This window comes from Humulus lupulus, chromosome 8 (assembly GCF_963169125.1).
Source record: "Humulus lupulus chromosome 8, drHumLupu1.1, whole genome shotgun sequence".
NCBI lineage: Eukaryota > Viridiplantae > Streptophyta > Magnoliopsida > Rosales > Cannabaceae > Humulus > Humulus lupulus.
In genome coordinates, this window is record NC_084800.1 from 76,036,617 (window position 1) to 76,108,705 (window position 72,089).

General features: G+C 36.0%; 4 protein-coding genes and 1 non-coding gene across 6 annotated transcripts; 3 read left to right on the forward strand and 2 right to left on the reverse strand.

Annotated features, from left to right (window-relative positions):
- The first annotated feature begins 7,806 nt into the window (after nt 1-7,806).
- Nucleotides 7,807-12,218, forward strand: LOC133797852 (SEC12-like protein 1). The gene is made up of 10 exons (XM_062235932.1): nt 7,807-8,189; nt 8,298-8,398; nt 9,642-9,771; nt 9,895-9,986; nt 10,333-10,432; nt 10,518-10,590; nt 10,673-10,793; nt 10,875-10,994; nt 11,512-11,582; nt 11,678-12,218. The coding sequence occupies exons 1-10, from the start codon at nt 8,007-8,009 to the stop codon at nt 11,863-11,865; spliced, it is 1,179 nt and encodes a 392-aa protein (XP_062091916.1). The 5' UTR covers nt 7,807-8,006; the 3' UTR covers nt 11,866-12,218.
- Nucleotides 12,219-13,609: 1,391 nt separating this feature from the next.
- Nucleotides 13,610-18,852, forward strand: LOC133797853 (phosphoglucan phosphatase DSP4, amyloplastic). The gene is made up of 14 exons (XM_062235933.1): nt 13,610-13,744; nt 13,832-13,901; nt 13,980-14,027; nt 14,790-14,904; nt 15,223-15,299; nt 15,379-15,455; nt 15,709-15,789; nt 16,008-16,140; nt 16,236-16,295; nt 16,862-16,918; nt 17,536-17,631; nt 17,980-18,039; nt 18,142-18,249; nt 18,450-18,852. Exons 1-14 carry the CDS (start codon nt 13,719-13,721, stop codon nt 18,576-18,578), a joined length of 1,137 nt encoding a protein of 378 aa, XP_062091917.1. The 5' UTR covers nt 13,610-13,718; the 3' UTR covers nt 18,579-18,852.
- A 600-nt stretch (nt 18,853-19,452) lies between these two features.
- On the reverse strand, nt 19,453-27,460 carry LOC133797854 (tubulin-folding cofactor E). The gene is made up of 15 exons (XM_062235935.1): nt 27,109-27,460; nt 26,567-26,737; nt 25,815-25,861; nt 24,774-24,920; nt 24,354-24,428; nt 23,649-23,758; nt 23,209-23,351; nt 23,052-23,113; nt 21,985-22,092; nt 21,865-21,899; nt 21,124-21,189; nt 20,579-20,673; nt 20,428-20,504; nt 20,183-20,260; nt 19,453-19,918 (listed from the first exon to the last, which is right to left on the reverse strand). The coding sequence occupies exons 1-15, from the start codon at nt 27,401-27,403 to the stop codon at nt 19,820-19,822; spliced, it is 1,608 nt and encodes a 535-aa protein (XP_062091919.1). The 5' UTR covers nt 27,404-27,460; the 3' UTR covers nt 19,453-19,819.
- A 1,390-nt stretch (nt 27,461-28,850) lies between these two features.
- Nucleotides 28,851-38,131, reverse strand: LOC133797855 (uncharacterized). 2 transcript variants are annotated; one of them, XM_062235937.1, is made up of 15 exons: nt 37,429-38,131; nt 35,940-36,026; nt 35,592-35,695; nt 35,299-35,349; nt 34,362-34,533; nt 33,934-34,254; nt 32,996-33,199; nt 32,348-32,860; nt 32,013-32,222; nt 31,245-31,433; nt 30,851-31,014; nt 30,242-30,394; nt 30,031-30,112; nt 29,342-29,742; nt 28,851-29,236 (listed from the first exon to the last, which is right to left on the reverse strand). In XM_062235937.1, the coding sequence occupies exons 1-14, from the start codon at nt 37,945-37,947 to the stop codon at nt 29,353-29,355; spliced, it is 3,159 nt and encodes a 1,052-aa protein (XP_062091921.1). In that variant the 5' UTR covers nt 37,948-38,131; the 3' UTR covers nt 28,851-29,236; nt 29,342-29,352. The 2 variants fall into 2 exon arrangements, with proteins under 2 accessions (XP_062091921.1, XP_062091920.1); XM_062235936.1 differs by having other exon boundaries at nt 28,851-29,742.
- Nucleotides 38,132-58,573: 20,442 nt separating this feature from the next.
- LOC133798807 (small nucleolar RNA R71) lies at nt 58,574-58,680 on the forward strand. Its single transcript, XR_009876026.1, has one exon. It is a non-coding gene; the product is annotated as a small nucleolar RNA R71 (small nucleolar RNA).
- Nucleotides 58,681-72,089: the final 13,409 nt, after the last annotated feature.

Genomic DNA, 72,089 nt, shown 5'->3' on the forward strand with positions numbered 1-72,089 from the left:
TAATTCATCCTTCCAGGCCCATCACAGTCCCATGGGCCTTAGCTTTCAATCAGCCATTCGCCCAGCACCAACAATGCCCCATATGCCACAAGCTCCCAACATAGCCACAAAAAGACTCAAAAATCACATTTTCATTCCCAATATTTTTCACTCAAATATCAATTCACTCTTTCCTATTTTTCTTACCTAAATAAACATTCCTAATTCATTTTTTTATCCTATTTTTTCACTAATATTTTACCCAACCAAACATTTCATCTTTCCAATACTCTTACACTTACTCTATTTATCCTACCACTTCCCAACACAATTAAATTAATCAATTTATTTATTTTAATTTGATTAATTTAATCTCCATATTTTGCCTATAAATAGAGTCTTGTAAGACCATTTGGGGAGCTCTTCTTCTTCATCTTTTCAACATCTTCTACTCATATTTTTCTCTCTTCTTTTCACTATTTTCTCTACCATTTTCATCTTTTGAAGATCATGTCAAGTATGTTATTTTGTAATTTTTATTTCAACCTAGTTATGAGCTTCTAATCTTTTTCAAAGGTTATTAAGATGATGATGAAGCAAAATGTAACTAGATAGTATTTTTTGTTGTATGTTGATTTCCCATTTGTACAACATTGTTTATGGATTTTTCTATCAAAGATATGCATTTTTCATCTAGTGTTGATTGTTAAAGCATATTACACTTAGTTCTTCATTATGCAAAAATATGATATTCTTTGATTAAATGTTTTTCATTAAATTGTTCACATCTAATTCTTAGAGCATAAGTATCATATTTTGCCTAAACATAATCTCTTTGATTTTTTGTAGTTTCATTAGGTTGTAACACAACTAATGCTTAGAAATTATATCTTATATAAGTGAAGAAAAATCCTACATTTTTTAAAGTAACTTGTGCTTGAATAGAAAATGTATTTTGAAAAATATAGTGTGATTTATTTCAACTATATCTAAACTTGGGAATCAATATACTTATAAATACTATTGAACTTGCATTTTGTGGATTCTAATATCTTAATAATCTTATTTTACATATTTCATTTGAAAACCATTTTTCTATTTAATCTTAAATCTTTTTATTACTTGTCTTTTATTTTTCTAAAACAAAATCTCATCAAATATTTGGAACTAGGTTATAATATTCTTAATTTGTTTGAAATAGTTTATTTTGATGTTAGTCAACTCCCATGGGTTCGACCTCGTACTTACATGAACATTATATTCTGAAACGATTCGTGCACTTGGGAGTTTAAATATTAAAACACCCTCTTTTGGGATCAACAACCATGCATGTCACATTTTGGGTGCGGTTTTCTTACCTCTAGTTCGAGCGAGAATATAATAAGAACGACCCTTGAGAAAGATCAACCTTTTTGTTCCTTAACGGTCACCTGGTCATAACCAATTATGGGATTCCATCAATAAATTGAGTAATAAAATGTTTCCGGACCAAGACCTAGCCTTCGGGACATCGAATCCCACTAAACTGGGTAGTAGGATCGATCCCGAGGCCTAAGGTTTGCATCCCTAGGTCAAAAACACATTTTTGGCCAAAATGACTTTCAAGCGCCACAGCCCTTCCCCAAAACAGAAACAATCTCCTCACGCCTCTGCCTCAAGCGCCGCGGCCCTTCCTCAAGCGCCGCAGCCCTTCGGCCCCAGTTTAGCCAATACCCTGGTTTTTCTTCCCTTGCATTTTTCCTTGGAACCAACCTTTCAAACCAAGCTCAAACACCACTCAAACCTCCAATACAACCCCTAGACTTGATCTATAACACTCCCTCATCAAAATCCAAGTTAAATCCCAACCAAAACTTCCATCAATTCCAACTATCCACAACAAAATCATGAGCTGAAACTAAACATCAAAACAGAGCATACATGGAAACTAATGGCTAGAAACTTACCTCAAATTCAGGTTGTGATGCTCTTCAGTGGTAGACCACTCTCCCAAACTCCCAAGGCCTACTTCCCAAGCTAGAATCCTCAACAAGAGCTCAAAAATCACAAAGGAGATGAAGGAGGAGGAGGGTACGGGTAAGCTCTTGATCACACTCTGTTTTCTCTTCAATTCTACAGCTTAACTCAGTTTATATCTATCCTAGGGGTAAAAAGACCATTATACCCCTAGGTCAATTAAAGATTTCTAAAGGCTCCCAGGGGCAAAATTTTCCTTTCCAACCTATCTCGTTAATCATAATTAACGCCCTCCAATTCCCGCTATTCTCGATAATCCCAAACACCAATAATTCATATCCCGTTACCCTTTAACTCCCGGTAACGCTCTAACCATTAAAATCACCCCGAGACTCATCCCGAGCCTCGGACTTACACCTGTTATGACTAGACCGTTAATCAATAATCCAAGATCGTCTCATGCCGAATAGCTTGAACAAACCCACATTATAATGTGGTCTCAACAACATATCATTGACATACATACAATTATACCCTTAACGGGCCAAATTATCATCACACCCCTGTAATTAAAAATGTTGACCCACATGCATGCATTTAACATCATATTATAATATAATTCACATATACATGCATTTTATCAATTAATGGCATAATTAAACAAGTATGGCCCTCCCGGCCTACTATTCCTGCCATTAAACCACATCGGAGATTTCAGGGCATTACAACCAATTTTTCCCTTGGGAGCCTTTAGAAACCTTTAATTGACCTAGGGGTATAATGGTCTTTTTACCCCTAGGATAGATATAAGCCCTTTATGGCTGTAGAAATGAAAAGAAACAGAGTATATTCAAGAGCTTACCCGTACCTTCCTTCTCCTTCATTTCCTTTGTGATTTTTGAGCCATTGTTGAGGATTCAAGCTTGGGAAGTAAACCTTGGGAGTTTGGGAGAGTGTCTACCATTGAAGAGCATCACAATCTGAGTTTGAGGTAAGTTTCTAGCCACTAGTTCCCTGGTTTGCTCTGTTTTGGTTTTAGTTTTCAGCTTGTGATTTTGTTGTGGATAGTTGGAATTAATGGAAGTTTTGGTTGGTGTTTAACTTGGGTTTTGATGAGGGTGTGATGTATATCAAGTTTAGGGGTTGTATTGGATGTTTGGGTGGTGTTTTGGTTTAGTTTGAAGGGTTGGTTTCAAGGAAAAATCAGAGTTTTGGCTGAAGTGTAGGTTGGGTCGCGGCATGGCCAGGGAGGGCCGCGGCTCATGATGGGTGCTGAAGGAGGCCACCTCTGTTTGAGGGGCGGGCCGCGGCATGGCCAGGGAGGGCCACGACCCTTAGTGGCATTTTGGCCAGAAATGAGTTTTTGGCTTGGGGATTCTATCCTTAGGCCTCGGGATCGATCCTACTACCCGGTTTAGTAGGATTCGATGTCTCGGAGGCTAGGTTTTGGTTTGGGAACCCTTGTTATTCATTTTATTGATGGAAACCCATAATTGGTTATGAACAGGTAATTGCTAAGGGGCAAAAAGGACAGGTTGTTCTCAAGGGTCGTTCTTATATTAATTTTCGCTCGAACCAGAGGTAAGAAAATTGCACCCCATATGTGACATGCATGGTTGTTCATGAGGCATGTTGATTGTGTAAATGTGGACATGGATTGATTATTGAATGCTTAGCAAATCTTGCTCACTTTTGCATGGTACTGACTAATTAGTCAGATTTGGCAAAGGTGTCAGTATTAACTGTGAAGCTGGGACTTATTAGTCAAGTTCGGCAGTGGTACTGGGCACTGGTCACACAGTGCTGACTCATAATTCAGGACGGACTTAGCGTGTTTAACGCAAGCCAATAAAGATTAGATCTAATCGATATCTGCATTGGATGACTCAAAGAGCATTAATGCCGGACCGACCACAAGTTCGATGAATACTATAAGCGCTTGTGTGACTTACCCATCAGTCACTCATCTGTTGAGTTAGACACTTATCCATCAGTCTCTCATATGTTTAAGCTAGTGACTTACCCAGCAGTCACTCATCTGTTAAGGCTAGTGGCTTATCTAGCAGTCACTCATCTGTTTAAATTAGTGACTTGCTTGTCAGTCACTCATTATGGTTTATCAGTACCTCAAGTGTTGAATCATTCATATGTTTAAGAGCTATAAGCTCTGTGTGATTATAATTATAATCAGTTGTTGATATCTTCATGCATTACCGTGTTTTCTTGCTGGGCTTTGGCTCATGGGTGCTATGTGGTGCAGGTAAAGGAAAAGAAAAGCTCACCCAGCCTTGAGTGGAGAGCTTAGGTAGTGATGTGTACATATGCGGCCGCTTGACCACCACGAACAAGGAGTTCTTAGACGAACTAGGGGGTTTACCCTATTTTTGCCGCTTAGGTCGGCGAGTTTGTAAATTTGAAACAATAATGACCATTTTGAGTTGTAAATAACTTGTAAATGTTTTTATGGGCCCATGAACAACTTTATGTATTTAATAAAATATACCATTTCCTTTTTATTGATTTTCTACCTTAGCCTGTTAATAACACTTAGATACACGTTTTTAACCAAAGGAATCGGGTAGCGGGTCAATTTTCCGGTTCACCATTACGGTTCTGGGGTAACCAGGGCATTACATTTATCCTTTAATCTCTCATATTAAGTTGGCAACAAAAAAGGCAGTCAACATTATATATTTAATTTATTATATTTATATATTATTATGTAGTTAATATATTGATTTTAATTTGGAATATTAAAAGTTTTATTCAAAGTATAAAAAATTTAAAAAAAAAACAAGAGGAAAATAAAATAAAATCAACTTAGGAGGTGCAATATTAAATTAATTTTGTTGACCCATGGTCAACGACATTAAGTCAAATAAACGATATGAAATAAGAACTGAACTTGCTAATAATAAACGACACACAAATTTTATAGTGTTCGACCCCGATGATTGGTAATAACCTACGTCCATTCAGTACTATTATTTATGAAAAGTTCCCAAAACTTGTTATCAGATGAATAAAATCAAACGAGTTTCACTGGAATATATGAACTCTCTGAAGTAAAGAATTACAGTGCAAAAAATAATGATTCATTGAGTCCTCTATTTATAGGTTGTTGTCACTTTGTTTCTATTATGGAAATTAAGCGGCTCATTTCATTGATAAAACTTAGACTTTGAGATGGATTTGTATTCTAAATGAGTCTGCATCTATGTTGTTGGATGAGAATTAATGATGGTAATACTCATTGGGTAGATGAGAATCTGTCTCTTAATCTATGGAATAATTCATTTATTTTAAATGATGCTTAAAAAAAATTAATATTACTACATTAAATAATAAGTAAAGGTATGATTACTTTTATATTTAATGTAAAAGTGAAAATATGATGCTAAATCTTATGGTTTCTGTTTACCGAGTTTTTCGGAAACTATAAATATATTGAGAAATAAGAGCTAGAAAGAAAGGCTAAAAAATGAACAATATCACCGTTTTTACGTGGTTGGGGCGTTAATGAGCCTTAGTCTACGAGTCACTAGTATTAAGCTTTAGAGAGTTTAACAATGGATGTTTTTTGCAAGTTCAACATCGTTTATGCATACAAGATAAAATCGGGATCCTTGCTACAGTGCACGGATAACCCTATTTATAGGCAGTCAAGTGACTTGGGCTGGACTAATCCGAGCCCAATAAGAATATAACTATAAGTGCTCTCTAACGGAGCCATAATACAAGAGTGTAACATGATTATAAGTTGTTAATTTAGGCCCATTAGGCTGGCTTGAGTGTAGTAAAGCCTTACATTTGACCTTTGTATGTTGGCATAGACTGATCCGTGTAGGCTACTAGGGGGATCCTGGGGACAGGATCTGTCAGAGTAGTGGCAGTGTCGTTTCCTAGGAACATTGTACATTCCGTGTGTACCTCATTCTACAGGTTAGTTAGGGAGATCAACTGCATGATTTATTGGGGACACGTTAGTTGTAGGAAGGACTAGGCTTGTTCTACCCGGATATATGGTCTGGGTTCGTTTACCGATGTCTAGGTTCGTTTACTGATGTCTGGGTTCATTTACCAGGGCGAGCGTCAGCTAGTGATGGTAGATCGAAGGACATCCTGATGGAGAATTAGAACGTTGGGGATGGACCCGAAAGCTTTATCTGGATCCCACTTGATGGGATCCGTTTCCTGGAATAGGCCGTCTGCCACCATAATCTGAATCCCGAAGGATAGAGATTCGGTGCGCCCGGGAAGGTGGTTAGGGCCTACATCCCATTTTTGCCCCCTCACTATGCTCGAGCTACTCGCTTGTTATTGGGCTCGGCTTGGTCCGGGCCTATAAGATTTGGTTGATCATTGTTTGTTGGGCCCTGGTTGGGCCTGGGCCTCTCCTGAGAGCCCATGAAACCCATTTGGCCATGCCACGTATCCAATGTGAAAAATATGGATAATAGTTTCTATTAAATAGTGGTGTTAAATCTAATGGAAAACACAAATTCTGGTTAGATAGTCCTATACCATACAAGATAGTTATTATCATTTTTATTCAAAACCATTTTTGGCATCACACCAAGGTTATATTTGGTTGGGATTAAAGTAAATAATGAAATAAGAATGAAAATGACCATAAGAATATGAATGGAATATAATAAAATTAATATGTGTACACAAAATAAAAATATTTGTATTAGAATGACTTTTCCTTCCACTTTTGTAAGGAGTACCCATTCTACCAAAATAATAGAAAAATTATTCAATTTAAACAACATTCTAATGTTTTACAAAACAACCAAACAAAATAATAGAAAAAATATAGTTTCCATTTTATTTCTTTCAATTCTATTACAACCAGGCCTGGTTTGTACCTAAGGCCTCCACATAACGATGCTTAATTTTTTGAAAAATATCATTTTTTCTTGTTTAAAGACTCCAAAATTTTTTAAAATATCATTTTAAATATAAATTTTTTAAAAGTAACAAATTTTATATAGGACCATTTCCACTATGACTACCTGTGATTACAACCAACTAAATATCACCTAAAATATACAACATATCCCGAATAGTAACATGCAAATCAAAATTAATTAATCAATCTTAACTAGTGTCACATCTTTTGATGGAATTTCTTACTAAAGTTTGGTCAACTTTTAATTTTTGAAAATTTAATTAAGTTTTAAACCCAAAGTCTACCATCATACCTTGCGGATTACAATTTTTAATTTGATTTATTTTTACAATATTTAACATTGTTAAATGTTTCAAGTCGTCCCCTTATTATTAGTTTTGTTTTCACATGATATTTTAAAGAAAAATAAATCACTTTTCCATCTAAATTATTATTCAATTAAGAATGTTTGTCATTTCATATTTTCCCCCCTCTAAATCAAACCACGTTAAGGGGTTGATTTGATAATTAAAAAATTTGTATACTCAAATTTTTATAATAAAACCCTATAAATTTAAAAAAAAATAGAGAAAGAAAAAAAATCCACGTCAATTATTTATAATTATATGTTGTACTAAAATAGAAAATTTGACCATTAGTTTGAAAAAAAGCAAATAATTTACTCCCAAAATTAGGAAGTAATGATAAAAAAAAAAACTTACAAAGTGTCAGCAAGGCGAGGCCGGACTTACGTGGAGTGCGAGAATGTGCAGCGCAGGAAATACCGCCCTCCTTCGCTGTATTGTAAGCCTTCGCGAGCGAATATCCTCTGCTAAGCCTTCGCGAGCGAATATCCTCTGCATAAACCCTTTCCTCACCCCCAGCGTCGTTGACTTTGACTATTGTTTAATCCCTCTTGTGTTGCCAGTGGGACCCACCTAATACACATACAGTTACAGACAACACAACTTGTACCTTGTCAAAGTCCACCCCATTTGCCTGCTGTACATGGTTGTACCTCTCCCCCCTTAACACTATGGCCTAATTATTTACTCCTATAAAATTCGCAAAATCAAAACCAGTTTCTTTCGCGGTACACTACGGAAATTCTCGGAAACAGTTGTGTTGTGATCAATCCAACAGAGCAGAAAATCAGCTTTATCGATATTAAATTTCGATGGAGGTCGGCGGTGGCGGCTCGGATAAGGGCCCGGTGAGTTGCGGTTCGTGGATCCGAAGACCCGAAAATGTCAACCTGGTGGTTTTGGGGAGGTCTAGGAAGCGAGGAGATGCTTCGCCTTCTATGCTCGAGATTTTCTCCTTTGATCCTAAGACCACTTCTCTCTCTTCTTCTCCTCTGGTCTCTTTCTCTCCACAACATAAAAATGCACTCTTTTTTTGTGTTTGTGTGTGTAATTTTTTTTTTGGGGAATAGTTGTTTTGATTATTGTTATTATTATTTTCTCAGGATAAGTATGTGATGGAAGAAGTGGAAGGTGATTTGGTCTCGATTGCGGTGCATCCGAGTGGAGAGGATATTTTGTGCTCTACAACTAATGGTGGCTGCAAGTGAGTTATTTTCCAATCAAACATTTTAAACATATTATTGTTATCTAAGTTTTGCCTCCAATTATATTATATATTACTATATGTACTTAACTCGTATTATTCGTTAGGTTGAGATTGAAATTTGTGCATTTCATGAAAATGTTGTTGGGACTTTTGTTGGGGAGCAATTTCTGAAAATGGGTTACTGTTTTTTTTTGGTTCCTGCTTTGTTTGAATACACGATCAACTTTAGATACAAATAAAGAAGTACCAATACCAACTACCTTCAAATCATTCGTTCTATTTTGGTCTTTGTTTTATTTGATTCAATTTTAGGTCATTTAAAAGTATTAATCATCCAATCCAACTTATGTGCATTATCAAATTCATTTCGTATTTGGATTTTTTGTTTAAACTTTCAGCCTACTAATTTTGTGTCTTTTTCCAAATTTTAATCCTAAAACCCTAATCTTTAGACATTATTTAACCGATTTTAAATATAAACAGTTGAGAATATAGAGCAACAGCAATTAATGTTGAGCATATTGATAAACTGATTTATGTGTATATTGTATTAAAGTACAAATGTTCATTTATCATATAGAAAAACTTGTATTGTTATATGCAATTGAATTGGTTCAGTTTTAGTTGGATTTTTAAACATATAATTTCCAACTAAACCTATCCAACTAGCTTTCAAAATTCATGTAATCCATTCTAATTTTTATTGGATATCCGATCTGTGGCGGTCAATTTGGATTGGACTGGTTTGGATCTTGAACACTCTTGAATTATATGAGTTTTAATAATTGCTTGGGAATAATTTTATTTTGTTTTTAAAAGTAAAGAAGAATAGTGGTGATGTTCTCAAGCAACATCTTGAAAAGATCTGGGCTGCTCATTATGCTCTTGTACATAAAGAAACTGAAAATAAAAATGTTGTGAACAAGGCTTTAGTATTGTCTTTCACAGAAATGTCAATTCCACTTTGTTGCAAGGAAAAGACAAAAGACACGTGCCACTCTTTTGAACCTTCTTCCACTCTTTCTTTCTTTGCTTTGGTCATCCGATTGTTTCTTTCCCTTTTTTTCCTGCTGTTGCTGGGTACTTTTGAGCCTAGCTTTTTCTAATTTTAAAAGTATTTTTCGGAGATTGCATAACATCAACGTCTGGCTATTCAGTGCTTTTTAGTGTTCTTGTTGTCCCTATACCTTTGTACAGAATATTATTGTGGTATAATTCATTTATGTTAATTAATTTGCAGATTGTTTGAGTATGGTCGAGACTCAAATGCAAAGCTCTCGGCAAGAAAGCTAACACCTCTTGAAGGTGTTGGGCCTCAGAAATGTGTAGCTTTTAGTGTTGATGGTTCTAAACTTGCCACTGGTGGTGTGGTAAGTAATAATCTGCAATTTCTAGTTTCTATCTCATGCATTCTATCATTGTTTGGCTGAAATGTTTCAGTTTTACACATTTATTCTAGCATATAACTTGATCTGATGAGTGATAATGTACAGGATGGACATCTAAGAATTTTTGCATGGCCAAGTCTTCGCGTAATTTTAGATGAACCAAAGGCACACAAATCAGTTCATGATATTGATTTTAGGTACAACATCTTTTCTTTTATTTTGTGCCTTCTCTTCAAATTTGCACTTTGATTAAGGTTGCTCATGTGCAACAGATACCAATGTGGATAATTTTAATTTTCCTATGCTTGGACAATCATGATTGTTTGAGGCATGGGAATAAATGTGCTTCTTTACATCAAACTCAATGTATGGTTGTGTGATAAAGGCATTAATCTTCTATTGTTTGTTTCTTTAACTGAACGAAGAATCAGTGAAACCTGGTTTCTTTTTATGTGAATTTTCAATATTTTTGTGTGAATGGAAGTGTTTGATGAACAATTGTCTTTTTTCAGCTCTAACTCTCGCCTTCTTTTCACTTTCCAGCTTAGACTCAGAGTTTTTAGTTTCGACATCAACAGATGGCTCCGCAAGAATATGGAAGACGGAAGATGGCTATCCCCTAACAACTTTAACACGCAACACAGTATGTTTATTTTATTTGAATTTTGGTTGTTAGCAGGCTGATTTATTTCCTATCTCTGTATGTTATAGATTTTTGTTTTCTGCAGGAGGAAAACATTCAACTATGCCGGTTTTCTAAGGATGGGACGAAGCCATTTCTGTTTTGCACTGTTCAAAAAGGTTTTCCACTTTCTTTTAGTAGATATTGTTCATGCTTCTTGCTAATTCTTGTCATTTAAGAATGTGTGTATTCTTTTATCAGGTGATAAAGTAGTCATTGCAGTTTGGGATATAAGTACATGGAATAGAATTGGGCATAAGAGGCTACTTAAAAAGCCTGCTTCCATAATGTCCGTCAGCAAGGATGGGAAATATCTTGCTCTGTAAGCGCTTAAAACTACACTGCTTTGTTTACTTGGAACTTTGAGTGTTAAGGGTTCTTACGTCGTCTCAATTACTTGTAGGGGAAGCAAAGATGGAGATATATGTGTAGTTGATATAAAGAAGATGGCGATCTGCCACTGGAGTAGAAGGCTACATCTGGGGACATGTATTGAAACACTAGAGTTTTGTCCCAGTGAAAGGTAAGACCAACTGGATAGGCTCATCGTTAATGGACACGAGTGTTGATTATTTTGATTTGTTAAGTTAAGGAATTCATCAATCAATGCTAAGAGGCAAAAGAAATGTTTTGCAAAACAGAACTTCTTTAATTTGGTTTTAGTATGTTTGTTATAGGTAAGTGCGATAGTGCATCATGCATGTAAGGTTATTGTAATACAAGATTTGAACTATAGAGCTTGGTGTCCATATGCTGGAGTTTCCTCTAAGTTGCTAATTTGTCTTTCATCTTGTGAGCAGAAAATTACTACCTAAATTTCAAAGATGCTTCTTACTTTCAAGTGCTTAAATAATAACTGATATTTGTTCTTAATTAGTTACAGCGGGTTCTATATATAATATATATCATTCGAAAAGAGGACAGTGACACCTTTTACTATGACTGAATTAGAGAATCTCTTTTGAAGTTACTGATTTAAATTGTGGATATTGTTTTCAATAGTTCTGCTTTTGAACTCACTTTTTATCTTTTCTTTGCAGGGTTGTTCTTACTACTTCTAATGAATGGGGAGCTGTGGCAACTAAGCTAAATGTTCCAGTAGATTGGAAAGGTCTCTCTCTCTCTCTCTCTCATTAATGTGTGTGTGCTGTTTGTTTTTTTTTCTTCAAAAGGACCCTTTCTAATGCTCTCTCCAAAAATGTGCAGAATGGCAAATCTATTTGATGCTCTTGGGACTATTTTTGGCTTCTGCTCTGGCATTTTACATATTTATGCAGAACTCAGATTCATTTTGGCAGTTTCCTGAGAAAAATCAAGCAGCAGCAACCAAGTATAATACTTTTTTCGGTGATTCACAGTCTTCAGAGGATCCATTTGGTCCAGTAGATATGTGATAACTTTCCACGACTCTGTTCCACATATTGTACAATGAAGGATTATATCTTTAACATTATAGGTCTTTCTTTCTTTCTTTCTTTGATTGCAACTGGAACATGCTGCAAAATCAAAGCTGCTTCTACAATTTTTTTTCCTCAGTCGATTCATTTAATTTACAAACCTCAGAAAATGCAACGATTTTGGAAGTACAAAGCTGAACTTGCTCGAAATTTTGAGCATACAAGTGTTTGCTTTTTTATGTTATTTGTCTGTTTGTTTCTTTTCGGCCGTATTGTAGTAGAGCCCACTTGAACTAGTAAAAAGGAAGTCTAAAGTTGCAAACCTAAAAAAATATCTTAAGTTGAGGACTCTTTTAGTCTTTTTATTCTCGTATTTGTATACATATTATTTTGAGGACTTGAAACAAAATCTATTCATGACGCTTTGTTCTGTATTTGTGGTTCATGCTTTAGTTACTCTTTTCACAATAATGTATGCCTGTATGTAATAGTTGATTTATCTTGATAAAGTTTTTGTTTTCTTTGAAAATGTTAACAAATGCCTAAAATATCTTGTCTGATTTTACACTTTCTAGGTGATTTTATTCATCTCCTCTCCAATCTTAAAGTTGTGAATTTTTACATGAAAACAGCTGTAATTGGCTCATATGTATAGTGCTCTGTATATACACGAATAAACAATACTGTCTTGAATTATTATTATTTTTTAAAATAGTTGTGTCGTGTTACAAAACTTGTATAGGTACAAAATTGATTTATTATTTATTTGTGAAGTAGTCTAAATTCTAATAATATGTAATATTGGGTGAAAATTGATTTTAAGCAAAAGTCGAAAAAAAAATGTTTCTAAAAATGGTGCTGTATGACATATTCCGAATGGCGAGACAGATCCGTATTATACGTCGAATTTCCTAATAATAAATATCTCAATTCAACACAAAATATCAATAAATGTTTCGCGTCACTAAAATATATATATATATTAGATACAAACAACACATTTATAGAATTTATTAATTATTTTTATTATATTTATATTAATTTCATATAAATTTTGAAATAAATATTTTATTTTAATTAAATAATTTATTTATTTTTGTTTAAGTTTATGTTTGTTCTAGTTTTTGAATTTGAAACTTACAACAAGAGATTACATATTATATGTTTAATGTAATATTAAATATTACACGTGGATTTTAAATTTAAGTTTCTACTAGTTTTTTTTAAAAAAAAAATAATAATTTGTTGCTAATAGATTATATTATATGTTTAATATGATATTATTTTAATAAGTGAGTTTAAATTTAATTAAATTTTATTTAAGTTATAAAATCTATGATATTATTATTTTTAAATAATTATCATTGTAAAATATCTCAAAAATATTATATTTTAATTTTTTAATTATTTATTATTTAAAAATAATTATTATTGTAAAATATCTTTAAAATATCATATTTTTAATTTATTTAATTATTTGTTATTTTTAAATAATTATTATTGTAAAATATATCAAAAATATCTTATTTTAATTTTTTTAATTATTTATTTTATTTTATTTAAATTTAAGTGTTTACAAATGACGATTAAATATAAAAATATTCTATTAAATATAAAAATATTCCGTTAAAATTAACATTAAAAAAATAAAAAACCGTTCATAAAAAAAAAAAAATTCATTATCTACCCCCTTATTATATATAAATATCTTATTATATATATATATATATGCCCGATAAGCAATAGCCACTAAAAAAAAATACACTGCGACTCTTCTTCTTCTTCTTCTTCTCTCTCTCCTTTTCTCTGTTTCAGAGCTCAGATATTTTGGTTGCTGCGCGAGATCAGATATGAATTGCCTTCAGAGCCTTCCAAGGTGTTTTCTCACTTCATCTCCATTATCTTCCATTTCTATAACTATGTATACATTTATATATTTGTCTTTCGTTGATTCCGATTTCAGATCATCAGCTTTGCTTCTCCAAGGCCCGAGCTCTCATCGGAGAAAGCCTTTTGGCCACATTAATACTCTGGTATTTCTCATTCACTTTGTATATATGTTGATAATTCATCCGTATACTTATCAGTTTTTTTTTGGATGTTTTATGTAGAGAGTGATCAATACGACTGATCTACCCCGAAGAAGTATGGCTATCAAGGTAAGTCTCTTTTGAATGAACAAAAAAAAAGCGTAATTAAAAGTGATGCCTAGTACTTTTTAATTTTCTTTTTTATATGCGTAGCATAAGATTGATTATGTTGTTAGTGGGACTTTTTGCCATTTTTTAGAGAGAAAAGTGGTTTGTATGGAATATGGTATACCTGCTGCATTTTTCTAATCTCAAATTTAAAAAAAAATAGATATTTAAGTATTTAGTGGTATTACAAGGTTGTCACTAAATATCCAATTTTCTGATCCAAAATGATTTATCTATTTATTTTTCTAATTTATTATCTGTGGTGTGCTTGGAAAGCCAATGTGAGTTTGACTAACTATATATATAGCTTATTGTGTAAAGCTTTAGATATATCTCCTCCATTTCTTTTTTGACTTTATAGTTCCCAGTTCTTGTAAGAATTCCATTCAAGTTCCTGAAAGTGTCCATCACTACCCATTTGTAGTTATGTCACTGGTATGAATTAGATATAATGTTTGTCATACATTTTACTAATTCAGGCTTGGGAATTTTTTATTTCTTAATTTTTTTTAATCGTTGTTCTCTAATCTTACGATTGTGTTGTGAGTAGGCAATTTATATCTGTTCTTATCATATTATATGTGCAAGTATGTTCGTGTTGATTTGTAGTTTAGCTATAATTTGTGGATGAAGTAGTAGTTTGATTTTTGGTAAGAAGTATTGATTGAAGCTATTAGTCTCATTGGGTACCATTTTATGTAGAAGCTTGTGGTTTGTCTGCAGGCAACTTCTGGTTCCACATCTAGCGCTGAGATGAGTGGCAGTGCCAGTGGGGCCGATGTAGAGGAGGAACTATCTGAGACATATAGTCACAACATGACAGCGGCAATGGGTGCTGGTAAGCTCACTTATTCTTATGTTGTAGTTTAAATTTGAGGAAGCTTAATGGAAATTTTGGTGGTTAGATACTGTCTTTATATGTTGGAGGCTGCATGTTAGTTGTGAAAATGTTTGGCTAAAACTATACTTTTTTGTTGAACGACCTGAATGTTTGATCAAGTCTATGAGCATTTGTCTACTCTGTTACCTTGGTGGTTCAAAAGATGTTAATGATCCCTCTCTCCATGCTTTATTTATTTTAGTATGTTAATGTTATTACACATCAAGATTTAAATTTGTAGCTGATTATTACTGTTTTTAACATGATGTGATGCAGTTCTGACTTATAGACATGAATTGGGAATGAACTACAATTTCATCCGTCCAGATTTGATCGTGGGGTCATGCCTACAGGTGATCTTTTTCAAATGTGAACTACAAATTCTAACATTATTCCTAAAAATAGTGATCTAACCCTTTTCCTGAATCACAGACCCCTCATGATGTTGACAAGCTTCGTGCAATTGGAGTAAAAACTATATTTTGCTTGCAACAAAATCCAGATTTGGAGTATCCTAAAAACAGTGTTACTATTTTATTTAAGTATTGAATGCATTATATGTGTGGTGATCTTTCAGACACAAGCTTGTATTAGCCATGTTAATAAAAAATTCAACAGTAATGGAATGGGTCTTTGTATGTATGGATATATGTATATTCATATGCATGGATTATATTGTGTGGTTATGATCATTTGAAACAACTTCAAGGGTTTATTTCAGCCATTAAAAAATTGCTATGGATCCTTTACTGCTACCTTCAGATATTTTGGGGTAGATATTGGAGCTATACAGGAGTATGCCAGTACATTTCATGACATTGAGCACTTGCGAGCTGAGATAAGGTTAGTTGGTAAAAACACTATCTTTTTGTTTCTAAAGCATGACTAATTTGTTACTTATCATTGACTTTATAAGTCAGTTCTTACTAATTTGTTGCTTATCTTTTTGAACCTTACCCTTTTGAGTCAAAAAAGCGAACTGTCTTTTTGTTATGAATGATTATCTGTCTGTATTCTTTATTTCTTTGGTTTACCCCACAGGCTAATGTTTTAATTATCAGAGACTTTGATGCACATGATTTACGGGTGCGGCTGCCAGCTGTTGTCAGCAAATTATACCAGGCTGTAAACCGAAATGGAGGTGTGACTTATATACATTGTACTGCTGGAATGGGACGAGCTCCTGCTACTGCGGTATGCGTTTCAGTTCTTTTCACAAGATATGAATGTGTATATAGTCCTTGCAGGCTGTTATGTTGAGTTTACTAAAAGGCTCTTTCTTATCACAGTTAGCATATATGTTCTGGGTTCAGGGGTATAAACTAGACGAAGCTCTGAAATTGCTGCTGGTAACTTTCTATTCCATTTCATTATTATGATATGATGCATCCATTTGTTTAAAATTATTTTTTCTACTTGAAAATGCTACCAATTGTTTTTATTTGGAAACTCGGGAATTACATATGTTATCCTGAAGTTTCTGCATGCTGAATTTCACGATCTGCATGCCATTTTGTAGTTAATAATTTGTTTATAAGTAAAAAAATTTAATAAAATTTTCAACTGATGCAATATTTTGTATTGGAAGAATCCAAATGTGAGAGTGTGTGCTGCTTTAGTAGCTACTTATAGAAGGCATCTTCCATCTACTGCGCATAGTATCCAACAATCTCTTATAAATCGTCGTCGATTGTCACATCCCACAAACATGCACGCATAAATGTGCTGGGTGCATGTTGTATACAAAAAGTAACCGAGCCTATATTTGGTAATGGCTTAGGAGTTGGTAATTATGATTAATAGATTTGAATACTATGTCTATCTTCATCACCTTCTTATGAAGTTATAATAAAAAACAATATTATATTATGGTTTGAGTAAGTCTCTGAAGCAGATAGTGTTGGTTCTCTTGCAGAGCAAACGCCCATGCTTCCCTAAAGTGGATGCTATAAAAAGCGCAACTGCTGATATTGTGAGTTCCTCTCATTTTCTTATCATATCAAAACTAAATTTTCAGGACCTCTTATTAAATAGGTGTTGTATATGTTCGTGTTTTGTATTGCTATTCTCCTTGTATAAATTCCTTATGAAGATCAAGTAAAAGAATTCATTTTGTATTACATGAATTTTTGTGATTACTAAAAGACAAGTGTACGCAGTTTTCTTAGTGGTTTCAGCAGTTTTACTTTACTGGTTACTAATAATACGTGAACTGCTAAAAATGCAGACTTAATCACGTGCAACTAACAGGAACAGGAAATAGACTTTTGTCCAAGAAAACGTGTCCTGTATTGGTAGTTGTTCAAGGCTATAGATATGATTAAGAAATGAGTTTTTATCTTTTCAAAGAAGTTAATATCCAGATTTGAAAATTGTATAGGACCAAACTTTTAGAAACATCACGTGTGGATACCAAAATTAGGACTGAAATACTATCTCCCCATGTGTAATGATAGGACAACTTTTGAAGAGAGTTATGGAGTTCCCTAACAGTTAATATCTGCCAAAGATAATGGTTTATTTATCTATCTCTGTGTGTGTGTGTGCAAAAAGAAGTTGCTACAAGCTTACACGTGTTATTTCTAAAAGCTTACAGGCCTAAACAAGAAAACTGTTACCTTGACATGGAAAGATAACAATTGCTCTCTGGTGGAAGTATCTGGACTTGATATTGGATGGGGTCAGGTAATTATCTTTTTCTAGACACCTTTTTTGACCCTTATTCTCATATGGAAGTTATAGATTAGTGTTGTGCCGGGGGAAATTAGATATACCTGCCATAAAATTTGCATGCCTAGAATGCACTCTCTCTGGAGATATTACGTGAATAATGTATGTCATTAAATCAACTAAACCGAAGACTATATTTTCTATGCATAAAATAAAATCATAGTTTATATGGAAGCTTTATTTCCTCCTTTTGGACAGTAAAAATGATGGAATGGAACCCTGGTGAATATTCTATTTATTTAAACATTCTTATGGTGTTCGGTATCTCAGTTATTCATCCACTTGTTTTCTGATAATTTTCAGAGAATGCCTCTAAATTTTGATGAGGAACAGGGTCTGTGGACTCTAAAGAGGGAACTGTTCGTAAGTAGCCGCACACTATCTATCTCCAAATCATATCAACTTGCATAATACCCCCTTCCTAGAAAGGCAATAATATTGAATCTTACCCTTTATATTCAACAGGAAGGACAGTACGAGTACAAGTACATTGTCGATGGTGAATGGATAACCAATGGAAATGAACTGATTAAAACTCCCAACAAGGATGGCCATGTCAACAATTATGTTCAAGTAAGCTCAATTATGTTTTTTAAAAAAAGCTGATTAATAAAACTCAACTCTTTAAATAAGCTCTGCCTGCTCTGGTTTTGTGCATGAAAAGCGTTGATAGATTTGTCTTCTTAAAGGGCTTTCTTGGCCTAACACATGTTTACAAATGTTTGTCTACCACCATGTCATGTGGTAAGTGGTTATTAAAATTTGGTGTACAGGTTTTTGGTGATGATTCAGGTAGTGCTAGTGCATCCCTACGAAAGAGGTTGTTTGAGGATTCTGATCTTACAACAGAGGAAAGAGAGAACATAAGGAAGTTCTTGGAAACTAATGCTAGTGATGAATAGAATAGTACGAATCTGACAAACCCTGCATCATGTAGAGTACCAAATAATTTCTGTTCTTCCCAGTTGTATTCTCAAGATATATGTAGTTTTTTATTTCTTTTTTTTGGTGGGAAGAAATTATGAATATAGGTGTTGTATGTAGCATAATTGGAATAAGCATGATCAACTCAAAAGGAAAAAGGGAATGATCTCGTTGAATAATGATAATAAGACTAGTGTTACTAATTTAACCAATGCTTGCAACTTTTGGAATACAAGAAATATCTTTGAGTAATGCCTTGTTTGATATAGTCTCGGTTTCTATTAATACTTTTTTAAAGGATAAAGATACTTTTATATTTTACCTAAGCTTGACCAAGATGTTGGCATACAGCTACCATATGAAGTTGAAATTGATGCTTTGTTTATTCCTAACTACACTTTGTTGTGAATGATTTGGTTAGTGATGTTTCTTATCTTCTAACCATTTCCCAATAGCAAGGCTTTACATGACTTGCCAATTTAATTTTCAATTTGGATGAAGAATGAGTGGTTATAGGTTACTGGTACTCCAATCCAATTTGTAATTGCAATGGATTCTCATTACTAATAAATGATTATTTTCTTACTAATAGGTTTATACATTTTTGGATTCGTGTTTTGTCCAAACCCTATGTTTTGACAAGTGATTTTTTGGACCATATATTTTTGTAAAATTTTGATCTAAAATTACAAATAATTTAACAAACTAACAATTTAAAACAAAAACAAAATCATTTTGTTTAACAACTGTGTTGTTAGATAACACAAAGTTAAAAAAAGTATAAACCCTACTTATAATTATAAATTTCGCCAACCCACTTGAGTAAGAAATACAAAGTATTGACATGTGGAGTGCAAGTTAATCATCCGGACTAAAAGTATTTTCCAAAAAAATATAACTTCATCAATTCCAAAATAAAACTTTCCACCAAAAATCATATTTGGTAGCTAAAAATGTGTAATAATAGAATAGGAAGATTTCTAATTAGGATTTTCAATGGCTTCCAACTCACTAGCACCTCTTGGGGCTAAATTTTTGGCCTTAACCATGTCTTTTTGACAACTATCATGCTCATCAATCTATGATTGAGCTGTACTCCAAAATTAGTACTAAAACAAAAAGTGAAAAAAGGAAGTAAACTCGATTGAGCAAACTTAGGAGGCAATAAGGCAAATTGGAAAAAGTTGTCGTTGCACACAGGGTTGGATATAGTTTCTGTTTAACTCTCTTCATCGACAAGTATGGTTGATTCATTGCCAACACCAACATCCAGTAGAGATGCCATTTCATCGTCCAGCAATATTGGCAAAGGAGAACCCTGAAAATAATAGCATAATTTACTTTGTTTTTTTAAATGGTCTTAGTGTTGTATAATTTTGAAGTTAAAAATACTCCATAAGTACCAGAATTTTTAAAACATCATAAACATCAATAATAGAACATATTGTTTCTTCTCCACACATACACAAAGACAAATAAAAAAAATTGAAATGAAGCACCAAATCCAGCAACCGATGAATAGTTATTTATTAATAATTGGAGAAAGTAGTTATAGTTCGGAGAAAGTGTGAGTGAAAATTACCTCTTCTTGAAGATACAATTTCAGCTTTACAGACTTCAACTTGAAAAAGCTCTCACAAAGGATCTTTAGCTTGCCAACCTAATTTTAATCAAAGAAATTAATTTAGCCATTTACAGACTGAGAAGACTCGTCTGCCCTGACAAGCGATTTCCCCTAGTCCCTCAACCCAATACCCCAAAAAGGAATTAAACGCAATGAAAATAGAAAAGCAACAGAAATTCAAAACGAGAAGATTGGGATTAGACCGTTGTGGTGCCTGGGAGCTTCTTTGTAAGTAGGGGCTTCTCTCCAATAGATGCTCCAACACATTTAAGAATGATGGCTGCCAAATTGTAGATTGAGTTTAGTATTCATTTTTTGAGTGAAAGAAACTGATTTTAAATCTAAAACTCGTACATAGAAGCCCAGAAGCCATTTTCTGAGGGCCTGCCGTCCCACTTGAAGAAAGTTTCTCATCTTCAATTCCATGAAATTTTTTAAGCTCGAGAAACCTGTAGTGAAGTTAGATCAACATTAAGGGACAACATCATACTTACTGATTCAAAACTAACAAGTCTCATCACTTTTTTGGTGAATCCTAGTAAAATCCATTCCTAAAACCTCAGTACCCAAGGTGCTTAAATATCATAGTCTAGGAGCCTCAGGGCTAGATATAGCTAGTATGGTAAACATTTAAGTTCTAGCTTTGAGTCTTGTAAAAACATTTTATTATAATGGATTACATTTGTTGGCCATACCCATGGTTTTTCCTTTGGGCTTTTAGCCAAGTAAAAGAAACAATCTTGGTAGCTTTGATTTGCATTTGTATCAATTTTAATATAAATGTAAATCAAAGCTACCAAGATTGGTCCTTACATACCTTTTCAACTATATCACAAATATAATCAAGAAAATTATGCAGTTGGCAGAGGCTTGCAGGAAAAATATCTTAACAATGTTACCTAGGGTGAAGCCGCTGGACATCTTCTGGACTGCCTTGCATCTTTGACATCACTAAGCGGATATACCTTCATGAAAAATAATTTCGTTATGAGACAATAGCACATCACATTCCCCAAACCAATAACTGTATGAAGATTAATGCAGAACCATTCAAAACATGTTATTATTTCCAAATTCTCAGTGACGCAAATCGATGCATATAAAAACTAGTTAAAATATCCCTGGGAATTAAGAGTGCACATACCACAAATTTGTGACTACACATCCTGGGAACAAATCTATTATTAATCACCAAAATGGCACAGAAATGCGGAAATGCTACTCTACTATTAAACTTCCTAACATGTTTTTCCTTGAACCAAAATAAATAAAAGAAACACCCAAATAGCAGTATTAGTGTGTCTAATTATGATAAAGTTGCTTCACTTTCTTTCACTAAACCAGAAAGACATGTCATACTCACATGCCCTCATCTTAAAGAGTAAAAGCATAGACCAGGACCATGTGGTTGTCAAACTTAAGAGCCAACTCAGGACACTTTCATCGGAGAAACCAATGAGCACAACTCAGCAGGACAACAAAGAAACTATAATTAAATAAATGCTAGCAGTAATGAGGAATTATTCTCAAATTCTGCATATATAGGACCAGACAAACCTATGAGCAAGTGATAAACTATAAAAAGCATATTTATAGTGTAAGAGGTCAACTGAAAGATTAAGTCCGAAGGAAAAACCAACCGAATCTCAGACTCTTTTCTTTCACGAGGCCTAACCTGAAAGGATCATAAGTTTAGGCCATCAAATTTCTCACATTACTGTGATAATGTGGTTGTGGAATACATGGGATACTTAATTTACCTCACTCCCATTCAGAACTTCAACTTTAGCCAAACGTGCAATCAAAACAAATCTTGGTACGCCACCTCTTCCAGGATCAGCTACTGGATTGTCAGAGAGCCGTATATCCTTTAATACACAAAATGGGCAATTAGAGGGCCATCAACAACCACATATTGAATGTTATTCAACTTAATATGTTTTGGCTCATCAATTATCTCTTGTCCAAAGTCTCTTGCATAATGTGCAATACAAATTGTTTCAAACATTATACCAAGCATAATTATTTCAAACCTTGCTAGTCATCTTGCAGTAGGTCTACTTTTAGTCAAGGTATTCCTCCGCCATAAGTGAGGGCTTTTAATAAACTTGGGGGGAGGCCACTCATGGACATGTGACCTTCGTCTCTTTTTCAAAAACAAATTTCATAGATTTATTTGAGCCAGGGGTAATCAGATAACCACACACACACACAACTACATCTATTGGCTTTTCAGTAAATTCTTTTTCTATCAACTTTAAATTTCTATTATTTATTTCAATTAATAGATGGCTAAACATCTAGTCGGCAGTGCGAAAGCATTCAAGGTAGCCACTTGAGTCTAGCTCAATTGGTGGGGTGCATGCGTTGTGTGTAAGATGTCTGGGGTTCAACAATATCTGGGCTAATTTTACAAATAGGTAACTACTAACTGTTTCTTGAAAAAAAATTAACAGTCAAAGTATCAAACCTTGAAGATATAAAATTTTGAAAATTCTTCAAAGTTAACCTTAGGAAGGGAAAAAAAACATAACAGAAACTTATCATATAATCCATGTTAAGATTGACTTGTAACCAACTTAATCTATAAGCTGAGCTTCCAGTGATTTACAATAGAAGGAAAAGAAAATATAAAGGGCCAAAACATATCATCCTAACAAAACTATAGAATCAACATATAGAACATAATAATAGCGGATAATTTGATTCAAATACTGACAGCCACTGGTTGAATTTGTATTCAATAATTGCAACATGTTGAATGCATCTCCCTGAAACTAAGTTTTTCTGATAATACAATAAGAGAGTTCGCATTACAAATTCTTACCACTAGTTTTGGAAAGAAGTTCAGTGCATCAATGGAAGCCAGATCCTCGAGATTGTTGTTTCCTAAAGCATTTAATAACTAAGATATGCATTACAATAACTAAGATAAACAGCAAAACAGAAGTCCAAGTATCAAATAAAGATTTCAGAAAAATTACCGAGAAGAAGGCAACACAGATTTTGAAATGGCTTGTCAGTTTTTTCATGTGATTCACTAGATCTTGAAAGTTCATGTAACCTACCATCATCTGAGTAAGAGATACAGCTCAAATTGTTCTTGTTTAAATGAAGCTGCTCCAAGCTACACGCAGAACCACAATGTAAAAGATGTCAAGAAAACTTGGCAACAGTACAAGAATTAGTGAGAAAACATCCATAGAAGATTTAAAGAGTTATCCATTTTATTGTTTTTGTTTATCAGTAGCCTTTTAAACAGGCATAAACCACATACTGTTCAATAGGAGAATGACTAAATTATAGAAACTTGTTTTAACCAACTGTTATATTCTTTTTTGTTTATCAGCAGCCTCTGAACCAGACAAATAAACCTCCTATTGTTCAATGGCATAAGGATTCAAGAATAGAAATTTTTTTCAACCTTTTCAGCAGCGAAAGTTTCATAATTTCTTTCCAATCAGCTATACAATTGTCTTCCAAATTCAGAAGCCGCAGAGAATCAAATCCCTGAACTGTAAAGGACGAAGGAGGCTGGAAGACAAAAGAAGAGAGGAAGAGCTTTGCAGTCAAAATTCAGGATGCTTTAGAAATTTGAGCAAGTGAAAATGTACCAAAGAAATATGCAGGAAGAACCAAAACAAACATTAATTAAAAAAAAATTGAACCTTTTCTTTTTCTGTTGGAAAGATAAAAAAAATGAATTTTGAAATCACCAAGTAGCATCAAATTTTGGCTTCCATGCAATGGTAAAAGTTACTGATATCCTTGTGAGAATACTTTTATCCTTCTTTCATATTGCACACAAACACCAACTTGCTGCAAGGCTTCTATTGGTGAGGAGTAGTTGTTTTCAATCTTTTTCAGTATAATAAATGTTGTCTTTGGATCTTAATGGTCTAGCTTTCGCATTACAAGAGTTTTGTTGCAATTTTTTTCAACAAGATCCCATTCACGTGAGGTTCTAATGTTTCATAAAGCCATAACATTGAATGGGAAAAAAGTTGTAATGTTTAGTTTCAAGACAACAATAACATGCATAAATCTAGCTAAACAAATTACAAGTATGCATACTTTTTTTTATTATTTTATGAAACAATATTGATCAGAAAGAATGTAAGATGCATACATCTATTGTGTTTATGCTATTTCCCATAAGATGTAACTCTTCAATTGCTGGCAATGAATGTTTTAAAATTTCAACCTGCAACATTAAGGAACAGTATTTAGTAAGAAGATAACAGAAACAAGGAAAATGTCATAACAAAACAATATATGTAGCAAATAAATAGAAGAAAATAAGGGAAAATAGTATCTGCAAGTAATATTGTAATTTTGCAAAGTTCAAGAGAGAAAAAAGATACTGTCAGAATTCAGCTTTTATAATTTTATTATTATTATTTTGGTAAAACAAGAGGTGTTTTGGTCTTTCTTATTGAGTCCCAGAACCAGTTGCTTGGCCACTCTAGACTCTTTTTCCTCTCCACACCAATTTGTTAGAGTCCTCCATAAGCCAAAAAGAAAAGGCCAAATCTAGTAGGAAGAAAACCTTTGTCCAGTTTACACCAGTATGGTTCAAAACTAAAATGCGTATGCTTTTTAGTTGTGGCAGCCCAACAATGTCTGGCGCCATTAAATTGTAGGACAAATTGAGTGCTGTAAGCATTGGTAACTCTTTACAGATAGTGCCAACATCCTGCAAGAAAATATCAATTCCAATGTGAGGAACAGTTGATTAGTTCCAATCAATGATGTAAAAAGTTGGAGAATAAAAAGTGCACATAAGCAAAGAATAGTTTTGTGAAAACACAAACCAATGTAAATTCTCAGGTGAGGATGAAAACAAGACAGAATAGGTGAGATCCATGACCAGGTTGACAATACTGACATAAAATATGCCAAATGGCTACACATACAGAAAACATAAATGCTAAGAACCCCAAACTTAAATGATATGAGCTTGACGGGAAATCATATACTAAATATGTGATGTGAAAAGACCAATTGATCTTATAGTCCCATTAGTTCTTAGAAGAACCGAACGAAGAATAAGAGGAATCCTTTTAATCTTGATGTAATTTATCGACCTCTTAGTGCGAACAGTGATCAGGTATTAAGAAAAGAAAACTGCAAATTTGAAGTAACAAAATCATTTTCTTATGTACCCATTACATAGTTTTCAAGGTGAAACAGCTAAATCCCTGCTGCCACTTTTCCTTCTTTTCTACTACTTTTTTCCCACTTTAAATTAGTTATCAAAATTATCAATATGCATCATGGAAGCAGGTATTCTAATAACATTTAGATAAATTTCCTGATAAAAAAAAAACCCCTATTCAAGAAGTCCCAAAAAGCAATAGTGTAGATAATAATCTTGTAATATAATTAATTGTAGAAACCCTGCCTTATTTTTTATTTTTATATTACTAAAAAAGCAATAGTAAATTATGATAAACTACTATTTTGTAGGGCAGATGTGTAAGATTCAAATAAGTTCAGCAATTTGAGAAATATTTTAAGAAATACTGAACAATATGCAGAATAAGAATAATTATAAAAGAGAGATTAACATGGTATTTTTAGTGCAAACCTTCCAGTCTGATAGCAGATTTCCAGTCAAATCAAGCTCCTTTATATCTGCAAAAAGAGCAATACAAATTTATTGAAAGGCATTGAGCACATTGAAGAGTATAGCAACAGAAGCACACATGGAAACACCATGACTCCATAAATCCATCATCAGATTCCAGTAATCTCCTTCCATGCAAACAGGTATAAAAAGCCAACGTTCAAATTAAAAATAGAAGAGAGGTTCAAGAAAAAACAAAGCACCTGATGTATATATATAGCATTGCATGCATCAAATCCATTTTTAAGCCTATTCTAAAGGATCATCATGGAGAAAGAGCTCAAACAACATAAAACATTGTTTATTAATAAGTTGCAAGAATTTTGGAAGGAGATTTCCACAATCAGACTTCAAAGAAGAGCAATACACAAAATTAGGTAGAATGGGGGGAAATGTGGTCAGTTTGTATATGATAATTAATAAATTATTCCAAACAATTTCTTAGGAGGATAAGCTTTATAGAATCCAAAAAAAGTACTTCTCAGCCAAATATGAGGACTACCAACTTGTAGCATGCCAGCAAAAACTTTCATGAATTGCAATGACGTCCGCTATATTCTATATGCTTAAAAATGCTCAAGCATATGAACAATAAATACCATCACATGTAATTATTGCTGAATCAAATAGCCATTGATAAGCTTCTACTCAGGGAAATCCATCAAAATGCAACACGAAATTCTCAATAAACAAAAATATTATTTCCAACTTACTTGGGAGGAGACTACCAGTATCACCAGAGAATCCCGGTGAACTAACACCCAAGAAAGAAAGCGATGCACCAGTCAACTCCTCGAACCGACTTAATTTATCTTGAATTTTTTCTTTACCAAGAAGCTGAATGGACACCCGTTTATTACTCGATGAAAGAACATACATTTCATCTGCAATATCACCCAAAAAAAATGAGAGAGCATTTAATTAGTTTTCTTGATTTTACTCAAAACCCATTAGTATCAAGCCAAACTTTGTCTATAAACTACAGTTACATAATCATCAATATCTACAATATATATATATATATGTAAGTACATTCTGCTACATCCAAATTATTATAAGGAAACTAATAACCCGAAATCAGAACTGGAATGGCATATAATCGTAATCTTAAATGGGAAACTAAACTGAAGTTTTTGAATGAGCTCTTGCCAAAAAAAAAAACAATGAACGTTTACTTGTCCTTATGAAATGATTGAATGCACATTTCCTCAACCAAATAAGCAATGGAAAATGATCATACAATTAACAAACATACCTTCTTCTTCTTTAGTCGTGTCACCTTGGTATCTGAGCCGGAGAGCTTCAATCAACGAAATGCCGGAACTCAAATTGTGGGTCCGAACGAAAGAGCCGGATCGTTCGGACTTGGCCTGGAAATATCGGACCCCATTGATGGAACCATCGTGCTTGCCGTCCCCACTGTCCCAGTCCACTCCGACCCAGCTGCCGGAATAGCCTTGGACGGGTCCAAGGTACTTCACCGTTCCGATTCGCCAGGGATCTCCGGCTGAGTGAACTCGCTGACCGAGTCTGAACTCGGTCTCTTGCATCTCTTCTTCCTTTTCTGTTCTTTGCTCCGCCTCAGTAGTCAGCAGTACAGTAGAATGTAAAATTTGCCTTCTCACCATTTTTTTAAAATAAAATAAATTTTAAATGACGTGTCCAAAAAAATTTATCCAATTCGAAAAAAATAAAGGATTTGCATAGTGGTCATTTTAATCCAAATTCTATTAAAATTTAAAAACGTTTCAATTACCATTACCTTTTTCTTACCATTAATCTTTCTTATAGAAATATTTTTTCTTGCTATAAAATGTGGTCGTTTCAAAGATGTCAGCAATAACAGTCACAAATAGACCAAAATTACATTGAACAAGCTAACTAAGCTGACTGAATGATAATAAAAAAATATCAGTCATAATAAAAATGTCACTGGAGAAAGAATCTTGACCCAAAATATCATTTTTAAAACCACCCTATTAAATGAATACGAAATCTGTTATCAAACTCAATTTTCAAAATGCCTTGATTGCCAAAACATTCTGCTATAAAAATATCAACTGCCAACTATCTTTTTTGCACAAGTCCTCAAATCAGCATATGATAGCCATCTTTAAGGGGTTCATTTGAAAAGTCACTTGTAATTAAAATTTGATATAATTCATAATAATTACTCAATTTTGTATGTTTGTTTGATTATGTAATTACTCAGTTATTGTGTAGTTGGAGATAATTGAGGAGTCTAATTATACTCTCCAATTTACATAGTCCATATGAGAATTGAGTATAATTACAATGTATAATTACTAATTATTATCAATTTTAAAATATATTTATTACTAAATATTTTACCAAACAAAACAATAAAAATTTATAAGAAATTAACACTTACATCCAAACACTTTATATTTTAAAATATAGAAACACCCCTAAGAATCACCCTAACTCCAATAAAATCCTAGCCCTTTTTCACATTCAATTTTAATTGAATTATATTTAGTTTGTTTTCTTTTCAAACGAGCTTACTACTTACTGAAATGGTAGGCTTTGTTGCGGTCGCACCACTGTACAGTGACCAAAAGATCGTCATCAATAATATTATAGGCTCCTTATCAACACCATCACACCATGTAAGAATGTAATGCTAACATTTTTTGCTCCCAAATATTTTTCACAATATAACACCATAATTCAAAGCCAGATTTCGAAAGCTTACTAAAATTATTTTTTAGGTTAATTACCACTTTCTTGATGGTTTACATTTTTAGAGAAAGGAACATTCACATCTTTCCTAATTCCAGTTTTTAAACCAAATGCCATTGCCATCTTAATCTTACAATCTCTCCTTTGGGAAAGTAAACAAAATCTTGTTCAGCACATCCATTATGTATATAAGCTAATATTTATGCTGCAAATATTTTTATCTCCTAGGTAGAAAAATCAAAGTTTTACATCAAGAATTGAAAGCTGCAAATAAACTAGCTCTTTAGTTTCAAATTGAACTCAAGTATTAATCACCTTTATATTAACCAAAATTGCTCTTGAATAAAACAAAACAGAATATACAGCAGTAGAAAAAAAGAATACATAGACTCACTAAACTGATTGTTCTGAGTAGTAGAAAAAATATATATTTCAAGTGCTGGTTCACTCCTCAAGAATCCTCTGCTATCCTCTCTTCCATTTGAGTTTGAGATGGCAAAGAATACTTCAAATGGTGGCGAGCAGCAATCACCAGAAAGCTTCTTTTCTCTCCGCTCCCTTTACGTATGTATATTCAGCAAGGGGCAAAAAAAAAACAAAAAAATCTGTCTGTATGGACTATGTTGATGCTGTTAGAAAGAATTAATAATGCTCTAAACCCTGAAGTCACTTAAATAGTCCTGAGTAGAAAAATATAGATTTCAGTGACTGTTAATCGAAGTCAGATCTGCCACTTTGCCTTAGTCTTAAGTTTTGATTAAACAAAATTTGACCATCTCAGTTACCTGTAAGCTATCTATCCTCCAAGTGACTTCTGCCTGTATCCATATTTCATCCTTTCAATTAATTTCTCTTTTGTTTTTCTTTTCTTGTCCATCTTTAGCCTATATCTTTGTTCTCTCTCTCTTTCATATATACCTTGCCAATGCACTTCCCCAGTTAATGGCCATAACCACATCTCACTTGGATGGTCACCATCATCAGCAGCCTCTGCTAGATCTTCATCCATTCTTTTTAACAACGAAATATTGAAGTATTTTGCCCACATATGTCCTTGCCGTAGCTCAACTGGGTGTTGCTCTTGCAATGAACCCGAGTGTGGATCTATCAAAACCATTTTCCTTCCACTATGATAAGCCCAGACATTGACAAGAACTTCCAAGATCCGACAGTAACAATGCTTTTTCTGTTCATCATATGAAACAATAGACGAACGTTATACTCGAACAAAGACCCAGGAACATAAAACTAAGAAAAGTAGTCCCGAATAACTCAATGGAATTTCCATCCCGAGGTGACGCGACCTGAAGTAATTGTGTCTTCTTTTTTTTTTATAAAAAAATTGTTCAGAAAATTTAATAATTTTTTTTAGTTGTACAGACTCAAACCAATAATTATTACCCATGTGGATCATGAGGCAATTCCACTCAGGTTAAACAGCAATATTCTAAAACTAAGTGCCTGCATGACTTACCTCAATGTCTGAAGAGCCCAACAAACAAATATTTCTTTTGCTACCATTGGTGTGCAAGGCATCAAGAGAATCAGCAAACATTCTGCAGTTCATTTATGACATTTCAATTTAACTCCAATCAAATTCAGCAACAAGCTTGAATATCACTGAACAAAAAAAGAAAAATGCCTGTAAGACTAAACACAAACGAGCCTCAGCCTCTGAACCATACCGAGAAAACATAACAAACTCCAGGAATGATGGGGTTGGCATAACCCAGCTATGCAGAGCAGACCAGTGACCACCATCTTCAGGCATGGGGGGAAGAGCTTCAATATGTGATGGCAAGCCATACATCCGTCGGAATGTATCTTCAAAAGCATTTCTGGATGCATTTTTAAGCAAAGTACAGTTTCATTCACAGCCCAAAAGAAATTCACAAAATTAAATACATTATTCCTGATGCAGGCACAAGTATTCAAAAATCCAGTCCCGTTAATGAAACTATAAACCACCACTTTCATGGCTCTGTAAAGATGTTCTCTTGACATATGATTTCACAAATTACTGTAGTATAATATTTACTAGTATAACTATTCACATTTCTCCACCATACATAAAATAATGATAACTTCCCTAAAAAAAAAACCATGACAGGTGCAAGAACTAAAATTAACAGCTATAATCTTCAACATCCAACAGCAACTCATTTAAGAAGCGATAAGAAAATATGCATCCCTTTTACAGGATACTTAAACATAGAAAGTAGCAGCTACTGACTTATTACTCTTTTATACAAAATATTTAAAGTCAACTTGAAACCAAATGTCGAAAAACATACCTGCAGTATCCCCCATTCAAGATGTCACACATGGACCAAAAAGTAAGTGCATTTTCAAACCCTTCATTCATGTTCATACGTGCCCAAAAATATATCACATCTCCTTTAGTGTTCTCTTGTATTGTTTCCTCCAAAACCTTTTCAGCTTCTGTAGACAATGAGACCTGCTTTCTCAAAAATGAAAGGAAACCACAAACAATTACTTTGAAACTGAAAACAAAAACATTACAACGGCATCTGTGTAATGAAAAATAAAGAAGACGTTATCAGGTTCAGCAGTGTCTTTGCAGCATAACTGAAAAGTTTCTCATACTTACCAGAAAGAAATAGAGGGAATAAATTAAGGAATTCCATAAAAGTTTCAAAGTAAAATCTGTCAAATATAATTAAATACCTTCCTACCAGCAGCATGCCATGATTGAAACCCAATCCAAGGTCTCCCATGAATGTTATCCACCTTTTTTGCAATAGCAAACATTCCTCCAATTTCACAGAGAATGTCCCTATAATAGGTTTCATTTAAAACAGGAAGCCTGGAAACAGCATTCACATCATCTGATCTCAATCTCTGTGCTCTGGTAGACTGCCATATACATCATAGGATAATTTCAATAAGTACGGTAAACAACAAACTTCTAGTGCAAATTTCAATACTTATGACTTAATCTAACTTAAAAAGTTCTGATAAAGGCGAGGGAGGAAAAAACTGCAACCATAATGGGATCAAGCTTTTCTTAATCAAGAATAAAACACCTTAGAACTTGGTTATACAAATCCAGTAACACATTAGGGAGGAAAAAAAAATGTTCTTGGCACTTGTGAGTGGTGATTTCAATTTATTATTTCTGCATTTTTCTGTAAGAAACAGTACTTTTATCAATGATCAAAAACAAAAATTACAAGAAAGAGGGGGATAAGGTATCCACAAGAAACAAACCAAAGCAAAAAATGAAACAACCACTGCTAAACAAAATGAAACTTAAAATAAGGTCTTGTGAGTAGATCCCCTCTCCCTAGCTACCCCAACCTATAAATTAGAATCCCATAATGTTTTTAAGCACCTTTAACATACAATTAGAAAGTACAAAAACTCAAGGGAAGCAAAAAAGTTGACAAGGATATGAACAAAATTAACGTAAATATATATATATAAAGTACTCACAAGACTTAGTCCACGGTATAAAGAACCATGGTGCAAGAATGGCCACGCTGCAGCTCCACTGTATATTTCATAAATGCAGACCGGCTGACCCGTCCTCTCAAGCTCTCCCTCATCCCTCTCATTGGCTTCAAACTTAAGCTTTTCAGATTTTCGAGCATTCCGATATATCTCATCCCATATACCAGAGTTTCTATCCATCCTTTCTTCAAGCTGCAGATGAGGACAAAAACTATTTCAAGCTTCATAAGAATTAAAAAGCAGTAGGCTGAAAAGTGGTTAAATTGGGAAAAAATCATAGGAAAGCATAAATTACAAGAGTAAAGACAACAGCATACCTCCTCTGTTTCCAACCTCTCATATTCTTCAGAGTTCTCTATTTCCTCTAAAACATCCCAGTCAAGTTGATGTGGGATATCTTGTTTCAGATTTCCAGCTCCATCCTCAGAGATGTTCTTGACATTGGCAGAATTTGTCAACTCTCCTTCAAGGGCATAGACAACACTCAAGTTTTGAAGCAAAACTCCACCCTCATCAGTTTTTAGAATTTCGCCATATGTCAAATCAATTTCCTTCGGGAACAACTCCCATTCCCATACCCTAGAACGAAGCTGAGACACTGGACTTGGAAGGAATGCATCAGAAGGGAAATTGAGCACATTCTCTAGAAGTCGTGCATAACCCATTATACATTCTGATGCCAGCATGTTCTTTGCAAGGCGTCTGCCAGCGGAGGCAACTGTCTGAGCAAATCTAGAAAGTTTTCCATTTGAAATAAGGAGTGAAAAAGCCTTCATTAAAGCATCTGGATTATGTTTTGTAAAGAATATCCCATGAACTCCACCAACTACCTGCGATTTGGAAGGTCCTTCAAGAAGGCTTAAAAAAATTATAGAAATTCCCTAATCTTGCAAATTATAGTATTTTTTTTAATTACAAATTATAGTATCAAAAATAGTAAAAATATATTAATTAATAAAACTCACATGTTTCTTCAAGACCGGGAAATCAGGTGCTATAACTGGAATTTCAAAAGTCATTGCTTGAAGAAGTAATGGAGGAAAACCTTGTACTTGTTGGGAGGAATCATAAAGAACAATGTCAGCCATTAACAACACACTCTTCACATCACTGTTCAAGCCAAAATGCCTCAAAGAACCATCCTGAAGTCCCAGACGTGCAGCAACTTCCTAAATAAAGGTTTGATCAATAAATCAATGTATCCTCAGGGCAAGACCAACAAAATTATGTCAATTGTCAGCTAAACACACCAGAAGACAACTCTTTAATCAGAATGGTCAAAAGAGTATTATCCATCCTCTGATCCTTTTTCATCATTTAACTGCCATTTCTTTTTCTTTTTATAAGAAAAGAAACAATTATTGACAAAATAAATATTACAATGAGGAAAAATAACCTCAACAATTCAAAGTGCTGTTTAAAAGAGGTTCTCTCAAAAACTGTGTGAAGCTTACTTGCCAGGATTACATAAATTTAACATAAAATTTATCTCACTGATCCACCATCCAAATCCTCCTAGAGCATTACTCAGCAAACATAATAGGAAAAAAAGAAAATGAGAGAAGATCATGATATCCAGAGTTATGACCTCTTGAAAAAAAAATCTTATAAGCTTATTTACAAGGTACGTTACAGAAAACAATAAGGTTAAGTCAAGTACTTGGGGTAAAAATTGTATACTCATCTATGAAATAATTTCTAAGGAACTAATTTTTCACCGACCATTGTACAAGTATTTCTTGCACACATCAAAAACACATTTTCCTAGTCACAACTATTGACCATAAAAGATTGTCCACTTGAAAAAAGAAGGCAGATTCAAGCATTTTAGAACTGATACAATATAGTTTGAAATTGATAAGAAAAAAACATTATCCTAAATGCAGATTATAGAAATAATTACCTGTAAGAAGTCATCGTATCCATCAGTGGAATTACCATATAAAAAAACAAACTTAAAAGACCCCTCAGGATCTTTCCTTCTAGCATATTTTATTAGCAAAGGTCCTATCGTATGCATTGCCACAGCATAGTCCCATGATAGCTCATTGTAAAAGGTCGAACTTCCAACTACAAGAACCAACAAATCATCATTGCTAAATCCATTATTCTTTCTTAACTGAATTTTGGATTGGGTCTTAATGTAGCGTTCTGCAGCCCAAACATCTAGTGGAGATCCAGGAATGACAAAGAAGTTTCCAGAGTCAAGCACACTATATAACATCTGATACAGATTGCAGGAAGCAATTAAAATTTGAGGAAAAAAAAATACAAATAAGTAATGGAACAATGATTGAACAACATAACATTTGAAAAAGAAAACAGATCTACCGGCAGACTGAAATCTGGAAACACAATAACGTTAGCTCTACTAAAAGCACTTCTCCAGTGAGAAATAAGGTGCATCCAGCCCATTTCCTCATACATTGAAAGACGGTTTGCGAGGGTATCTTCTTGAATTATCCATATCAAAGGTACTGAACAGAAAGGTTCCTGCATAAGGCTGCAAATATAAAACTTACTGATCACTGAATCTTCAAATAGAACAAACTTATTAATGATAATTCTCAAAAAATAAAGTGAGAGAGAGAGCCAGCTGGCAACTACTAGACAATATTTAATTACGAACTGCTTTTGAGATCCATACTAATTGAGCTTCCTTTTGTATATACAAAAACACCAATCTTGAATTATGATAGTTTGACTCACAGACTATAGAGTAAAAAATTTTGATGCTCCGAAGATAATGGGTTCATATGTAACTGCAACTTGTCTAAATGATTTCTAAGAACAAGCAAATAATAAGAACATAAGCTACACCAACATTTAAATGTAATCTCTCTCTCCCTTCTTCTTCTTCTTCTTCCTCTTCTTCCAGCTGATTGCAAGGATTTGTTAGAAACGAAGGCTCTTCATTATGTGAACTGAAAGTCAACTTTGTTTGGTCATTATAATTTATAAGCTCCTCATTCCTATTGCTCAACTATCAATGTATGTCATCATAAATTCCTAAACTCATCAATTCGCTGAAAGAATATCCATCCCTCTCCACTTTCCCTCTTGAATATGAAAATAATATTTAAGATAAATAGCTCATGTACCAAAGAAGTTTATTGCTTGAAATATGTAAATAAAATAAAATGAAATATAACAAGATCGGCGATCAAGGAAATCAAGAAGAACTAACCAGTTGGTTGAAAGAATAAAAAGCTGTTGAACCTAAATGTAAACTTTAAGGAAGCTACAAAAAACTATCAACTCAACCCACCTTGAAATTGCCCCTTTTGCTTCAAGCGAATCAACAATAACACCTTCAAAGCTACAGAGAAATGAAAAAGGAAAAAATAATATCAATGATCAGACTAAGTAAACAAAGAAACAAACAAGACCCTCTCCAATAGTTGCAAGCCAAAAAAATTGACACTACCCTGATTGACCAAATGATAAACGTTTTCAAGTCCCAACAGTGAAGTTGGGAAAGACAGAAGTACCGAAAATATATAAATAGCTTTTATAAAAAAATAAAAAAAAAACACTATGATAGAGAAGAGGAAAACATACATTGACCAATCAATATGTCCATAACTCTCAGAACCAATAACTGAAATCTGACCTCCAAGTTGCTCCCATATTGTCCGTGCATTTCCATCCTCTACTGCAAAAATCTGTCAAAAAGCCATCATAAAGAGACACAAGCTTTTCAAACCCAACTGAAACATTATATATTAAAGAACTCCTTGGCCCCTTCTTTTATATAATATCTAATAAGAAAATAGATAGCTTCTACTACAGCATCATGTCATACCATTCATATACGATCATGGAAGCATTTTTTTCTCAGCAAATGAGCAATAATTACACTACCAATAGTAGATAAAGAAAAAGAAGATGAAATGTGTAAAAACTCACCTTAAGCACATAACCAAGCTTTTGCATGCTCTTTAACACAGTAATTAACAGCAGGGACTGTGGATTCTTCTTCATGTTTCCTAACACCTGTCATTCAACAAAATGAGGCCCAATTCATTGCAATGTGAAATATACACACACATTAAATCCCCATTTCGGCAGAAACAAAAAATGACGTGGATACACAAAAGGTGGGAATCTAAGCTAGATTTTATAATCGTGAAAGTAAATTAAAATGATATTTAACCGTGACTATATGCTATAATGTTCTTCAAACCACAATAACACATATAACTTGTGAATAATAAAATTGCAAATATCATTTGAGCCACCGTAAGTGTGAACCTATAGACAGATAAAAGAGGAGCAGTCCAAACAGGAGGGGAAGTTCATGACCATCATTAGCCTTCTCCCTGTACAAATGTCCACTTAAACCATTGAAAGCTCTAACTACACATATTTGTAATACCTTAACCTAGCTTTGTTTTCCTACGATCCAAAATTTGCTGCTCAAATTTCTTACAAGCCTTTCTTCTGGTATATAGATCCAAAGTAAACATACTCTGTTTGCCTTTTCTAAGTCCATAGCATAAAAGTACCTTCCCAAATCATATATATACACCGACATGCAATCCAGGAAAATCCTCCAGTGACTTATTGTTCTCCCTTGTCCTACATCACTAGATTTGACAAATTTGAATGATTTCTAGTTTGATGCTCTTTTTTTCTTTTTTTTTTGGGTTGACATAAAGCCAAAACCAAGGTTTTCGTTTATATAATTCTTGAAGTACAGAGGCAAAGATTGACAGAGAAATGGCACTTTTATATTTTACATCGAAAAACATAAAACAATTCCTAAACTGTCTCCTTCATAAAAAAAAAAACAGGCAATTTTATCGCAGACAAATGCAATGATGATGTACTAGGAAACACCATTTAATATAACTTCTCAAGTATCAAACTTACATCTCTTATCGGAATAAAAAGGAACTTCTTCCTGAAATAAAAACTGTTGTTTAATACTGAGGCTAGCTCAGTAGTGATTGGGAGGGAAAATGTGGATTTGAACGATATTTCTGATTTATGAATTATAACAAGTGTGCTAGCTATATTTGAAGATAAGATAATAATAATAAAAAAACACGCTTACAGTAGTCATTCCCTTCTTCAAACAATCAATTAATAATCCAAATATAATATTAACTCATTTATAACTTCATAAGAAGTGTTACTAGTCCGGACTCCGTTAGAGAATTTCGGGATGATTGCACTTAGGAATTCAGAACAGTTGCTAGACCTTTAGTTCATACAACAAGCCCCAATTCACTCGCATCGCCAAAATCACAATCAATCATTAATAAAACAAGTGTCAAACACTTCCATAAATCAAAATTCAAATTTATAAGCCTAACAATATCATAAATTAAGAAAACAATTTAGATCTCCATTCAAAAACAAAAGCAAAGTCAAGTAACAGTTTAGCACTCACAATAGCAAGTCTAGGCGCCCGAACAGCAATCCTCGGCTCATTGCGCAAATGATCGAGACCATTCCCCTCTGCGAGTCCGCGTGCTATCCTCCCAGGCACGAACCTGAGCGTGCTGCCAAGCTTCAAACCATCTCTCAGCAATCTCCCCCTATCACTCCCTTGCCTGAACACCGACGTGATCGAGCTCTGCAGCACCATGGACGCCATTGCAAACAAGAACACCGCAAAGATTATCACTAAATAAAACGTCGACTTCCCTTTGAAAGGAAACAACCACAGAAAACCTTTACGATTGAAACGATTGGGATGCGATCGGACACCCCGCAACAACAACGATGAATGGCGATCCGACAACGGCTTGCCTCGATCTCGCTGGTGGCTAGGGTTAGGGTTCCGCTTGAAAAGAAAGCTCGTACCGATCGAGTGAGAAGCGAGATCATTACCAGCACCGGAGACGGGGACGGTATTAACATTGCCGTCGTAACCATCTGGAGAAGAAGGCGACGAATTTCGGCCCATGGCCAGACTTGATTGGCCTCTCGTTCTCGTTTTCCGGCGAAAGTGACGGAAAAGCTTCGCTCAAGTGTGGCTGTGTGAAAAGATGGCAATGTGAACAGTGAGAGCTGGCATTGGAGAGGAGAGAAGGTTATGTGCCTCACTTCGACTCTCTTCTCCTCTACTCTTGTCAGCCTATGAGAAAGTGAAAAACGAGTTTTCATTTCCTTTTCTATTTTTCCTTTTCTTTTATTTTACAACAAATTTTGTTAATTTAAATTTTGGCACCAACAAATAATTTTAATTTTAATTGATCCCCTCCAAAAATAATAATTATAATAATTGGTAATAAATGAAGTCTTTATTATTTTTATTTTTATTTTGACAAAAAAGAGTATTTATTATTTATTAATTTTATGGTTGATGAGTAAGTGTGAAGTATTAAATTTGAGGAATATATTTACTCAAAAAAATTTGAGGAATATACAATGCACGTGCCCGCAAATTTAGCATGATCGTACTAATTATATTAAAATGGCTTTTAAGCTTGATCTATTAATAAATTAAGTACGTGATTTTGTGCCATAAGTGACAAATTTCATAACAAGTATATTTGCTCTTACAAAAGTTTAAGGTATGTTTTCATAAATATGGTTTTTTAGTCATTAATATGCAAAAATATGATAATTAAACTTTTCTCGGTTTGTATGGACAAATTTAATTAAAAAAAATCAGATTATAGGAAAAAAAATATGGCATAATAATGATTTTTTTACAAAAATATGGGAAAAAAAATCTCATAAAAGGGAATATAAATTTTAAAAATCCATAAAATAATATTTGTAAAAAAAAATCATATTTTTTAAAACTTTATTGAAAAACCCATATAAATTATAATTTTCACAAAGTTTAATTACTTCAATGAGAATATATAAATAAAAAAAATTGACATTTTTACTAAATTTGACAATTTTTTTACATTTTTACCTTTAGACGGATAATTTTACATTTTTACTGTTTTTATTTTTCTTTTACTCATTTTGTTGATTTGTTTTTTTAAAAAAATATTGTATACTCATTCAATATCAGGTTTTTCAGGATTTTTAATATATTATTTTGTTATACTCTCTCTCATCTACTACTTATATTTATCCTAGATACAAATAACATGTAATGCACATTTATTTAATTTAATTTATTAAATTTTTATATTATTATATAAATATTTTAAATAAATAAACAATATTATATATAAAAAATAACATAAACATATTAAACAACAAATTATTACAATTTTTTTAAATATATATATATATAATATGGTAATATTTTTAAATATAAATGATAATTTTTTTAATAAAAATAAAAATTATGTACTATATATTATTATAACAATATTTTATTATATTTATATTGGTATAAGAATGAAATATCTAGTCTTTTATTAAATATTATTATAATAATAGTATTTTATAATATTTAAATTTATATTAATATAATTAGTAAAAAATAGGATTATATATTATTATCATAATAATATTTTATAACATTTAACTTTATGCTAATATTGTTATTAAATATCTAGTCTTGTATTACATATTATTATAATAATGATATTTTATAACATTTGAATTTGAATTTGAATTTATATTAATATAATTATTATATATGTAGTCTTATATTAAATATTATTATAATTATGATATTTTATAATATTTGAATTTATATTAATATAATTGATAAATATCTATATTTAAATTAATTTGAAAGGTATATTCCGTTAAATATTTAGAATATTTCATTAAAGTTAATAAAACAAACTATTAAAACAAAAAAAAATCGATTATCTACACACTTATTATATAGAAGAGATATTTTTTTTCATTTTATTTTATTATTTTCACACACTCTCTCATACACTCATCTACCTTAATTGTTATTTTTCCATCATTTTATTTTTCTTGTTATACTATCACATCATTATCAAACTTTTTTATTATTATTAATTCGTAGAATTGTAGAATATAATTTATTAAAATAATATTTGAGTGTAAAAGAAAGACAGCTGTACCTATACCAAATACTCCACCATCTTTAATCATGACACTACATCATCTTCTTTTTCTACAGTTTTAATCATTTTTTCCTTTTCTTTTATTTCACTTTATCCTATGCTCAATACTCATTTTACTTCTTCTTCCGAAGATCAATATATTTTTTTTATCTAATATTCTTCATGATGGTCACTTTTTTTTCTTAAACATTACCTTATACCCCAATACATATTTTAGTTGTTGTTCATCTTCTCAATTTTCTATATTCTTCTTCTTTCTTTTTTCAACGAAGCTCTTGTTCTCCTTCTTTATTTGCAAATAAAGACATGGTCGTCGTTTTGTTAGTTTTAAGTTTATGTTGTGTTTTTCGTTGGTTGTTTTAATGTTGCATGTTATTATCCAGATTATATTTGTGTCGTTTTTTTTTTTATTTCAGCATATCATTCTCATTTTGATATTATAAAGGTATATTTCTTTTCTTATTTTTAGATGCTTTGTAGTTATTGGTTGTTTTCTATTTTTAAGTTTGTTTTGTTTATCTTTGGATTTTCTATCTCTAGTACATATGTTATTAAAAATATATAAAAAAAAAACTATCATCAACACAAAGCAACATAAACTCTCTCTCTCTCCCCCATCTCTTTCTTTCATTCTTTTTTCTTCTTCAAATTTTCACAGCAACAACATCATCACCATTATAGACCGTTGTTGACTTGAAGTTGATTTTATGTTGATCTTGCGTTGTCTACTTGTCATTGTAGGTTGTATGCTAGGATCATTGACAACAACGCTTACACAACATGCCAACAACCCGAAAGCAACAATGTTTTAGATTTGTTGTTGTTGACGTCAGATCTAGATCGCCGACATCTATGGTGTTTTGACGTTGCTTGTTTCTCAAATCGAGATTGGGTTGTAGTTGTGATTTTTTTCTTATCGAGATATGTTATCGTTGTGGTGTTGCTTTTCAGATCAAAATGCTCTGTATTTTTGTTGTTGTTTCAGGTCGAGTTTGACTGTTGTTTGAAATCGAAATCGTTGTGGGTCATCTGAGAGAGGTCTGGTCTATGGTTTTGTTGTTGTTTGAGGTTGGGTTTGGATGTTGTTTCAGGGCGAAATCACTGTGGGTGTCGCCTAAGAGAGGATGAGTTGCAGCCTGAGAGAGAGAACAAAAAAGCAAGTAGTATTTCTGTAATTTTGAAGTTTTGTTCCGTACAAATGTAAAAATTTCATGCTACAGTAAAAATTATATTTTTTTTATTACTTTTTAGTTATTTCATAAAAAAATCCCTAAAAGAAAGAAATTTCTACGGTAGGGGCCTCAAAAATGGCCCTACTGGTGGGGCTATTTTGTGTTTTCAGTCTGTTAATAGTTTTCGGCACGATGTTTTTATGACTGTGTATATTTATGTTATTTAGAACATCTTGCAATTTTTAAGAAAATTCCAAATAATTTACAGTGCCGAAAACTAGTTTAAAGATAGATTGTTGCACGAGTGATTAATTTTTTTATGCGAGTGGAAAACAGCAGGTTTGAACTTAGTTTTTTGCACGATAAATTATTCAGAATTTTCTAAAAATTTACAAATATTATAAATAACTATAATATACACGGTTATAAAAAAAATCGCACTAAAATTTTTTCACGGGTAAGAAAAATAAAAGAGCCCAACCGGTACAATATTTTTTTGAAGTGTCTATATGATGTGATTTTGATAGTGAGAGTCACTTTCCAAAGTAGTTGAAGTATATGTTTCAGAGTATCTATTCTAAATTAATTCGGTTGAAAAGTATTTGTAATATATCAATATTTTTTATAATTTATCTTGAGTTTTAATCAAATTTTAACATTTTTTATTTTATCTATTTTTTATAATAATAATAATAATATTTTTTCAATTTATCATTTTACAAATGAAAAAATATATTGGAATTTCATTTTATAATATTGTATTCGTCTAATTATAATATTTATTTTTTACACTTTGAAAATTTATTTTCGCACACAAAATCATATTTTTCTATCAAAAAAATTATTATGTACAAAAAATATTTAAACCACTTTAGAATGAGTTTGTATTTTAAAAGGATATGTAACTATTTGGTACATTGTGTTTTTTTAAAGTATCATTTTGGTACTATGTATCTATAATAATGCTCATTTGGTACCCTATATTTTGAAATCGTGCATATTTGATACCATGTATTATAAAATCATATATATTTGATACCCCAAACTTAAATTTAATTAATAAAATTTTACAAATTTAATCAAAATGCTCTCAATTATACGAGTTCTAAATTTATATTTAATTACTTAATTACATATAACTGATGACAACTTGGTCATATTGACAAAATTTTATCTATCAAATCCAAGTCTAGGATACCAAATATGTATGATTTTAAAATATAGGGTATCATATGAGCATTATTGAAAACAGAGGGTACCAAAATAATACTTTGCAAAATTACAATGTACCAAATGAGTAAATTCCCATTTTAAAAAGCAAAATAATATCTTTGAGATTTGTATAAAATGTTAGAAAATATAAAATTAATAATTTTTGGTAAAAGTAACTTTTAGCTTTTTCTAAAAATAGCATTTTGAATTTTTTTTGCAATAAACTTATTTATTATATATTACTCAAAATAAAAATATTTAAAATAAATTAATATTATTTAATAAACAATATTTAATTCTTAATTTTTTTTCAAAAAATATTTTATAATTTATATTTATTAGATATTTTTTATTTTAGTAAGTTTAAATTAACAAACCACTTTAATATATAATTTATTATACACTATAACATTATTTTTGTATCTCATAGTATTTTTAAATTATAATTTATCCTAAACATATCAATTTCATGTTTGAGGCAAAAATAAAAAGAAAAATAAATAAATACATAAAAAATGAGAGTTTCGAGATAACTTGAACAAGATTATAATACTATTATCATTATAATTCGAATCTTAGCTACATTAAGTAGTTATAATATATATACATAATAATATATATTATATAATATAATATTTTTATTTATGATCACTTTATTAATCTCTTATAAAAAAAACATATATAATTGAACACTTGTAAATTTGTTTAAATAAAATAAAATAAATATGACAACTTAATACAATATTTCCAACTTACAACACTTTAAAATCTGTAATTTACCAAACTCTCAGCAACTTTTCACCACAACACCCTACAACACAGCTACATATGCTTTTCCACACAGCACAGTTGTACCAAACTGGCCCTAAATATATAGTAAATATATGCCTAAGTTGGTTGTTCCGTGCATTTGTATAAAATCATCCGACCAGTCTGATCGGTGTTATATTATTTTAAATAATATAACGTTAGATTAAATAATGTGACAAAATGTGATTTGACATACCTTGTAACATATTTGTTGACGCCGTTTTTCGTCAACTTAAATAGGAGAACAATTAAACAAGAGTTTTTTACGTGGTTCAGCAGTTAAATCTGCCTAGTCCACGAGTCTATGTTATTAGAGCTTGGGAGTTTTCTGGAAACTTTTCAGAGAATAGTTGCCCAGAGTTTTCTCTCAAGAAATCAGAAATCGATCATTTACAAATGGATTTTCCTTCTTTATTTATAGAGAAGGTTTGCAGAATTCATTCCCACATATCCCAGGAAGATATTCTCTTAATCAATTAATACAATGTTATTTAATGCATTATTTCCTATATACATGGAAACGTCCCACAAAATGTGGGATCGGATAACAGATTAAATGATATCCCTTAAACATTGGGATTGTACAACAATAAATATATTCACATGTAATTGATTAACTCGGATACGGAATTCATCAAATCCCCGAGACTATAGTGTCAAACCATGGCCATTGCGAGCTTAGAGAATATTTGAGGCTACACATCCTTGTCCATTTCGAGGTAGTTACTTACAACAACGCAGCCTGACTGAAGGATCATATGGCAACTGTGTAAATTTCGAGCTCAGACTTGACGAGCCTAGATTTTGGGGTCATAACTTCTCATGCTCGAAATCTGGGTATAACATTTTGCCCCCTCAAAAGTATCAGTTCGAATCCCATGAGAAGGAAACTTTTGAACTGCCCCTCTTGGAAATTGTACCATTAATTGCATTCGAGTGTGGACACGCATCAGCTAGGGAATGAAGGGCCAAAGTACTTGAATGTCTTTTGCACCATGCACACGTCCGTCCGTCTGCCAACTTTATGGCGCCATCCTTTCATTTGTTCCTAACCGTTTGTTTAGATACCGAATTTGGCCAACGGTCTAGATCAATTCAACGTTTAACATCCTTTTGGGCCTATAAATATGCATGTGTTATCTTCTTCCCCTTCTTCACTTTTATTTTCAAACTTTTAGAAAGGAAAAAGAGAAACCAGAACCTGTGTTGCCCTTGCATGTTCTCCAAACCAAGAAAACAAAACAACGTTGGCTTGTTCGACTCCGTGAGATCGTTCTTGTAACCGCTCCTTCGATTGTCAATCTCTCTGTATCCACCAGCTACATTGTGTAAGTTTCTGATCTTCATTTACCTGTTCTTCTTTTTTCATGTTTCTTTTGTAAAAATGGTATCTCTGGTTTCTATTAGATTTATAGGGTCTCGCTCTTGCATTAAGCAAGTTTTCTGATTTGAGTAGTTTTTGCATGTTTAGAATGAAGGTTTAAATTGGAAAATTTAGGGTAGAAATGTGTAAAAATTGTCTTTTTCTGGTAATGGGGGGTTTCATGTAGCTTAAGAAATAGGGTTTTGGACTTAGGGTTTTTAAATTGCACGTTTCCCAAAAATATCGCCTTTTTGAGTAACCGCCAACTTTTTCCCTGAAAATCCGGGATTCTAAAAAATAAATCCACTTTTCCCCCTTCATGTCAAATACACGCTCGGGGCTCGATTCTTTCAATAGCTCAGGTTTCTTCCGAGCCCGATCTCGTTTTTTTGATCGAGCTTATTCCATGGTCTCAAGTACTCGAGCTCGAACCATCTCAATTTTTATCCTTGATTTCTTGTGTGCCTGGCCCTCACCCTTTTTCTTTCTTGCTAGATGTTGCAGAATTTGGAAAAACGGTGGGGGTCATTACTCACAATGCCTTATTCACCGAAGACTCCGAGCCCAAAGTCACCCTTTTCTTGGAATCAGCCGCTGATTCATGAGCACGAATTGAGGAGTGAGCAAGAGGAGACTCGAGCTCACTTTCGATGCCAAATCGACGAGGTCGAAGAGAGAAAGAGGAAAAAACTTTGGGTCGCAATCTATCTAGACCCGAACCCCGAGCCCAGACCAATTCCTCTCGACCATACTCTTAAAGTAATGGTCGCTTTCAAACCGGGTGAACTCAAATTTTTACTGATGGAAGAATCAACAAATCGTCTATCCACCTCGCAACCGACCGCCATTCCCACTTCGAAGGGAGAGTTTTTCGAGGCCGAGCACTATTGGATCTCGATTTCCTCATTGGAACAAATAACCAACATCCTAGCTCACCACGACCTAGGATTGTCAGGCTTGCTAAGGTGTCGAGCTCTGACTTCCAATGAGCACAGCTGCTACGCCCCGGGAGATGGCAATCCCGACAATAAGCTGAAGCTTGCGGCTTGAAGCCACAAGCATATGAAGGCAGGGGCCTTATTGCCCTTGAAGTCCTTTTTTAAGGACTTTCTGGATTTTGTTGGGCTCGCGCCCTTCCAACTCCAGACCAACTCGTACAGGGTCTTGTCAGCCCTGAGGTCGCTTTACCACGAATTAAAGTGGGAAGGACCTTCGCCAAGGGAGATTATATATCTCTTTTGCCTAAAAAGAAACCCCTCCCGGGCTGAGGGAGGAGATGGCTTCTGCTACCTTTAGAGCTATCCCAGGGAGAAGAAGGTTTTCGAGGACATACCCAACCATCCTCCTAACTTCAAACTGGCGTTCTTTTGGACGAACGGCCTGACTCCCTCCAAATATTACTCGTTCAGATGAATACGTAAGCATACGACCCTTTTCCTCTCATGCTCAACTTTTGTTTAGGCTCGAATTATCTCCATAACGTATTCCATTCTTTCAGCTAACTATCACCGTCCCACTCCCACGGACGCAATGAAGGAGCATAAAGAAGCTTTGCTCCAACTTTCTTATGGCAGGCACTCCATATCTTATCTTCTCCACGAAGATAGGATTTGAGCCTGCGGCCTCCTGGAGAAGGACCAATCAACAAATGATAGAGCCTACAAGAAGTATACCAAGTGGGAGTTTGTGCTTCTCCCAACCGACAGTCTTCCTCCGAGGCGAAGCTTTAAGGCATGATCCCCAGCTCACCGTCACAGGAGTCCATGCTCGAGGAACGATGCCAATGATGAGGCCTCGAGCTCGAGTGACAGAGGTAAGGTCATTCTTAGCTCAGCCTTATGGTCTCCTTCCCTACTTAAACATAAACCCGACACCCTGATCTTATGCAAAGATGATAGGGACAACTTTTATGTATGGTCATGGGTAGATGATAGGGTCCATAGGTTTGATAGCTGGCTAGGGAAATATGACACAATGTATTTTCTGAATGAGGTTTGGGATGGAATAGCCATCCAATACGGGACAAACGACTATAGGGACCTTTTGAGGTTGACTTCCACGTATAGGGAAGGGACTCCCCCAGCCTCCTCTGAAGATGGGGGAATTACCTGGTCGCCGAGCATGAGCTCGGGGGAGAGTTCCAGTTAGGTTCCCTGTCACTTGTCTTTAATTCTTTTAATTGTTTGCTTTACACTAATTTTAGCATTTTAAGCTCGTTTTCTAATGTGATTGTCCAGGTACAATGGATTCCGACCTCGAGAACATGCTCGCTAGTGGTGAGGGGGCCAAGCATAGCAAGCGCCCGAGGGCCTCACAGAAAACTGGCCGGCCTGCTAAGATCCCTAAGAGGACCGAGAAAACTCCTCCTCCCCCACTCCTACTGTTACGAGCCCGGTTACGGACCCCACTCCCCAGGTCGAGATTCCTACGGGAGATGCTCCTCCGCCTCCTGCCATCCAGATCCTTCCGACCCTTGGCCCTCTTCCGAAGAAACCAGCGATGACTAAGGGGTGCATGTTGTCAATTTCTACTCATGTTGATGAGTATGTCATCGACAACGCTGCCGGGACTCACGAAGCCACTCTTGGCTTGGACGTCCTGTCTCGGGTAGGCCAAAGCATCAACAATCTCGGGGCTCCTCAATGGCAGTTCCTGATCAATGCTCGGGACTCTAATGTCCTTTTTGACAAGAGTACCGAACTCATATCCTCGATAATTTTTCTTACCTCGCTATTTATTGTGATTTTATTTGGAGCATGCTCTAACTTGATTTGTTTGTGTGTTAGGCTTTTACTGTAGTTGCTTAGCTGAATTATAAGCTGAACAATGAGGTTCATGCAAGCAAGTCTTATGCTCAGGAGTTGAAGGAACTCCAGCTCAAACTCACCGACGAGTTTAAGGCTGCAAGGTCAAAGCTGGAGGCTAAGATCGAGAAGGTGAAGGTTGAGCTTAAAGAGAAGAGCTCCAGAGTCAAGGAGCTTAATAAGATCAATGCCAAGCTTGAGGAGGAGAAAAAGGCCACCTTCGAGATAATAGAGGGCGAAAAAGCTCGTCTCCTCGAGGAGTTCAAGCAAAGGAAGGATCGGGCAGTTGACTTGGACATGTACAGGATTTGCGCCAGCAACGCCGATCTCGACTCGAGCTTCTTGGGCTCTTTTGAGGAAGAGCTTGTGGCCAAATGGCAAGCTCGACTTGATGCGGAGGAAGCTGCTCGGGAGGATGCTGAGAAGGCCAAAGAGGATGTTGAGAAGGCTAAGGAGGGTGCTCCTACCTCCTAAATCTTGATTCTGGGCTGCGTCCCTCGGAATCTTATGTAATAGTTTATACCTTTTGTTTGTCATGCCCTTGGGGCAAAAACAATTTACAGCTTGTAAATGAGCTTTTGATATTTTTAATACCATGCTCGTCTTCACTTTAATATTTTTGCTTTACATCTCTCTGATCGAAACATTTTAAGCAATTTTTATATTAAGAGTCTGCTTTTATTCTTGTTTATCCATACAAACACATGTTGGATTTAGGCTCGAGTTTCCATACATTCTCGCATAGTTTGCTCGATAAATCCGTATCCGATCTCATTATTTGTCAAGGTCGGAACTTACTTTTACCATGCACTCGAAAGTACTTATATGGTGTGTAAGATAAGTATTTTAGTTGTATTATGTTTTTCTAGTTACTTTTCCTCGTCCTCGGGTAGCTCCTCGAGGTTGTGAGGTTGAAAATTTTGTTGCAAAATACTCCAACCTCAGTATCGACTTAGCTTGCAGTAGGTTAATTTTTGCCCACTTATGTCGATCAATTTTAGCTGGTTTGTTCCAAATCTATTTAGGTCGTGTTTGGTTCGTAATCCATACACTTATATATTTTCGATCTAGTTATATCTAGATCGTACTGGTTCGCGTTTCTAGTCATATCTAGACACTTTATTTTAAATAATTTGGCTATGTCCAAATTTTAGCTAGCGTATTTGGTTATATCCAAACACTTTATTTTTAATAATTTGGTTATGTCCAAATTTTAGCTCGCGTATTTGGCTATATCCAAACACTTTGTTTTTAATAATTTGGTTATGTCCAAATTTTAGCTCGCGTATTTGATTATATCCAAACATTTTTTTTAATAATTTGGTTATGTCCAAATTTTCGCTCGCGTATTTGGTTATATCCAAACACTTTGTTTTTAATAATTTGGTTATGTCCAAATTTTAGCTCGCGTATTTGGTTATATCCAAACACTTTGTTTTTAATAATTTTTTTTTTTCAAACTGATGGTATATATACCACTGATGCCCCCTTAATATCTTATGAGTGTGATCATAGGTTATTGAATTAAGAGAGTTTGCAAAAAATACAACATATTGAAACAACATTGAACTTTATTCAAAATTGAACAATTTATCAATAGAAACCTTGTAAAGATAAACAAGCATGGTTACAGGAGACATCATTCCTACACTATTGATAGTAAGGTCGTAGATGTTCACCATTCCATGCTCGTGGTACCAATTCTCTGTTTAATCTTGCCAATTTGTAGATCCCGGGTCGAATGATTGACTCGATCTGATAAGGTCCTTCCCAATTAGGTCCAAGTACGACAGCAGCTGGGTCTCTTGTAGCTAGAAACACGCGCCTTAACACCAAGTCTCCCAACCCGAACTTTCTTTCCCGAACCTTTTTATTGAAATATCTGGTAGCTCGCTGTTGATATGCCGCATTTTTCAGTTGAGCTTCATCCCGTGTTTCTTCAATCAGGTCCAGACTTACTTTGAGCTGGGAATGGTTCGAGGCTTGATCATAAGCATGGCTACGAATAGTGGGTATTTCGACCTCGATTGGTAACATGGCCTTGCATCCATATGCCAGAGAGAAAAGAGTATGTCATGTTGAAGTGCGAGCCGTAGTTCGATATGCCCACAAAACTTGGGGCAACTCCTCGTGCCATTTTCCTTTAGCTTCTTCCAATTTCTTTTTCATAGAACTCTTAAGAGTCTTATTCACAGCTTCGACTTGGCCATTTGCTTGGGGATGGGCAACAGACGAAAAGCTCTTTATTATCCCGTTTCTCTCACAAAAATTGGTGAACAATTCACTGTCGAATTGAGTACCATTATCTGATACTATTTTTTTTTGGCATTCCATATCGGCAGATGATGTTCTTTACCACAAAGTCCAAGACTTTTTTCGAGGTAATCGTTGCTAGAGGTTCGGCCTTGGTCCATGTTGCGAAAATTAAAGCTACGTAAGTATACGTAATCGCCTTTGTAGTTTATTTCGGTAAGACCGATATCGTTCCCATGGAGATTAATTTATCAATTACCAAATAATTAATTTTTAGTTTCTATTTGACTAATGAAAACTGGATTTGTGAATTTTGAAAACAAAAAAACAGAAATAAATGAAAATTGCAGAAATCAAATAATAACAAGAACACAAGGATTAAATTCACTGTAAAACAATTAGGAATCCTAATCTTCTCTACTATCCACTCTATTATTCTTTAATGCAATTACTATTGAAACTCTTCTCACTGAAATGATAGACATACAAAAGTGTTAACTATTCGAGTTAAGAAATAGAAAACTCGACCTAATGTGAATTCCCTATATTTCTATGGTCAATTCAAACAATAGGAAGCAATGAATACAGCCCTAAATCACATAAACCAATTTGATACTCTCGTTCTAAATTGAAATCTATGTCTATTCAATTTTAGCATATTTAAATCTCACTTTTCAGATTTTGATTCAAATTCATAAATCGTATGTAAAAGGTGATCAATCATTCACATACACAATAAACACAAACTGAATAGATTTCAGATGAAGAAGAAATAGATAAATGCATTAAATCATAATAGAGTTTGATAACTCTACAAAATAGAGTTATTTTACCACTTTTTATGTGCTAATTGTTGCTTAATTCTTGAGTTTTTAAATAATTTATTAAGTTTTTAAGTAATTTTGAATTTATTAGTCTTATCATAATTTTATATACTTTTGTATGTTTTTATAATTATTTTGTTGTAAAATGTTGTAGTTAATTATTTGAATTATTGTAGTTGAATTTGAGGTAAAAAAATGTTGTATTATTGAATTTAAATGTTAAATATAAATTAAGTTATAATTAATGTTTTCAAAGAATTAAATTGATTTATTTTATAGTTGAAAATATTTTATTATGATTTAGTTTATGTTTATTTTGTAGGGAAGTTGTTGCAATTTTGGGCTTTGAAAAGTAAGGAAAAGAAGGAAGAAAGGTGGCATTTTTTGATATAAAAGAAAGGAAAGTTGGTATTTTTGAAATACCAAAAGCAGGCCCAAGGCCCAATGCCATGAAGCCCAGGCGCCAGAAGCTCTTTCAGCAGCTCCCAGCTCACGTTCAGCTGCCTCTTGACTACTTGAAGCTCCAGCAAAGTCAACCGAAGTCACCAAGACCAACCTCCAAGCTGCAGCCTCCAGCCTTCACGCTAGCATGCCCTCTTCAGCACCTTCAGCAAGCCAGGACCACCGAAACCCCAAACCAGCCCCTTTATTTATCTTGAGCCCAACAAATGCTAATGTTTCCTTGTCCCACAATTGCCAAAAATGCCAACTTTTTACCCCACTTTCTACACATTTTACCCCAAAACATCATTATTACACCCTATAATTTACCCATATTTGCCATATTATAATTAATTAAATTAATTTAATTAATTTAAATTGATTATTTTAATAATCCCATTTTGGCTATAAATATGGTATTTCAAGACCATTTAGGGTGGCCATTTTGAGAGGGGGGAGGTTACTATACCATAATTTCTACACATTCAAAACATTTAAATTCTCTTCTTCTTCTTCTTCTTCTTTTTGGTTATTTTCTATGTATTTTTAGAGGAAATTTTGGGGGTTCATCCTCCAAATTTTCCTATTTATGTTTGTAATTTTTATTTTGTATTTGCTATTCTAGTTATGAGTTTCTAATCTTTTTTAGATTATTAAGGTGATGATGAAACAATTTGTAACTAGATAGTATTTATTTTGTATGTTGATTTCCCATTTTGTGCAACAAAGTTTATGAAATTTTCTTCTTCAAATATCTTCTTTCATCTTAAATATCATGTATTTTGGATTGTTAGCACATATTTACACTTTGTTCTTCATTTTGCAAAAACATAATATTCTTTGTGTAAGATGTGTTATTAAATTGTACACATCCATGCTTAGAACAAAAATATTATGTTTTGCCTTATAAATAATGTTCATTGATTTATTTGTTATTTCATTAGATTGATTTACACTAAATGCTTTGAAATTATAAATTTGAAAAGTGAAGAAAAATCTTATATTTTTAGAAGTAATTTGTGCTTAAAATTATAAATCTATTTGGAAAATGATAGTTTAATTTATTTTAACTATCACTAAAACTTGGGAATCAAAGTACTTATAAATATTATTGAACTTATATTTTGTGGATTCTAATCCTTAATAATCTTATTTTACCATCTTGTTTACAATTATTAATTTAGTAATATATATTGTCTTTAATTTCTATATTATTGTTTTTTATTTTATTTTCATTATTCAAAAATCTCTTCAATCATTGGAACTAGGTTAGAATTTATTAATTTTGATTTAAAATAGTTTTCTTTTCGATTTTAGACAACTACTTTGGGTTCGATCTCGTGCTTACACGAACACTATTCTATAAATACGATTCGTGCGCTTGCGAGTATAAATATTTAAAACATACCCGTTTTGGGTCCATCAGAGTTTCAAGAGAGTCAATTAGAAAACCTAAACAGAAATTTAGTTCATAAACATGACTAAATCAAACATAAACATAAAATCAAAAGATAAAGAAAAAGAACTCTAGGTTTTTGTTTCTTCTCTAGCCTCCTTGCTTAATCTGATCTCCTCCTCTTAAAAACGTCATTAAGGAAGCTTTTATAGACCATAATTCATTTTTGCATGAAAAGACAAGATTACCCCTGAAAATTCCCCTAAATTGTATTTCTGTACGGACCCTAGCGCTGGGGCGCCACGGGATAGCGCTGGGGCGCTGAAATGTAGCGCCTAGGCGCTACAACCCGCATCAAAACATGCTCTCTATTTCTCGGGAGCGCTGGGGCGCTACTTTGCACAGAATAAAACTGAACTCGTTTTGAATAGCCTGCAACATCATCTCATTGTATTTTGATCATAACTCCTTCAATATAACTCCGAATTGAATGATTAAAAAATTTATGGATAGCTAAGAGAAATATCTACAACTTCTATTTCTAGAAGTGTTTCCAGAAAGTGAATAAATCCTGGTAAAAATTCGGCTTAAAGTCTTAGACTTGCTTATAGAACATAAACGACGTGTGTTGAGCATCTTTAATGTAGTATTTTCCACACATAATGTCTTGAAACTCCACAATCAACACTAAATCCATCTTATTCATCATATTTAACATGTTTCTTCTCATTTCACTCCATATTATGTACTTGACCATTAAAACCTGAAACAAGAAGAAAACAAGCGTAAATCTGCACTAATCAATCCTAAATAACTAAAAACACAACCTAAAACGATCTCTAAAACAAACCCAAAATGACCCTAACAAATTCCCCCAAACTTAACCTTTACTCACCCTCGAGTAAAGAACTCCAAACAATCCTAAAAACCTAAAACAACCAATCAAAAACAAATCAAGTTGACAACAACAAATTAAGCCTCCAAATTATGTCTGTCTTGCTCGTATAGTTTTCAGAAAAAGAATACAACCATAATGATAATCTAGAATTTTGATAAAAATATTTCTTCAACTCACTCAAATCACAACAAATATATGCTCTCCTAATCATGATAAATAAATAACATGCATTTGAATCCATTTAAACTTACCAAATTACTCACCACAAACCATCAAATCTTTTTATCTCATATGCTTGCTTCACTTACTACTCTCCACTAATATAAACAACACATGCCCAAGAATCAATAAGACTTTTATAGCTTACAACGATAGGCTTAGGCATAGGTAGATGAAATGTCATTTCAGCTCAAAATTACCATAAGCATACAAACCATACGAACCAAACTTGATATCCACATTACAGCCCAAAGACAATCCCAATATTTTTTTCTTTTTAGATTGAGAAAATTCACACTTACATTTCATTTTCTTTCCAAATTACACTCCCCCAAACTTTTTTTTTTCACTGAATGTTCAAAAAGAGTGTAATCTACTTTCAATATATTTTTTTTTCTCATAATATTTCTCAATCTATTTTTCTTCATTTTTTTTCTTCTATTGATAACACCCAATCCAAAATACATACCATTACAAAACCACTCCCTAATCATCATTCACTTATATGCTCATGGTAATTATTCATGGGAAAGAAACATTATAACTTCTTTCAAGTAGACTCAAAATAGGTGTCACAACAAAGAATTTAACGTAAGGCTCAAAAAGAAGGAAACTAGGGATTAAATTAATCAAGGCTGGCTTGAAAGGCTCAATCGTTCCAAAAATGGCCTAAATCACCTTCCTAAAGATGCATTATCTAGGATTTCGTCTCAAGTAGCAAGCAAGCAAGTTCTAAGCATAATCATCCATCTTTACTTAAACCAAAATTTAGCAAGCATAAATATCATCAAATGCACAAAATTTATCTAAAAAATCATGATCAAGCTCTCAAATATTTAAATGGACCCAAGCAACTCAAAGAAATATTCAATCAAGCACACAGATTTGGTTCAATTTTTATGGCTTTCATTTCATCAAACTATATGAGCAATTCATTCATTCATTATCATCGGCTAATCATTATCAACTTGACTAATCAAACATTCTAAACACCCTAGACACAACACAACCTAAAAAAAAACTACATAATAAAGAAAACAAAGACTATTACAAAAAACATACGCAATATAAACACAACAAAGGTCTTCCCCCAAACTTATGTAATACACTGTCCCCAATGTACAAATATAGTAAAAGAGAAGAAACTTACCAGTGATGACAACACGAGTGTCAAAAGGGAGGAGGCAGTGGAGGAGTCGGAGATGGAGGATAAGAAAAATAATGGGTGTCTGCCTCATTCATTGACCAACGCTGAACTAAGCCATTCAAACAATCCACATGAGTAAGCTCATAAGCATGTCGCTGATTCATGTACATGTGCATATTCTGGTGATACTGGATGAGATATTGATTTTGTTGTATAATGTAGTCCAACTGATTAGAAGTTCCTTGCAGTCCAGAGTCGATGGGATCCCCGATAGCAACCAATAGCGGATCAGCTGGTGGAGGCTCCATATGCTCGTCTTGGGCTGGGATGTTTGCCCGAGGCTGTGGGGCTGGTGCAACAGTGAGAAGAGGATATTCTGCCACAATAGCACGAGTAATAGGAGCAGTAGGCTCCTCTGGAATATCAGTGGTATACTCAGGCACATTATGAGCTCGACATAAATCAGTAATAAAAGAGCCATGCCCAAGACCTCCCGTTGTAGTGCCCTGAGATATATGTTTTATACTTGTAGGAATAGCACGCTCAAGATCCAAAGAAAACCCTTTCATTATCGCATAAACCATAAGAGCACGCTGCACAGGAATGGTGGAAAAATGACTCACCGGAAGGAGACGACAACAAACAAAATATGTCCAAGCACGAGCCTCCCGATTCATTTGACACAATGGCATAGTTTGAGGCACCCCATTCTTCATAGTCCATTGAGCCCCCGGGAAACACACTGTAGCAGCCACCTAATCATAATCAATGTCATTTTTCAGAAAATTATAATATTGATCGCCAGCATCTTGTAAAGGAGTAGTTCCAAAAATAACATTAACCGAACAACGATTGACTTTTACTGTAACTCCTCTAACAAAGACTTCATTTTGCGAATCTTGCAGAAAATTAGCATAAAACTCATAGACCAGGGACTTGTTAACATTAGTCAAATTCCCCTTCACAAAAGTAGCCCATCCTCTACGCGCTATGTTAGCCCGTATAGGCTCATAAATCGGATCCTCATATGGCTCACGTTGAAACTCCATACCTCTTTCAGGAATCACTATCTTACGACACAATTTTTCATACCTGTGTGCCACATCTTTACTAACAAAATGATCAGTATCATATTCCGGTGGAGGCGAGGGGTCCCTATGATGCCTAGATGATGAAGCCCCAGTATTCCTTGTTTTAGGTCCCATTGCACACTAATCACAGCCTTTTTAGTCAAACAACAACCATCCAACACACCATCGACCCACAAATTTTTTTCACAACAAGTCTACCCAAATTTCAGCAGCACCTCCCCTTATTTTACTTCCTTTCCCAAAACAATAAGAATGCAGAATATACTCCACTAGCAAATATAATCACAATGATACACCAAAATCCTAAAGTTCTCTTCCACAATTTTCAAATTCACCCCAAACCTTGCTTAATAGAGATTAAAATTGAAAAATAAAGGAAGGGACCTTACTTGATGATAATCCATAAGCAAAAAGTTATGATGATGAGTCCACAAACTAAAACCCCATGAGAATAGATGGAATTTTCAGATTTGAAATTAGGGCTTGAATGTAGAATAAATGGTGTAGATTTTTAGAGAAAAATAGGATGATTGAGTGGTTGGGTATGTTGAATTTGTGGAATAAAGAGGTGTTTAGGGAAGGATTTGAGTGAGATCTAATGTAGAGTGGGTGGTTATGGAGGTAGAGAAAGAGAGAGAATCAGGGGTGAAGAAGAAGAAGAAAGGAATTTGGGGTAAAATTCGAAAAATTGGGGGTTTTTAAAATTTGGGGCCGAGGTAGCGCTGGGGCGCTGGTCTAATTATTTTTTTCTGGGCTCTTAGGTTCGTCTCAGCGCTGGGGCGCTGCCTTTGGTGCCTAGGCGCTGCCTGGGTATTGATTTGCTAGCTGTCTCTGACTTGAGCAGCACTGGGGCGCTGGTGTGTGGCGCCTAGGCACTACTCCTTGAAACAAATCCCTCCCTTTTTTATTTATTATTTATTTCTTTTTTTTTTCACGCTTTTCACGGTTTAACTTACAAAAATAATCCAAAAATTGACCAAAATAATAAAAACCAAAACAACACTTAAAATTGTTCAAAACTAAAGCAAAACAACTAAAAGAATGGGATGCCTCCCAAAAGCGCTGTCGTTAACGTCATCTAGCCGGACGCTGAACTCTCTACACTTTCAACTTGGGTCAAGTCCACCCCTTGCATCCTTGAGAGCCATCGTGTCATACGAGGAGAATTCCCTTCTACTGTTGAGAATATTGAAATTATCCCCAATGTCATCGAAACCTTCAAACTTGCCACACAATAGTATTTTCATACGACGTCGAATTGTTCGAAATCGTTCTTTGGTCTTCATCTTCTTTTTACCAATTGATTCTTGACAATCATTCACCACATCAACTCTACAACAGGTAGGAATTTCAGTTGCTGCAAATACATTAAAATTTATTACCTCATTTTGGACTCACAACCTTAACTCCCTCTTTTGTACGTCGATTAAAGCTCGTCCTGTGGCTAAGAATGGCCTTCCAAGAATGATTGGGACGTTGGCATCCTCCTCCATATCAAGTACAATAAAGTCTGTTGGGAAGATGAACTTGTCCACTTTTACCAGAACATCTTCAATAATACCCCGAGGATGAGCTATTGATCTGTTTGCCAACTGAAGAGTCACTGTTGTAGGTCTTGCTTCCCTAAGCTTCAATCTTCTGAAAACAGAAAGCGGCATTAGATTAATGCTCGCCTCCAAATCACATAGAGCATTAATGCTCTCAATATTCCCAATAGTGCAAGGTATTGTGAAACTCCCAGGATCTCTCAGTTTCTGAGGAAGCTTCCTTTGCAGAATGGTGCTGCACTCTTCAGTGAGTGCCACTGTCTCATAATCCTCCATCTTCCTGTTCTTGGACAGAATCTCCTTCATGAATTTCACATAACTCGACATTTGCTCCAAAGCCTCGACAAATGGGATGTTAATGTGAAGCTTTTTAAACACCTCAAGAAACTTTGAGAATTGTTTGTCAAGAGAATTCTTCCGGAGTCGTTGTGGACACGGGATTTTGACATTAGAATCAACAACTACCGGTTAAATCTTCTCTTGGGTTGCAAGGCCTTCAGTAACCTTTTCCTCCACTTGGGGCTCAACTTTTTCATAACTCTCCTCTTCTTCTGCCTTTTTTTCTTGAGTCCCTTTTAGAGAAGGACCTTCAATTTCTTTCTCGCTCCTCAGAGTGATAACTTGGCATTGCTCCTTAGGATTTACCACAGTATTGCTAGGTAAATTCCCTTGAGGCCTAGTATTCAACATATTGGCCAGCTGCCCCACTTGCATCTCCTAATTTCTGATGGCAGATCTAGTCTCAGTCATAAACTGAGTTTGAGTGGTGGTGAGGGTCAATAGGGCAGCCTGCAATTCACTAGGCTATTCTGTAGGAGCTGGTGGCCTAGGTTGCTGAGAGGTTGATGCTTATGGTGGAGTTTGAGTCATAGGTCGTTGATAATGTGGTTGAAACGGTTGTTGTTGGTCCTGATTATTTCTCCAAGAAAAGTTAGGATGGTTTCTCCACCCTGGATTATACGAGTTGGAGTAGGGGTTGTTGTAGGGCCTTTGAAAATTACCCACTGCCTGGACTTGAGCTTGATCTAATGGGACATTGTTGGGATCTAGAGCAGCTTGACACTAGTCAAAAGGATGAGGCCCCTCACACAATTCACACATTACTTGGGCTTGCACAACTTGGGCAGACATGGTATTTTGTTGCAGCTGCTTAGTTAGAGACGCAACTTGAGCAGTTAGGGCTGTGATTGCATCTAGTTCATGAACCCCTGCAACCTTTTTATTACTGCCCGCTCGTTCACTTGGCCATTGGTAATTATTAGTGGCCATTTCCTCTAAGAGTTCATAAGCTTCATTATCACTTTTGCTCATAAACGCTCCTCCCGCTGCTACATCAATGATTGTGCGAGTGGTACCACACAAACCATTGTAAAAGTTGTGGACCAACATCCACTTCTCAATACCGTGGTGGGGACATTTTCTGATCAAGTCCTTGAACCTCTCCCAAGCATCATACAAAGATTCTCCCTCAAGTTGAGAGAAGTTATTGATCTCCCCTCTCAGTTTAGTAGCCTTAGCAGGTGGAAAGAACTTCGCTAAGAACTTCTAAGCTAGAGCATCCCAAGTGGTGATAGTATTGGCCTCAAGTGAATTCATCCAACTTTTTGCTCGCTCCCTTAGTGAGAATGGGAACAAGCGCAATCTAATGGCATCATCACTCACCCCATTCATCTTGAAAGTGGCACACAACTCTAGGAAATGGGCTATGTGCATATTGGGGTCTTCAGTGGGGAGGCCACCAAATTGAACTACAGTTTGGACCATCTACAAGATAGCAGGCTTGATCTCAAAATTGTTTGCAGCAATGGTTGGAGGTCTGATGCATGAATGCACTCCTGTAATTTTAGGAAGTACATAATCTCTCAAAGTTCTTAGTCCTTGCTCCCTTGGAACCTCTGCAGTCCCTTGACCATTATTAACACCATTTCCCAAATTATCAACCATGGTAAACTCCAATCTCCTCTTTGTTTTCCGGTTCTGTCTGCACATTCTTTCAATTTCCAGATCTATTGGTATAATATCCTTTTGTCTATTGCTTCGCATATACCAACTAGTCCTGAAACACAATAGAACCTTGATCCAAATAAATGTTAAACTGAAATTAAATAAAATAAAATAACAAATCAAATTAGAACAAAAATTAAATTTATTGATATTAATAAAAACAGTCCCCAGCAATGGCGTCAAAAACTTGTTGCGAAAATTAAAGCTACGCAAGTATACGTGTTACACCCAGATTTCGAGCCATAAGGATTGTGATCTCGAAAGCTGGATTCACAATGAATGGACTCGTAATGTTTGGAACGTGTCCGCAACCTAGGCATCGAGCCTGCGAAGCAGAGACGACTTCGTAGATGGTAGCCTCGAGATCCTCACAAGCTCGAAAGACAGACATCGAAGTACGTCTGTTCTCGGGATGACCTTGGATCAGGGGGTCCGAGCCTGACACAATTATGAGCTCGAAGTCGCATTATCTCGGGAAGATGCTATAGCTCAATGGTCAATAAGAGAACTGGGTGAATATGGCATTGGTGATAGAATATAATGACTATGAATATCTTAGTGAATCATCAATGGGAGACGCGGTCTACATTGATTGCTATAAATCCCCTATAATCAAGGGATATTAATTGTTCAGTTATACGCCCCCTGATCTTCAGGGGACATTTCCTTGTATATAGGATTGCAGGCTTTTAATGCCATTTAATTTATTTGCATAAACAGAATAACCTCCCGAAATATGTGGGATAGTATTATGAGATCTTCTCTATAAATAGAGAGGTCATGCACCATTGTAAGGGAGGGAATTTTGGTGATCTTGAGAGAAACTCTGGAGAATTCTTCTTAAAGAATTTCCAGAAATCATCTTAAGTTTAATAACAAAGACTCGTGGACTAGGCAGAGTTAACTGCTGAACCACGTAAAAAATCCCATTTGTGTTATCAGTTTATTTTCATTGGCCATAACCGATTATTGTTTTCGTGCTCTTATTTCACTGTTGACGAAAAACGGCGTCAATAGTTTGGTGCTTTCATTGAGAGCCTTAAGCATTCAGTCCCTGAACAAGTTATGGCCGCTAATAATCAGAATGTTCCTGAAGAAAATTATCCAAGACGTCCTGGGAAACAGCCGATGGAAAACCCATATGTCGAAGAGAGAAGCGGATCCTCCGATTCTCGGGGACCACCCGCTCCACCAAGAGATGAGGATATGTATTACAATCCTGAGCGATATGTTCCCATCGTGGAACTTGAGAACCGGCAGCTGAAACAGCAGTTGGCAAAAGCCAACAAGCGAAATGAGGAGTTAGCAAGGATAGCCGCAGAGGCGCAGTTGGCTCAGCCCCCGCCTCCGCGTGAAAACCAAGCTCCTCCTCCTAGGGACGTGCATGTTCCTCCCCGTAGGCCTCGTGGGCGTCCACGAAAGAATGCTGTCACAAGAAGGCCGGCACAACCTTCGACACCAACAGAGCCATCCGCTCCCCCTAGGCCCCAGAGAAGTACTCGAGCTAGGGCCTCGGTTAATCCACCTGTGGAAGTACCTACGGGAACTGAGAACAACCGAGCCCCTGCAGAGGCTCGGACTCAAGTCCCTGGGAGCGCACCGAATGCAACCAACCCATCTCAGGCAAACTCCGGACCATCTAGGCCGCGAAGTGGGTGGCAGCCATCGTCACCCATACGGTTCCCTCCATCGCCTATAAGATTTCCTTCACCTCCTCGCAGGAATGCTCAACCAGTTTGAGATCAAGATGAAAGGCGTGCGAAGAGGAGACAAGGAACCAGGGAAGCTTTCCAGGAGCGGAGAAGTGCCCTATCTGAAAGAAGTCAAACATCTCGGTCTCGCACGGCGGAAACGAGGTGGCATGGAAAAGACTCATCTCGAAATAACCATGCGACAAGTTTTACTAGTGACGACTCTGGAGATACCAGATCGGTCAACATGCACGATCGAGTTCGAAAGAATACTGGGAGCCGCAGGAATCGCTCCGACCTACGAGAACACTTGAATCAAAGTCGGGGTAATGTTAACCCGATAAACCCGGACCTGAGGGATCGCTTGAATAGGCGTAAAGACCCCCTACGGAGGCGCAAGCCTGGAATTGTGATTGACGACAACCGATTCCAGACAGTACCCCTCGCGGACCCAGTCCGGGAAAGAATTGATCAGTTGGAAAAGGCCTTTAGGCTTTTGAAAAATGAGCAAGGTCAGGATCGATATGAAGATTCTGATGAGGAGCTTGAACCGTTTGCTCCCCATATTTCTAACACTCCATTTCCCCAAGGATTTTGGATCCCTCATGTCCCAACGTTTGAGGGAAATTCCGACCCGTACAACCATTTAAGTACGTTCAACACCATAATGAGAGCAAGCAACGTGGGTTACGAGCTCAGATGCATGTTTTTTCCAGCATCATTGACAGGACCAGCCAAAAGCTGGTTCGAAAAATATAAAAGACACTCAATAACTTCATGGGAGCAGCTGTCTAAAGACTTCAAGAAGCAGTTCAGAGCCATGATGGGGGTTAGACCTGAGGCGTCAACCCTGACTAACGCTCGACAGCAGCCAGGAGAAACATTGAAAAGTTACCTTACAAGGTTCAATCTGGAAGTTGCCCGAGCTCGGAACGTGGATGACAGCGGTCACCTAATGGCTGTCCAAGCTGAAGTTATGCCAGGGAGTGCTCTCTGGGACGACATGCAGAGGAAACATGTGAGGTCCCTAACCGAGTTTAACAAGCGGGCACAGAGGTTTGTTAATGTAAAGGAAGCGAGGTCGACACTTAATGTGACTTCCCAGCCCGCAACTACAACGATAAACGTAAACTTTGCCTCAACCTCAGCGGACCCACCAGCTTCAAAGCCTGCTGCGGAAAACTCTTCCAAGAGAAAAAAGAACGAAGGGAGTAACCCCGAGGCCGAAGGAGGAAAGAAAAAGAAGGGGGAGAGATATTTCTCCGTGTACACCAAGCTAAACGAGTCTTGGGAAAACATATACTTGGCTAATGAAAACCAGGTCCCCTTTAGGCGTCCGGACCCAATGAGAAATCAGAAGTCCAAGAGGGACTCCAGCAAGTATTGCCGATTTCACAGAGACACCGGGCATACTACTGATGAATGTCGACAGCTGAAAGATGAGATCGAAGGATTGATCTCGAGGGGTTACTTCAGACAATATGTCAAGAACCAGAGTACTAATCAGGCGACCGCGAGCCAGAGAGCAGCCGCGTCACAGCCCACACAAAATAATAATTCCCGAGCCAGGGAATAGGATAGGCCTCCGCCGATAGATGGAGAAGACGTGATAACCATCTCGGGAGGGCCTCATCCCGCAGGCATGGGCAGAAATGCCCAAAAGAGATACGTTAACGAGCTGAAGACTGGGGGCGGGCCTCCCTATGAACCCGAACCTAGAGCTCCAAAAAGTCAGAGGATTGAATCCCAACCAATAACCTTCACTGAGGAAGACGCGTCCCATGTTCAATTTCCTCACCATGATCCGCTGGTCATCACTCTCTAGCTGGCAAATAAAAGGGTCCATCGAGTTCTCATAGACAATGGGAGCTTAGTTAACATTCTCTATAGAGCGACCCTCGAAAAGATGGGACTCTCCCTTCGCGACCTGAAAGCGTGTGCGACTACTTTATACGGCTTTTCAGGAGAAGGGACCACCTGCATGGGATCCATCGAGCTCCCCGTAACCTTGGGAGACTACCCGGTCTCAGCAACCAAGATGATGGAGTTCATGGTAGTGGATCTACCTTCAGCCTACAATGTGCTGCTAGGGAGACCCGCCCTGGTTGGGCTGGGGGTAGTCTCATCAGTAAGGCATCTGGCCATTAAGTTCTCGACCCCTAGCGGCGTCGGGACATTGAAGGGAGATCAGTTAGCTGGGAGGGAATGCTACAGCATTTCCTTAAGAGGAAAGAAACAGACGAGCGCACAAGCACTCGTCATTATTCAAAGTAAAGACGGGACGGTCTTAGAGATTGATGAAGAGATTGATCCAAGGGTTGAGGAGAAAGCTGGCCTCGAACCCTTAGAAGAGCTCGAAGAAATTCAGCTCGAGGAAACCGATCCCTCGAAAAAGGTAAAGGTTGGAAAGTACCTCCAGGAAGAGACAAAATAGCAACTAATTTGCTTTTTAAAGAAAAACCAGGATGTCTTCGCATGGTCACATTCGGACATGGTAGGGATAAGTCCGAATATAGCAAGCCACGTGCTAAATATAGATAAAAGCTTCCCTCCGAAGCAACAAAAGCGAAGACAGCTGGATGACGACAGAAAGAAGGCACTGAAGGAGGAGGTTGACAGGTTAAAAGCAAACCGATTCATTATGGATGCCTTTTACCCTGATTGGGTAGCCAATCCGGTGTTGGTCCCAAAACCTAATGGGACGTGGCAGACCTGTATTGACTATTTGGACCTCAACAAAGCTTGCCCGAAAGACTGTTTTCCATTACCAAGGATTGACCAGCTCGTGGATGCCACGGCGGGGCATGGCCTGATGTCGTTTATGGATGCCTATTCTGGATATAACCAGATTCCCATGCATGCCCCCGACCAGGAACATACGAGCTTCATAACGGATAAGGGGCTATATTGCTATAACGTCATGCCATTCGGGCTCAAAAATGCTGGGGCCACATACCAACGGCTCGTGAACATGATTGATAACTCTACAAAATAGAGTTATTTTACCACTTTTTATGTGCTAATTGTTGCTTAATTCTTGAGATTTTAAGTAATTTATTAAGTTTTTAATTAATTTTGAATTTATTAGTCTTATTTTGATTTTATATATTTTGATGTGTTTTTATAGTTATTTTGTTGTAAAATGTTGTAGTTAATTAATTGAATTATTGTTGTTTAATTTGAGGTAAAAAAATGTTGTATTATTGAAATTAAATGTTAAATATAAGTTAAGTTATAATTAATATTTTCAAATAATTAAATTGATTTATTTTATAGTTGAAAATATTTTATTATGATTTATTTTATGTTTATTCTGTAGGGATTTCATTGTATTTTTGTGTGGAAAAAATGATAAAAAGCTGAAAAAGAAGTGGAAAGTGACATTTTTGAAGCACATCAGCAAGGCCCAAGAAGCCCAGGCCCACCTTCCCCTTGCTTCAAGCATCAATGCTCCTCCACCATTCTCCACCATTCCACGTTACTCCCCCCTGACTCAACCATCCTTCACCATTTGCCTCATCAATAAAGCCTTCATTACATCTCCATCCAATTTGCCTGGCACCCCACGGTTTCCTTCAGCATCACAATTTGGGCCAGCTCAATGCCCCAAGGCCCAAGCCTTCACAGCCCAAACAAGCTGCCTCTTCCTCCAGCCTCAATTCTCTTCAGAAGCCCTCCTTCCCCCAAGCAATTCCCACGCCACAACCAGCCTGCCACCAGCTGCCTTTTGTGCATTTTGAGCCCAACAAAGTTACTTTTGTACCATTTGTCTCCTATGACAAAAATACCACATTTTTACCTCACTTTCTACACTTTTTACCCCAAAACATCATTATTACACCCTATATTTTACCCCTATTTGCCATATTATAATTAATTAAATTAATTTAATCAATTTAAAATATATTTTAAATTGATTATTTTAATTCTCATTTTTGGCTATAAATAAGGGATTTGGAGTCCAATTTTGAGAGAGAGGTTACTCTACACAAAGTTTCTACACATTCAAAACCTCTCAATTCTCTTCATCTTCTTCTTCTTTTTATTTTTTCTATGTATTTTTAGAGGAAAAAGTTGGGGGTTTCTCCTCCAAATTTTCCTATTTATGTTTGTAATTTTTAGTTTGTATTTGTTATTCTAGTTATGTGTTTCTAATCTTTTTAAGATTATTAAGGTGATGATGAAACAATTTGCAACTAGATAGTATTTATTTTGTATGTTGATTTCCCATTTTGTGCAACAAAATTTATGGAATCTTCTTCTTCAAATATATTCTTTCATCTTAAATATCATGTATTTTGGATTGTTAGCACATATTTGCACTTTGTTCTTCATTAGTGCTAAAACATAATATTCTTTGTGTAAGATGTGTCATTAAATTGTACACATCCATGCTTAGAACAAAAATATTATGTTTTGCCTTATAAATAATATTCATTGATTTATTTGTTATTTCATTAGATTGATTTACACTAAATGCTTTGAAATTATAATTTTGAAAAGTGAAGAAAATTCTTATTTTTTTATAAGTAATTTGTGCTTAAAATTATAAATTTATTTAGAAAATGATAGTTTGATTTATTTTAACTATCACTAAAACTTGGGAATCAATGTACTTATAAATATTATTGAACTTATATTTTGTGGATTCTAATCCTTAATAATCTTATTTTACCATCTTCATTTCTATTATTAATTTATGTTATATATATTGTCTTTAATTTCTTTATTAGTATCTTATATTTTATTTTTATTATACAAAAATCTCATCAATATTTGGAACTAGGTTAGAATTTATTAATTTTGATTTAAAATAGTTTTATTTTCGATTTTAGACAACTCCTTTGGGTTCGATCTCGTGCTTACACGAAAACTAATCTATAAATACGATTCGTGCGCTTGCGAGTATAAATTTTTAAACATACCCGTTTTGGGTCCATCAATGATGTTTTCAGAACAAATAGGGAACAACATGGAAGTTTATGTTGACGACATGCTTGTCAAGTCTCAACTTAACAATAACCATGTTGATGACCTCGAAGAGTGCTTTGGCGTGCTCCGAAAGTATAACATGAAACTAAATCCTCAGAAGTGCACTTTCGGAGTATCTTTAGGAAAATTCCTGGGCTTTATCGTGAACGCTCGTGGAATAGAAGCCAACCCCGACAAGATCCAGGCCCTGATTGACATGCCCTCACCTCGAAGACACAAGGATGTCCAAAGTTTGACCGGCAGGATGGCGGCCCTAAGTAGGTTCATTTCAAAATCTACGGACCGTTGTCTTCCGTTTTTCAACCTTTTGAGAGGGGAGGTAAGAAATTTGAATGGACGGAGGAGTGCGAGCTAGCTTTCCAGGAGCTTAAAAAGCACCTCGCAGAGCCCCCCATCTTATCAAAACATGTTACGGGAGAAGTACTGTACCTATACCTTTCCACCACCGAACACGCGATAAGTGCAGTACTCGTGCGAGAAGAAGAGAAGGTACAGAGACCCGTTTATTACATCAGTAAAAGGTTACTGGGGGCAGAGTCGAGATACCCCTTGATGGAGAAGCTGGCTCTCAGTTTAATTCTTTCATCTTGTAAACTTCGACCCTACTTTCAGGCGCATCCCATCCATGTGTTGACTGATCAACCACTTAGGCAAGTCTTGTCTAAACCGGAGGCTTCAGGTCGACTTCTTAAATGGGCGGTTGAGCTTGGGCAGTTCGAGATCACCTACCACCCGAGGACAACCATTAGGGCACAGGCATTGGCAGACTTTATAGTAGAATGTACTGGCATGACCAACGACGATGTTATAACCCCGGCCCACGAGCTGTGTAAACTTTACGTCGATGGCTCATCTAATGAAAATGGATCGGGGGCAGGGGTCATTTTGGTTACCCCCACAGGGAGCAGATTTCATTCTGCCTTAAGATTTGACTTCAAGGCATCAAATAATGAGGCCGAATACGAGGCTTTACTGGCGGGACATTGTATAGCCAAAGAGCTCAAAGCCAAAGCAATACATTGCTACAGCGACTCTCAGCTCGTGGTTAATCAAATCTTTGGAGAATACCAGGCTCGTGGCACGAGAATGGCAGCTTATTTAGAGAAGGCAAAGTCCGCATTGGAACATTTCAAATTTTATGCAATCGAACAGGTTCCTCGAGAACAGAATTCAAATGCAGATGCCTTAGCTCAGCTCGCCACCTCCGCTGAGAATGATGAACTAAACGTTGTGCCCATGACACACCTCTCGGCACCTAGCATTAATGAGCCAGAGGAGGAAGACGTGTGTATGATCGAGTCCGAGCCTACCTGGATGACCTCGATAGTTGAATATCTCGAGACTGGAGTCCTTCTAAAAGATCAGAACCAGGCTCGAAAGTTAATGTATCAACTTCCCCGTTACACCATTTTGGACGGAAAGCTGTACAGAAGGGGATATTCCATGCCATTACTTTGGTGCGTAACTCTACCCGAAGCTAAGAAGATCATTAAAGAAATTCATGAAGGGTTTTGCGGAGATCACACCGGGGGGCATAGCCTATCCAAGAAAATCATACGCCAAGGATATTTCTGGCCTACCATTAAATCGGATTCTTTCGAGTACGTGAAGAAATGCGACAAGTGCCAGAGATTCGCCACGATTCCTCGAGCTCCACCATCCGAGCTGACCATGTTGACTTCCCCATGGCCATTCGCGGTATGGGGAATTGACCTCATAGGCTCTCTCCCAACTGGCAAGGGCGGTGTGAAATATGTTGTCGTCGCTGTGGATTACTTCACGAAGTGGACAGAGGTTGAACCGTTGGCAACAATAACTTCCAAAAAGGTCCTTGACTTCGTGGTAAAAAACATCGTATGCCGATATGGAGTGCCGAGGAAAATTGTGTCCGACAACGGAACCCAGTTCGATAGCGACTTGTATACCATCTTTTGTGAAAAGAATGGAATAATAAAGAGTTTTTCATCAATAGCTCATCCTCAGGCGAATGGCTAGGTCGAGGCTGTAAACAAAACTCTCAAGAGTTCACTAAAGAAAAAGTTGGAGGAAGCAAAGGGACGATGGCCCGAAGAATTGCCCCAAGTCCTATGGGGATATAGGACTATAACTCGAACATCAACGGGACATACCCCGTTCTTGCTAGCATACGGTTGCGAAGCTATGCTGCCTATTGAGGTCGAAATCCCAACAATACGAACTCACATTTATGACCAAAACTCGAACCACACTCAGCTCGAAGAAACCTTAGACTTGATTGAAGAAAAGAGAAATGAAGCTCAGCTGAGGAACACTGCCTACCAGCAACGAGCTACCAGGTACTTCAACAAGAGGGTTCGAGGTCGAAAGTTCGGTGTGGGTGACTTGGTGTTGAGATGTGTATTTTTGGCAACACGAGACCCAATAGCTGGTGTGCTCGGGCCAAATTGGGAAGGACCATACCAGATAGAGTCAGTCATCCGGCCCAATGTTTACAAACTAGCAAGATTGGATGGGAGCCTGGTACCACGAGCATGGAATGGCGAACACCTAAGACCTTACTACCAATAGTATAGGAAAAGTGTTGCCTGTAACCATGATTGTTTATCTGTACTATTTTGTTTACTTTTGGATTCCATCAAATAAAGATCTATTTCGTTTGATATGTTATATTTCTCTTTATTTTTGCAATCTCTCTTAATTTAATAACCTATGGTCACACTCATAGGATATTAAGGGGGCATCATTGGTATATATACCATCAGCTTGAAAAATAAAATAACAGACACGAAATACTAACCAAATGCGCCAGTTGGGATGGTTTGGATATAACCAAGCTGTTAAAAACGTACGAACAAGTGTTTGGATATAACCAAGTTGTTAAAAATGTACGTACAAGTGTTTGGATGTAACCAAATGCGCGAGCTAAGATAATTTGGATATAACCGAATTATTAAAAACATACAAGTGAATGGATTACAAACCAATCACAACCTTAAAAGGTTTGGAGTAAACCAGCTAAAACTAATCGGCGATAAGTTGGACCCTAAACCTACTTCGAGATAAGTCGAGATCGAGGCTGGAATATCTTAAGGAAAAATAGTTTCGAACTCATAACCTCGGAGAAATAACCGAGGACGAGAAAAAGTAACTAAGCAATAAGATATAACTAAACCGTTTGTATTACACACCATACAAGTACTGTCGGGTTCATGGTTAAAGTAATATCCGACCTTGATAAATAACGAGATCGGAAGCGGATAATTTGAGCAAACAATGCATGAATGCGTTGAGTCTCGAGCCTAAATCCAAACTATGTTTGTATGAACAAATAAACATAAACGATTCATTAATATAAAATGTGCAAAATATTCCGAACCAAGAAATGTAAAGCATATGTATTAATATAAAAAGAAATTGTATCAGCCCTACGGGCATAAATTAAAGTAATTACAAAAATAAGGGGACGCAGCCCCAAGATAAGATTTCCCCGAGATCAGATTCAAGAAGGAGCAGTCTCCTTGGCCTTCTCAGCATTAGCAGCACTGGACCCCTCAGGACGAATAGCATGACTATCCTTCTGAGCACCCTCGGAGGCGGCCTCCCGAGCAGCCTCTTCCGCCTCAAGCCGAGCATTCCACTTATCCAGAAGCTTCGCCTCATGAGGACCTAGGAAGGTGGTATCGAGGTCTTCGTTGTTGGCCCACATTCTGTACATGGCCAAATCAACCGCCTGGTCCTTCTTCTCTTTATTCTCAGCAAGGAGGCAAGCCTTTTCACCCTCAATTATATCAAAAGTGGCGGCCTTGTCTTCTTCAAGCTTTTTATTAGCCTCCTGAAGTCGGGAATTCTCCTTCTCAAGCTCCGCGAGCCTAGCATTCAGCTTCTCAAGCTCGGATGCCTTAGCCTCAAGCTCCTTGGCTCCTGCCTCAAGCTTTGCATTTGCTGCCCTCAGGTCATCACTTACTTTGAGTTGAAGATCCTTCGCCTCCTGAGCATAAGACTTGCTCGAATGGATCTCGTGGTTCAACTTATAGTTGAGCTGGGAAGTAACAGCAAGAGTCTGACAAAAGAAAAATCATCATTAACACCAGGACTGTCTATAAATATAACTAAGAAGTAGAAGAAAAGTTACCGCGGCGGCAAGCTCGATACTCTTCTCGTAGAGGGCGGTGCAGTCTCGGGCATTGTTCAAAAATTGCCATTGAGGAGCGTCGAAACTGCTAAAGCTCTGGCCAATTCGGGACATAACGTCCGAGCCCAGCATAGACCCATGGGATCCAGCCACATTGTCAATTACATACTCCTCAACGTGAGTAGAAACTGACAGCTTGTGAGTTCGAGAAGCAGAAGGCTTTCTGGGAGGTGGACCAAGTGTCGGTTGGACCGCTACAGGAAGTTGGGGCTCGGCCATAATGGAGGCACCGACCTGCGAAGTCGGCGCCGCGATGGAGCTCGTGACAGGCGGAGCCGGGGGAGGAGGTGTTTTTTCGGTCCTCTTGGGGACTTTGGCAAGCTGGTCAACCTTTCGCGACCCCCCTTGGGACGCTTGCTCCTCTTGGCACCGCCACTCTCGAGGATGTTGTCAAGGTCGGAATCCATCTTGCCTACACAGTCACACCACAATGTGAGTCATAACAAAAAGAAGAGTATATAAAGTGATTCAGCATCGCGTAGTTATACAAAGTACTGATAGAAGAAACCTAACTGGAACTCTCCTCCAAGCTCGAACTTGGAGACCATGAAATTCCCCCATCTTCAGAAGAGGCGGGGGGAGTACCTTCCCTATAGGTGGACGTCAACCTCGAAAGGTCCCTATAGTCATTGGTCCCATATTGGACGGCTATCCTGTCCCACACCTCGTTCATACTGTACATAATGTCATACTTCCCGAGCCAACTATCAAACCTATGAACTCGGTCATCTACCCAAGTCCATATATAGAAGTGGTCCCTATCATCCGGGCATAAAACTAACCTATCAGGTTTGTGTTTAATAAGGTGGGGGACCACATTTTCGAGCTAAGGGTGACTGTACCTTGATCATCCGAGCCCGAGCTCGAGGCTTCGTGGTTGACCTCGCTCCCCGACTGCGGGCTCTGTCGACGAACCTGAGGTGGAAGCCTCACCTCTCTCCTTGGAGGGAGGACGCCTGTTGGCAAAGGCACGAGCTCCCAGAGGTCATGCTTTTTGTTGGACCAGTCTGAGGTGGACTAGCAATCTTCCAAAAGCCCGCAAGCTCGGAGCTTACTCTCATGCAAAAGATATGAGAGGGACCTCCTGCCATAAGGGAGTTGGAGCAGCGCCTCTCTATGCTCCTTCATCGCGTCATCGGGAGTAGGACGATGAAATTTGGCTGGAAAATAAAACACATTTCAACTAAGTACAAACCTACAGACAAAAGTCCGAGCACAGAGATAAAGAAGGTTGGGGTACTTACGAATCCGTCTGAATGAGTAGTATCGAGACGGGGACAGGCCATCAGTCCAGATGAAGGCTTTCTTAAAGTCAGGTGGATGGTTAGGAAGGTCCTCAAACACCTTTTTCTCTTTGGGGTAGCTCGAGAGATAGTAGAAGCTGTCTCCTCCTCGAGCTCGGGAGGGATTGCTTTTCAGACAGAAGAGATATAAAATCTCCTTTGGTGAAGGTCCTTTCCACTCCAACTCGTGGTATAACAACCTCAGGGCAGACAGAACCCTGTAAGAATTGGTGTTGAGCTGGAATGGAGCCATCCTAACAAAGTCCGGGAAGTCCTTGAAGAATGACTTCAAAGGCAATAACGCTCCTGCCTTCATATGCTCTTGGCTCTAAGCCGCGTACCTCAGTTTGTTATCTGGATTCCCATCTCCTAGGGCGTGACAGCTTCGCTCGCTGGGGGTAGGGGCTCGGGACCTTAGGGTGCTTGACAGCCTGAGACCGTGGAAGGCCAGGATATCAGTAATCTGACCTAGTGAAGTAACCGAGCTCCAGTAGTGCTCGACCTCGAAGAAATCCCTCCTCGGTTGCGAGGTAGAAGGCTCCCCCATCAGTGAAAATTGGAGCTCTCCCGGACTGTATGCAATGGTCACTTTTAACTTAGGGTCGAGGGGGATCAGCCTGGGTCCTAAATCAAATTCCGGATAAAGGGCCTCTCGAAGGGTTCTCCTCTTCCTTTCTATGACCTCAACGATTTGGCGGCGATAATGAGCTCGAGTCTCCTCCTGTTCGCGCGCGAGATCGTATTTGCGAATCAGACGTTGATTCCGAGCAAACA

Bases quoted from the DNA above. Each gene is read 5' to 3' on its own strand.
- LOC133797854 (XM_062235935.1), bottom strand. From the start codon at position 27,403: ATGCAAGAGACCGAGTTCAGACTCGGTCAGCGAGTTCACTCAGCCGGA. The intron at 23,352-23,648 runs GTTGAAAAAAAT...TTCTGCGTGTAG, and splicing joins AAACTTTCGCTGCTGAAAAG to CTTGGAGCAGCTTCATTTAA. The intron at 20,674-21,123 runs GTAACATTGTTA...ACTTCACTACAG, and splicing joins GTCCAGCGGCTTCACCCTAG to GTTTCTCGAGCTTAAAAAAT.
- LOC133797855 (XM_062235937.1), bottom strand. From the start codon at position 37,947: ATGGGCCGAAATTCGTCGCCTTCTTCTCCAGATGGTTACGACGGCAAT. The intron at 34,255-34,361 runs GTAGATCTGTTT...AATCTGTATCAG, and splicing joins TTCCAGATTTCAGTCTGCCG to ATGTTATATAGTGTGCTTGA. The intron at 31,015-31,244 runs GTATTTAATTAT...TTGAGAAAGCAG, and splicing joins GGCATGCTGCTGGTAGGAAG to GTCTCATTGTCTACAGAAGC.
- LOC133797852 (XM_062235932.1), top strand. From the start codon at position 8,007: ATGGAGGTCGGCGGTGGCGGCTCGGATAAGGGCCCGGTGAGTTGCGGT. The intron at 8,190-8,297 runs GTCTCTTTCTCT...TTATTTTCTCAG, and splicing joins CTCTCTCTTCTTCTCCTCTG to GATAAGTATGTGATGGAAGA. The intron at 9,772-9,894 runs GTAAGTAATAAT...GATAATGTACAG, and splicing joins AACTTGCCACTGGTGGTGTG to GATGGACATCTAAGAATTTT.
- LOC133797853 (XM_062235933.1), top strand. From the start codon at position 13,719: ATGAATTGCCTTCAGAGCCTTCCAAG. The intron at 14,905-15,222 runs GTAAGCTCACTT...GATGTGATGCAG, and splicing joins GACAGCGGCAATGGGTGCTG to TTCTGACTTATAGACATGAA. The intron at 15,790-16,007 runs GTTAGTTGGTAA...TTTAATTATCAG, and splicing joins CACTTGCGAGCTGAGATAAG to AGACTTTGATGCACATGATT.